The 55,174-nt window shown below is 35.5% G+C and overlaps 1 protein-coding gene across 1 annotated transcript; it reads left to right on the top strand.

Annotated features, from left to right (window-relative positions):
• The first annotated feature begins 28,551 nt into the window (after positions 1-28,551).
• LOC109451003 (lipase member K-like) lies at positions 28,552-50,718 on the top strand. The gene is made up of 9 exons (XM_019738863.3): positions 28,552-28,698; positions 30,734-30,848; positions 32,466-32,664; positions 33,968-34,077; positions 35,049-35,185; positions 40,977-41,123; positions 42,997-43,068; positions 45,428-45,499; positions 50,166-50,718. The coding sequence occupies exons 1-9, from the start codon at positions 28,552-28,554 to the stop codon at positions 50,397-50,399; spliced, it is 1,233 nt and encodes a 410-aa protein (XP_019594422.3). The 3' UTR covers positions 50,400-50,718.
• Positions 50,719-55,174: the final 4,456 nt, after the last annotated feature.

The following is a 55,174-nucleotide window of genomic DNA, read 5'->3' as shown; positions in this document are numbered from 1 at the left end:
GCTAGGGAAAGTTAGCACTCTGCTAAGTACTTTATATATATGGTGTCACAATTCCCACAAAAATTGTAATAGTATACCAACTTTACAAAGTAAGGATGCTGAAGATAAATTTTATGTGCAAAATCTCATAACAACTATTGGAACCAGGATTTGAATTCAGGTCTGCCTGATTCCAAAACCCAAGTTTGTCCAACATTCCACATCAACAAATCAAGTCCTAATACAAATAAATCTTTCGCATGATCCCGTGCTAAATAATACATTTTTACCTTTGGCACCACTCTTACCTCTTTGTTTGGTATAGTAGGTAGTGTGATGTGTTTTTATCACTGCTTCTACATTTGTAAACTTTGTAAATTCAGGGAACCCATGTAACTTCTAATTATACCTTCTCTATTGCATAGCACAGGCAGACACATAGGACCTCTTATTTAATTAGTAAAGTTTATTATTATGTGCCTCTATAATTAATTAGTTTACTAATTTTTATTTTAAAATAATTTCACAATTATTAATTTTCCTCCTTGTGGCTAACGTGTCCTTTTTCTTGGTGTGCCAGATTCTCCTAAAATCACATGTAAATAGCATAGGATTGGCTTAATCATTACAAAACATATTCCTAAACTTAATACAAAACTTACAATTTCCTGATTTTGATTTATTTCATCATCATATTAGTTATTTCTTTTTAAAATTTTTGTTTTTAATATTTTCAAACAAAAAAATTGAAAAAATAATATAGCCCCAAAATAGCTATCCTAAATAATTATTAGTATATGGCCAATTGTGTTACATCTATAGCCTACCAAAACCAGCATATTGTTTTAAAGCAAACTCCTAGATATCATATTTCATCTAGAAATATTTTATTATATAGCTTTGAAACATAAGAAAATTTTAAAACATGACCATAATATCACTATCATGTCTAAAAACCAAACAAATCAAAAATTCTTTAATATTATCAATATCCAGGTAATGTTCATTTTTCCATTATTGTCTCATAAATAAAATTCATCTAAATCAGGACATAAACATTCCCATACATTGTATTTGGTTTATAGGTATCTTAAGAATCTATACCAGATCTTCCTTTCTTTTTTGTCATATGTTTATAGGTGATATTCCCCAATCCCGATAATACAATTCATCCTTGAGAATACCGTATGTTGATTCTTTTTTTGCCAAGTGCAATTCATTTTCTCTGAGACCATAAGCTCTATACAATTGACACCCCCATTTTAGCTTTTAATATTTATCTTTTTTCCAATATGACCGCATTAAATTCAATCTGTGCAACATAAGGACCCTCTCACAATTTCTAGCTTTTGATTTAACCAAAGGAGGGCTTAATTCCTAATCCAGAATCAAGTTTGTATCTCAGTCTCTCTTGAAAAGTTTTTTCATCATGATATGACAGACTTGTAATATTAATAACATCCTTGTATATTTAAGAAGGTGTTAACATTCCCTGAATTTCTTCATTCGTATCAAAATATCAAAGTATGCCTTCAAGAATAATTAGTTTGTGATGGAGAGGTTTTTCTTCCTGGACTTGTTTGGTTACTCTTTTGTTTATGTCAAGATTTGATTTCATTTTTATAACCTCCAAATGAGCTAACTAATCTCATTAACAATTAAAGGCTCTTTCTGGAATCTCTATTATATCCTATGAGTAAACAGCATGTTTTGGAATCAGAAAGGGCAAATCTGTCCAGAGGAGCTGATGAAAAGATATTTTTCCCTCTTCATTTATTCCTTATATATATTTTTTCTTCATTGCAAGGCAGAATAGCAGAATATAAACTTAGAGCTAGGGCTGAATCCAGATTCTGATTCATGACTAATGGCGTCAATTTTGGATAGGTTTTCTGTTATCTCACTATTTGAGAATGTTCTATACTGATTCTTTCTTGCTAAGTATAATGCTTTTACTCTAAGATCACAGGCCAATCCAATTTATTTCCCCATTTTAATCCTTTAACATTTACCTTTTTTCTCTACTTATTATATGGTATTATCTTTATAATATATATAATACATTATGTTTTGCTATTTTAAATTGTTCTTGGCCTATCTGTTCTGTTTTGTAGATCTGTGGTCAATTTCTATACTATGCCACACTTTTTAATTTTTAATAGCCTTAAAATTAATTTTAAAAAATAATTGAATAAATCCTATCTTGTTATTCTGATTTGAATATTCTTAAATAAATAGCCTTAAATATTCTTACCTTCTTATTCTTTTTTAAAATATTTTTTTATTACAATTAACATACAATATTATATTAGTTTCAGGTGTAAAACATAGTGATTAGTCATTTATATAATTTAGGCAGTGATCACCCTGATAAATCTAATACCCATTTGACACCTTACATAATTATTACAATATTATTGACTATAATCCCTATGTTGTACTTTACATCCCCATGACTACTGTGTAACAACCAGTTTGTACTTCTTAATCCTTTCCCCTTTATCACCCACTGCCCTAACCTCCCTCCCATCTGGCAACCATCAAAATGTTCTCTGTATCTATGAGTTTATTTCTGTTTTGTTTGTTCATTTATTTTGTTTATTTTTAGATTTCACATATAAGTGAAATCATACGACATTTGTCTTTCTCTGACTTGTTTCACTTAGGGTAATACTCTCTAAGGCCATCCATGTTGTTGCAGATGGCAAGATTTCATTCTTTTTATGGTTGAGTAATATGCCATTGTATAAATGTACCACTTCTACTTTATCCATTCATCTTTTGATGGGCACTTTCGTAGGTTGCTTCCATATCTTGGCTGTTGTTAATAATGCTGCAATGAACATATGGATGCATATGTCTTTTCAAATTAGTGTTTTGGGTTATTTCAGATAAATACCCAGAAGTGGAATTACTGGATCCTTCTTTGTCTCTTGTTATAGCCTTTGTTTTTAATGGTCTATTTTGTCTGATAAAAGTATTGCTACCCCAGATTTTTTTGTTTGTTTCTGTTTTCAAGAAATATCTTTTTCCATCCCTTTACTTTCAGTCTCTGTGTGTCTTTCTATCTGAAGTAAGTCTCTTGTAGGCAGCATATGAAAGGGACTTGTTTTCTTATCTATTTTTAATAGCCTTAAAATTAATCTATTCAACCACCCTATGTCTTTTGATTGGGGCATTTAACCCATTTACAGTGAAAGTAGTTGTTGATAGATATGTAGCTATTGGCATTTTGTTATTCATATTTTTTATCTTTTTTTTTTTTATTCTTAAAGAAGTCCCTTTAACATTTCTTATGATACTGGTTTGGTGGTGATGAACTCCTTTAGCTTTTCTTGTGTGGGACTGGACTTTTATTCTTAGTGGAATTTGCATGTTCAGCAAGTTTGCAAAAATATTCACTGGGTTTTTCATTAAAATTGCATTCAGCCTTTTCAATAATTCAAAGAATAATTTCTCAAGCAAAATCTTCTCATTTAGAATGTTCTATATCTGGACTTTTATTCAGGTTATCTTCTGTGTGCCTTAGTAAAATTGTATAGTTCCCTATGTATAAGTCTATCTCATTTTTTATTCAAGATATTCCTATGAATTTTATGATGTTGCTAGCAGGAATTAGACTTTATTCTGGTATATATATACACACATACTAGTTATTGCTGGCTTATAGCTGTGACTATCAACTGAAAAGTTGGGCTTTTTTGTTTTTGTTTTTTTTCAAACTATATTCACTTCACCCTTGGGGATTCTGATACATCTTCTAGAATAGAGTCTCCCCACCTTACTTATGATTACATATATCACCCCTCAGGATTGAAAGGGGGAGCAATGTTAAGTGGTATTGAAGTAAAACAAAGCGATTGGGTTTATCGTGGGGTTTTTTGTTTGTTTTTGCATAGAATCACTTTATTATTTTTCTTATTACTTTTAAGAGCTTTTCTTTTTGCATTGAGCTATTTGTTGTCTAAAATAAAACTCAAGCATTTCCTTGAAGGGGAAAAGAAAATTGCCTCTATTCATCAATCAGTGGTGAGTCTAATATGTGCCAAAAATCATCCTGAATGCTTCAACAATACACAGACCTGAGGATCTTTATCTTTAGTTAGTCAAGTTTGGGTAGGAAGTGGCATTTGATAGTCAGTTAATTGAGATAATCTGAAAACAGAACAGCAGAAATAAGAATGTGCATTTTTATTAACCTTATTAATAGTCTGTCCTTCTGAATATAGGCATCACATATAAGTGAAAACATGATTGCTGAGGTGGAATGTTGAGGCAGGAATAAACCTAAATTCTGAAAAAAAAAAGTCAAATTTTAGCATTTCTGCACATCTGTACCTTTTTCTGTCATCACAAATCAAGTGCATATGGAAACCTTATGTTGACCCAGGATGTACAGGAAAATCATTGTCTTGAGGTTGAAAGAGGTGGAGAGAAAGGCTCTACTATCAGATCTGCTCCTTGGCAATAGTGTCAATAGTCCTGTCCCTAAATAAAAGGGGGAAGTGTTGTCTTTTCTCATAGTCATAAAGCCAGCAATGCCTACACTTAATAATGGGTTGCCTTTAAATGCAAATTTCTAAATTGTTCATTTGGAACTTGCAACACATATTCCTATGAAAATGATGCTTTACGTAAGAGCTTCCCAGATCTTAGTATACATCACAATCTCGTGAGAGCTACATAAAACACAGAGACCCAAGTCCAGAGATGCTGATCAGTATGTCTGAAGTGGCACCCAAGGAAATTACCTTTTTAACAAGCTCCCAAGGATGCTGGTGTTCCACGGTTCAGAGGAGCTGTCCCAGTTTTGATAATCCTCAGCAAATACAAATACACACACACTCCTATACTGCCACATGGAACCTCTCCCCTTCCCACAACCTCAGGCAACAAAGGAGGTAGTAGAGACCCTGACAATGGTGTTGCTAGTCAGACAAAATAAGGTTCTGGCAATGGAAGAGCATTAAGAAATGCAAATTGGGTGGAGGAAGTGTCAGCAGTTGACCTGGGGAAGTACTAGGTAGGAGAGGGGAAGGCTGTGGGATTGGCCTCCTTTTGGTAACTGCTTTCATCAGGTTCTATGGGACAGTGAGGGAATATGTCCACCAAACCCAGTGACTTCCTGGCTAATGGAGTAGATCTAGTGGGAAGGAAAAGATGGGATTTAACAGCATTAACTTCCCAGGGTACTCCTTCTCCAATTCTTGTTAGCTCATGACGGTATCACCTTTTCTGACCACACTTAAACATGTAATCCAGACCCTTCCTAAAGAGGAAAGAGAACTGACACTTATTTAACACCTACTAAGCATCAAGCACAATCCTAGGCATATGGAATGCATCATCACATTTACTGTTTGTCCTCATGTTACAAATGAGAGCCTACTGAGCAAAGATTGAGAGCGTAGCTCCCACCCCTGCCTCCGTGAGTGACTTTAAATAAATTACTTAACCTTTCCAAGCACAGATTTTTTTCATCTGTAAATGAGAGCAGTCAGTCATAATTTGTGGGATTATGATGAGGATTAAAATATATAGGTCAAAAACTTAACTCAGGGCTTGGTCTACAGTTGATGCTCAATAAATGGTAGCTACGTACATCATCATAATTACCATAATTGTTCTCATTATCAAAAGAAAGAAAGAAAGAAAGAAAGAAAGAAAGAAAGAAAGAAAGAAAGAAAGAAAGAAAGAAAGAAAGAAAGAAAGACCCACCAGAGGAGCTTGCTAAAGCAACAGAGTCAAATTTTAAACCTCGGCACGTTTTTTCCAAACCTCATTGCCTCCATCCTAGTCTTGCTATTCAAAGTTTGGTCCAAGTTCAAGTTTGAGAAACACAACTCTATAGTACTTGTATTTTTATTTATTTGTCTGGTAGAGTGTTATACTTAGTTATATTGATGTTGAAAATTACGTATATGTCCATTGGCTGCCTAGAATGTAAATTCAACAAGGGTAAATATTTTTATCTGTTCGTGGCTGGATTTCCATAGCCTGGAAAATTGCCTGGTACCTAGTAGAAGCTCATCAATATCTATTGAGTAAATAAATTTAAGGCAAAATTGGGGGAGAAGTATCTTTTAGAACTGTTTGAAATACTCAAGCGGAAGAGGAAGAACTGTTCTCTAGGCATAATTCATTGCCAATTAAGGTCCAGATAAGATGGCAATCCCCATTCTATTTGCCACAAATACTGGAGGAGAGAAGGGAAAAAACTGGTTATTCTCGCTGCCCTGGCATGTTGTCTTTGTGTAGACTAGTCTGCACACAGCCTCAGAAGCCCAGCGTTGTCAGCACATGGCTGTTCAGAACACGAGCTCTTGGTTTCCATTGTCAGCATCCAACATGTCAATTGAGGGAGAAGTTTTTAAAGCTTGGATACCATAGTCACTTTTCAAATGAAAACCTTAATCATGAAGATGCCTAAATTTAAATAATACAATTAACATTTCTCCAGTATTCACCAGGTGACTCTTTACCTGAAAGGGGGGTTTTTCATTATCAAATGGACTCAGTTTTTAATGAATTCCTTTTCATTGAGCAACCATGGTACTTGATCTGAATCTAAAACAACAGAAACTTCTACACTTTGTTAGAGTTATGTGTGTGCATTTCAAACCTCTACCACTGAATTATAAGTCTTAAAATGAGTAAACACTTTTAAAAGTGTCACTGTCATGTAATATTTGATATATTCAAAAGAATACAAACCATATGTAAATTATAAGACATAACAACACAACTAATATTCTAAATCCATATCTAATATGAGAACAAAAGATTACAAATTCTATTGCATCCACCAGTGTGCTTGTGGTTGGCTGGGAAAGAAAATGGTCCCCCAAAGATAAAAATAATCACTCATAATCTCTAGAATCTGTGAATGTTCTGTAAATAATCTGTGTCTGTGTATGTATGTACACAATTATATGGATATGTACATATATACATGTAATATTCTTTGTGACTTTTAGTTAAGGAAGACAGTCATTTAGAAAAATTAATACTGGACAGGGAATCAGTTCTATCCTTAGCTCCACCACAAACCTTCAGTTAATCCTAACTTCTTAATTGCAAGTTTTCTTTAAGAAATATGAAAAAATAATCTCTAAGTATCCTGTGAGTTCTAAAATTCCATAAAGAAATTTTATAGAAACAACTGAAGAGAGATGGACAGAGAGAGGAGAATAAGTGAAAGTTTAATATAACTATCAATTAAATTTGGAAAAGTCCTCTTTTCTCTTTTGAAGTCAAATGTATGTGCAAACAATTAATGAAAAAAGTCATAAACACAATTTTATTATTGGTACTTCAGAAAACTAGAACGATTGTTACTGTGTTGGATACATATTTAACCTCTTTCTTTAATAAACTCAAATTGGGCAAACTTTATGTAGTATCCTATACATTCTTGCTTACATCTGAATTTAAAAATATCCCTACCATTAAGGAGCTCAGAATATAGTGGGGGAAATCATACAAACAAATGGATAATATGTTAATTTCTTATTGCTTGGACACCATAAAATTAGTCACTTAACACAATGCAAATTTATTATCTTGTAATTCTGAAGTCACAATTCCAAAATGGGTTTCACTGGGCTAAAATTAACTAATAAATTCTTAGATTTGTAGTAGTGCTCAAGGGTGTTAAAATGGGAATTTCTATGAGACCCAGAAACAATATTCCACAGTGAAATGTCTAGGCTACCAAGCACAACTTACCATAAAAGGGTGGAGAAAGCATTTTACCTATTAGATTCCCATAAATTGTTGGTTCATACCCTGGTCCCCAGAAATGGAGGGCAGGGAGAAACAGAAGAAAAAAGGCCATTCCAGATTTGTAGGTGGCAAGTTTAATAAGCAAGGGAACTTACGGATGAGGCTTGTCTTGGCAGCCACAAGACAGGCAGATCTCGGCACCCACCCTCCAGAATCTTAAAAGTTTACATAGAGGCCTTATCAAAGTTCAGTCGCATATTCAGTCCAGACGGTCTGCACAACACCTTACTATCTCAAGGCTGGATACATCCTTGTAAATGGCTCCCGCTGTGGGAACAGTGGTCAGAATGTACATTCCAAGGACAGGGGTGGGGGAGGGGACACAGGGTGGGGCGGGTGAGGAGCTTCCATTGCCTGGATCCAGTGGTCAACCAGTAGTCACATCCTCTCAATGCCCTCCCCCAACATGTATATCAAGAATCTGGACGGCCAGATGGCTCAGTTGGTTACAGCATGAGCTCTTAACAACAAGGTTGCCGGTTTAACTCTCGTATGGGATGGTGGGCTGCGCTCCCAACAACTAGATTAAAGGACAATGACTTGACTTGAAGCTGATGGGTCCTGGAAAAACACACTGTTCCCAAATATTCCCCAATTAAAAAATAAAAAATAAAAAAAAGAACCTAAAGAGGTCTAGAACTGTGGAATTCAGGGGAGGATTTCTGGAGAAACCTAATACTGTGCTGTGAATCTCAACTGTTCCTCTCCCTACCCATTCACCCTCCTCCAGTGAGCAGAGATGTCAGTGCCTGCCCCTCTGTTCAGGTCTAAGAACTTCAATATGGTAACTCGGAGAAGGTAATATATATGCATACCCTGCATTTGGAGAAACAGCAGCCTGGAGTCTGACTCTGCTAGGAAAGCTAAAGATCTAGAGATGCCCTGACTGGTTGCTTCCTCACCTAGGAAAGGAGACATGAGCCAAGGACAGACAATTGCTATCTGCTTGTCTTTGATCTTGTCCAGGAGGACTACCTAGAAGACCAAAAGCCATTAGCAGAAAGAAGTTAGAGTTATTACCAGATAAGTGAGCATCTGGAATAGAGATGCATGTGCTGGTGCTATGGATGGCACCAAATAATCCAATTATATCCAAATAATCCAATTTTCCCAGCACCACTTATTGAAGAGACTGTCTTTTTTCCATTGAGTATTCTTGGCTCCCTTGTCAATTATTAGCTGACCATATATATACTTGGGTTTTTTTCTGGGCATTTAATTCTGTTCCATTGGTCTATTTGTCCATTTTTATGCCAGTACCATTCTGTTTTGATTAGTACAGCTTTGATGTATAGCTTGAAATCAGGATACGTGATGCCTCCTGCTTTGTTTTTCTTTCTCAGGATTGCTTTGGCTATTTGGAGTCTTTTGTGTTTCTATATAAATTTGAGGATTGTTCTTTCAACTTCTGTAAAAAATGCCACTGGAATATTGATAGGGATTGCATTGAATCTATAGATGGCTTTGGGTTAGTATGTGTATTTTAACTATACAAATTCTTCCTATCCATGAACATGGGATGCCTTTTTATTTATTTGTATCTTTTTCAATTCTTTCATCAATCATTTGTATTTTTCAGATTAGAGATCTTTCACCTCCTTAGTTAAATTTATTTCTAAGTATTTTATTGTTTTTGATGCTATTGTAAATGAGATGGATTTCTTTATTTCTCTTTCAGATAATTTGTTGTTACTGTATAAAAATGCTACTGATTTTTGTATGTTAATTTTGTGTCCTGCAACTTTACTGAATTCATTGATCAGATCTAATAGTATTTTGGTTGAGTATTTAGGATATTCTACATATAAAATCATGTCACCTGCACATGGAGACAATCATATTTTTTCTTTTCCAGTTCTGTCTTTTATATATTTTTCTTGTCTGATCGCTCTGGCTAGGACTTCCAGCACTATGTTAAATAGGAGTGGTGAGAGTGGGCAGCCTTGTCTTATTCCTGGTGTTGGAGACAGAACTCTCAGCCTTTCTCCATTGAATATGATGTTAGATGTGGGCTTTTCATATATGGCCTTTATTATGTTGAGATATATTCCTCTATACCTAATTTTAAAAGTATTTTTGTAAATGGACATCAAATTTTGTCAAATGGTTTTTGGGTGTCTAGTGAGGTGATCATATAAATTTTTTCTTTCATTCTATAATTGTGGTGTATCACATTGATTGATTTGCATATGTTGAACCATCTTTGCGTTGCAGGGATAAATCCAACTTCTTCATGGTAAATGATCCTTTTAAATGTACTTCTGAATTCATTTTGCTAGTATTTTGTTAATAATTTTTCCGTTTGCATTCATCAGCAATATTGGCCTATAGTTTTCTTGTAGTGTCATTTTCTGGCTTCGGTATTCAGGTAATGCTGTCCTTGTTTAAAAAATATTAATTCCCAAGTTGTTGTTAATGACAGGTACCATGCACAACCAGTTCATAAAATATTTTCAGTGGAGGAGAAAATTTTTTTGCCTCTTCTGTTTTATAGAATGGGCAGACTTGTTCCCTTCCTGTACATATAGCTCATTAGACATTAAGTAAACACAGACAAATATTGACTTAGAAATCTCATTTGGACTGAATTATAAACTGTATTTCTATATTTCAAAACATATGTACTGTGTCTACAGATGGCCATTTGGACTATGAGACCTAGAACAAAATATCAAATATCTACATAATTTGACAATTCAGGCATTTGATGCTTTACGAATTAAATGTCTTGATTAGAGGTTAAATGTCATGTTATTTATCTTCTATCAGCTAGTTATTTAAACATGTTATAATTCTTTTGAATTTCAGTTTCTGACCTTTAAAATGGACATTATAATCTACCAAGCAGGATTTGGGTGACAATTGGAGTTAATGGGTTACCAATCTCAGGACCCTTTTCCCAATAGCTGTGGGCTCTTAAAGCCCCTACAAAATATAAAGAAAAGATCTTTAGGGCTTGCAGAATCCTAAGTGGCATGATATGCCGAAGTATATGAGTATTTTAACCCATAGATAAATCTGAATCATAAAGCAAATCCCTACAAAGAATTTTGTGGTCCCTGCATTGTAGTAAAGTATATTTCATTGATTTCACAATGTACTTTTTTACATTTTCACATCTCTGTACTCAGAATGCTTCTTACAATTGATGATGTTTTACAAATATGATTGACATTAATTTTCCTTCCTAGGAGTACCTAATATAATGAAGGGGATATTTTAAAATGAGGACATCTTAGATTCAACAAAATATTGTGAGAGCTTCAGTCTTTTTAAATTTCACATTCCCTCCCTAGGAAAATTGCGTGCCTTAAGGAATTACTACAGTCATTAGCAGAGGGAGTAAGCTTTGGTGTTTATCTTATACATGGGCCTTGTTTCCCTCTGACTCATAATCTCCAGTATTCTCTAGCCATTCAAGATCCCAGGCACATATACTCACAGATGCATGCAAAAGGTCTTCAATACACAGCACTGGAAGATTACATTCCCTGCTAGAATAAAGATCTTAAACCTGACAACTAGCCTGGGTCCTTATCAACAGGCCCATAAGAATATAAATCTCAGGGATTTGCGCACCAAAGCAATCAAACAAAACAATATGAGTCATTATGGAAACATAACATAAGGAATTTAACGTCCTTGATGAAAGAATGCCAAATTCCTGGTTCAAACTTAAAGGCAGAGATTCTGACTGCCTAAATTGAGTTAATTTTTTATAGAGCAGTTTTACATTCACAGCAAAACTGAGAGGAAGGTACAGAAATTTCCCATATAATCCTTATTCCCGAACATGCATTGCCTCCCCCATTCTCAACATCCCCACCAGAGTGGTACATTTGTTACAGTAGATGAACATATATTGACACACCAAAATCACCCAAAGTCCATAGCTTGTATTAGGGTTTACTCTTGGTGTTGTACATTCTATAGGTTTGGACAAATGTATAATGACATGTATACATCATTGTAGTATCATGCAGAGTATTTTCATTGCCCTGTAAGTCCTCTAAAGGCATTGATTTTAACGTGTGTTCAGACTGGGGACCCAGCTCCACTTTATTCTAAATGTTGCATTCCCTGCAAGACCTCCCTAACACCTAGAACACAGGCTGCTGGGTGAGTATACACTGGTCACCAGTATCAGTATCAGTCTGCAGCATAAGTCACACAGGAATTACTCTGTTCTTTCCAGTGCTCTGCTCTAACACCCAGGAGATCTTAGAAATCCTGATGAAAGAGGAAGAGGAAATATTCCTAAAGAACACCTACCCTTCCAGCATGATAAAGTAGAAAGGAGAAGCAAAAGGGCAAGACGGGCCCACCCCCTCTGAGGTCCCTAAAGCCACTAGTAAGATAGGGAAAGAGAAAGCACCTTTGCCCTGTTATTTTGTGATCTCTGGGTTGGGAAATAAGTGTAAGGAAGACCTCAAAGTCACAAATATGAATGTAAAAGTAAATGAGTGAACAGAATTGGATTTCTGTTCAATTAATTAAATCATCGATGAAATGAATTACAAAATGACAGATTGGCAGACATAATTACACCATCACAACTAGTACACTAGGTAGAGAAATGGGTACTCTCAGCACTGTTGATGGGAGTATAAAACCTATTCTGAAAAAAAACAAAAACCTATTCTAGAACAATCTGGCAACATATAGTAAAATTGAGGAACCATCTGAGCTTTGACCATCACTGCCTAAAGATCTTATTCCTAGAAGTATATCTCAAAGAAATTCTCACACAGTTCCATAAAGGAGAATGTAAATGTTGATGTAAGTGAGGGAAATTTAAAGAAATAAAATTATCTGTCCCTGAGGGACAGGATACTTAAAAAGTGGATATTGTGGGATTCTATGGGACAGTAAGAATAAAGCAAACCACATGTACATGCTAGAACATACTGTGTTCTCACAAAAGGGGCTGACTTAATAGATATGTGACATATGTAATAGCACAGGGCTCTATGCTTAGAAGGGAATCACACTTTGTTTAATACTCTTCTGTCATCATCTTGAAAATCTTAATATTTTAATCATGGGTACTGCATTTTCATTTTGCACTGGCTTCCACATATTATGTAGTCAGTCTTGTTCACAAGCATAGTGTAGAGTAAAATGATTGGGAAACATAATGAGATTTATCATAAAATACCATTTGAAAAGCTTATATACTACAGACTTTACAATGATATGTTACAGTGCTATTTTAGGATAAAATAGAGGTTGAATGTGTAGGAGTGGTAATCAGGGACCAAGGTCATAGTTAAATAAGATAAGAATAAACACAACAGTAGAGAGCCCTTATATGGATGAATAACTCATTCGCTATAAAAGTCTCCAAACTACAAGGATTTGGATTTTTGTGGGGGATTAAAGATGCATTGCAAAAAACTTTTGGTAAAAATAGTTCAATAACAACTATGCAATACTTGAAAACTCCACCTTTCCATTTCTTTTGCCCGAGAATATCTGATTTTCTAGCATAGACTAGACTCCAGTTGTTTATATACTACTAGCACATGAACTATTTTTCCAGTTGGTTTTGTTTTTCTTTAGAGTCTCAAAATGGCATGCTAGTAGAATGTATTACTTTGTAAGTGTAATTGCCTGTTACAAACATAGGGATATAAAACTTTTTTAATAAAGCAAGTGAATCTATATGAAATTTTAATTAAACTGCTGAAACTATTATAGTGTTAAAAAGAAAACAACAGGCTCAAAATAGCATCACTTGTGCTAAAGCCCATAATACCAAACCTAGGTACAATACCTGACCTAACTACAGTTTTGACCTTCACCAGAAATGTACTCTTAATCAACCTATCTGGAATTTTCTGGTCAAGTACCAGTAAGGTAATCTGTCACGTGGGCGAAGAGGTAACCTGCATGGTAAAACTCTTGCAGTTCCCTTCCCCTCAAAAAAGATTGCGTAAAAATAATCATTTCTTTTGTTAATAGCTCCCTTGCCCTACCCTTCTTCCTATGACAGCCTTCTATTGTGTACAAACCCTTGGAGGGCCCTTCTGCTTACTACACGTGTTGCTGCTCAATTCATGCATCACTTATAAAGTCAATTAGAGCCTCAATTTTGCTTGGCTGAATTTTGTGTTTTGACAATAGTAACAGAAGCAAAACCAATTCCAACTACAATTTTGAATCAGATTGCCTTAAATGTAATTATGTATTGACACAATCCAAAGAAACTTGAAGTTATTTAAATCAGCTTCATGCCACTAAGTCCTGGCTGCCTGACTAAAATCTAAGTTCTGATACAATTATATTTGTAGCCATCTCATATGCTCTGAGCAAATGTAGACCTGCTTGAAACCAATGGTGAAAATTCAGAAACTAATTTAAGAATACTCTTTCTCCTCTTCAGATGACTTTTAAGCATGTAAAATGTTAGTTTTGGAACCATATTAGAAGTTTGGTGGCTTTCATCTAAGCAAATTTGATCTGCACCCTCATAACTATGCAAATCAAAAATAGAAACCTATGCAGTTCTGACATTTCCTTATCTAACACCGAACCTCCACCCAGTGCAGACACAGGAGCTTCTTGGGTGGTAGGAAACATACATAATAAGATAGAGGAAATTTAGGAAAACCAAAGCATTAATTGTGAGTGAATCGCATTGTAAGTGTTGCAGTTAGATTATGCAGGATGATTAGGCATTTTATAGAGATACTTATAGGACTGGGTCATTGCATCCAACATTGGGTAAAAATTATTTTCTGAATTGAGAGTCTGTATTCTGCTGAGAAGCTTCCAATTCATCAAACCCTTGAGGCACAGAAGTTGGGGACTGGCTTGACATGAGCAGGGATTTTAATCCATTGCAACTTCTTTTCTATCACTAGTTAAGAACTCACCTAACAAGGTTGCCTGGGCGTCATCTGTTGTATTTGAAGCCATGATTAATCTGCTTCAGTTGAGAAATTTCCGGTTGCAACATCTTTTGGGCTGTTGAGAACAGAGCATGCTCCACTGACAGCTGCCTCTGGAAGAAGCTGGAATCACCTGAAGTACCCAGGACTTGACAACGGATCTCCAGAGACTTCAGGTAATGACTATTGATCTCTTTGCAGAGACTGAAACATCGTTATTTCTGTGAGACACGGGAAATATGTGGAGGTACAAAAGTTTACATGTCGGTGAGGAGTGTTGTGTTTTGATTCTATGAAGTTAAGCAAGAGATAGCAAGAGTGTAATGTAACCACTCCGGATGGAGAGGATATATACTGTGGTATGTCTTGGCATGTTATAAGTTTTCCCTTTTGGAAAGCTATAGCATTTAGAAAGCAGACATTGCTGTATTTGAATCTCAATGAGAGGTAGTAGCACAAGTCTACACCTGGGAAATGGTAGTGACAGATACTTTTAAGGATTTAAGAGAGCTTTCTTTGGAGTTGTGCATCTAGGGGTTTACATTTGCATAATGTTTTAAAAACTCTTTAGCATATACAGAAAGCCTTTAGCATCTCATTCCAATGGCCTTGAACATGTATGTTCTTTTTTATGAGCAGGGTCATCTGCAGGGAAATGTGGGACCAAATAATTGGCAGGAATCACTGTACTAAGTGGCATTACTGCTTATGGGAATTATGAACACCTTTCTAATAGTGTGTGAGGGACAATGCCGTTCTCCTTTTCTGCTGCTTTGTAGTGAGAGTCTTACTGGGTGAGAGTGAAAAAGTGGTTCATATTTATGTGGATATTATTTAAGAGTAACATGCTCCAGTAACTCTCAGAATTGCACATGTGCATTCAAGGCTGGGGAGATGAGAAGGAGCCAACCCAATGGACTAATATCACCCCCTCCCCCAAAATTGAATGATGAAATGATTGTCCTTTAATTCTATATATCAAAGCCAAATGGATGTGGTTTTTGTTTGTTTTTACAATATACTTATCCTTTATTTTCTACTCCCAGAGATAAGAAAGAAATTGTTACCAGACTTTATATTTGAAAAAAGAAATCAGTTCAAAGATACAATCACTTCAGCATAATACGTCAAATGGGAAATATAATAGTGTGGGACTAAATTTGGGAATGGGAATATGGTGTTAAAGAAGTCATTTTCCTCTAATACAACTTGCTTTAATGTTCCTTCACCAGCCTATCCTCTGTTTTCTTTACTTCGAAAAAAAATTGAGGGAAAAATTATTTTCTCCACAGCTCCTCCTTTGTTATCTGTTTTTATTTTATTTTTTAAACTTTGAAGCAACAATTTTTCAGAGTTCAATTACTTCGTCCTTAGTATTGCAGAAGAGCCGTGAAAATGTAGTATGCTCTAGTTGTTTGCTATGTTTTTTTCTCCCTTGAGCACTTTAATCCCCATTCATCCTAAAACTATTCTTTCTGCTGCCTCTGAGTTTGGAGCACAGAGCTATTGGCCTCTTAATCCTACTTGAAGATTCTATCAAAGCTGCCAATCCTTCTTCTTTGACACAAGGTGCTAAATCCTCAAATCTGAAATTTGTAGGCCTGGATATCCTATTATGTAATCATTTTGTTCCATCCACTTGTTAACAGTCTCCTCATTCTTCTAGTTCATTACGTCTTTCACTCTATGGGTGGAAGAATTCAGAAAACAGAACCAATTTAGATCTAGATTCTGGTTATCTTTGCTACCGTGTTTCCCTGAAAATAAGACCTAGCCAGACAATCAGCTCTAATGCGTCTTTTGGAGCAAACATTAATATAAGACCTGGTAGTATATTATATTATATTATATTATATTATATTACATTACATTACATTACATTACATTACATTACATTACATTATATTATATTATATTATATTATATTATACCCAGTCTTATTTTACTATTTTACTATAAGACCGGGTCTTATATTAATTTTTGCTCCAAAAGACGCATTAGAGCTGATTGACTGGCTAGGTCTTATTCTCAGGGAAACACGGTAGTAGCTGTGTAACGTGGTGAGTCACTATTCTTTGGTAAGAGAGAAGACTATCAGAGATTCCTGAAGGAGAAAGCTTAGGTAAGGACAAGGTAAAATCTAAATTTTTGTAAACATCCTATGGGTTTTAGATTGAACATATCAGATAAAAAGGGAAAATGTGGCGGATACCAAAATGTTTTAATTGACAGACAACGGTTTCTGGCAAACCCAGTCAATAGCATTACTGACAAAAATCCCATAATAAACAAAAACTGCAGAGAACAGCAGAAATAAATGGTTATTAGTGGTGGGAATACTAAAACTTGTGGACTTTACGCCATAAGAAGACTCCTAGGGCCTTTACTCAGAGGTCATAGAGTTAAAATTTATGCCTAATAGATAGGGTAGGTTAGGAGGCACCTGGCAACTGCTCTCATGTGGGGCATAAACACCTTGCTTGCTCAGCAAGATATTGAGAACAAGATATGTCGTTAGAAGAAGAAAAAAATGCCAGAGAAGGAGGGAAACAATCCCGCTTAATCAGAATGTACATCCTGCTTCTCAGGATCATTTTAATGAGCTTCTCAAATAAATCATGGGAAATTGATGGGTTCACACTTATATCCTGAGAAACAACCTTGGGAACCAGAAGGGAGGATGGGACACCCCAGCAGAGAAAGAGCAAGATAATAGAGAGGGAGATGGGGAGAAATTCTACCTTTAGAAGTAAAAGCCCTCACACAATGTAAGGAGCCTGCTTCCTTCTCTTGGGTCAGTCCGCTCCGTGTATCTATGTAGTTGTTTTTACTACTAAACCTCTTGCTGTTTTATGCTGCACAAACTCTTCTCTTAACTGAATTCTTTCCTTCAGAAAAACAAGAATCGAGGAAAATGTCACTCCAGGTAACATAATTATTTCTAAATGTCTTAAGTATATTTTTATTATAAGAGTAATTGAACCTAATAAATTCATTGACCAATAAGTAAATTAGAAGAGGGAAAATTTTTATTCTGAGTATTCGATTATAACTATTATTATTTTGGAGTAATCCTTCCAGTCTTTTTGAAGGTCATCCTTTTTTTGGTTTGTTTATTTGTTTGAGATATGTTAAAAATAAAATTGTAATGATATCTGTAAGTTGCTTAAAAATTGTTTTGTCTTCTATAGTCCCAAACAAATTTTGCAAAATTCCATAAATAATTAGAAATATTTATGCTGACATATAAAATTTTTAATCATAATTGTAAATAGTTGCAAGGGATGCACTTCAAGGCATACTGTAAATATTGACAGTTTAAAATAAAGTTGTTATACATTTTTAAAAAATATATCCAATAGAGTAGAGATTTGATACCTAACAACATCTACTGGGGTAAAAAACCTCTTATTTAATAGTTTGAAATTTTATATCTTGGTTTTTACCTTGAATTCATATTCCTAGTCCACTTTTTTCTGCAAGTGTTTTATATATTTCCATAAATACACGTCCTAATGTATTTTATTAGTATGCTTAAGTCTTTTATTGATCAATTGATCCTTCTTTGCAACTGAAAAGTGAATATACATCAATATTTTAATTGTTTTCATTTCTTGTGACAATAAGGTTACATTTTCTTTTAAGCTTAATGATCTTTCATTGTAATTTTTATTAGTATACAATTGGTCAAAGGATCAAAAATATAATAAATAAAAGTTTAATGAATAATTATTAAGCATTAAAATCAAATTGTATTAACAATGAATCTCTGAATGACCTGAATGGAACTTTTTCTTTTAATTCATATACTCAGTGATGATTATTATTTATCGATAGATGATAATTATTTATCGATAGAGATATTATTATTTATCGATCGATATCAGCATCAATTCTTTCCCATTAATTCAACAGGTGTAAGTGCTGAAAAACCACTTTTACATAATGTCATTCAATTCTTCTAAGTCTTTCTGAAGCTCTGTCACATATCACACAGTGATGCATCCTCAGAAAGTTATTTTTAATGATTTACCTCCTAACAACTCAAGTAGATTCTTTTTCAATTTTTTGAAAGCAAAGAATTAGAAGAAACTGATTAGCAGAGGCTAATTGCTCCAGGGAAAGATTGTGACTTTATTAGCAATACCTTTCCCAATACCAATGTCAATATTGTCAAGTGTTCCCTTGTTAGGGGCTTCAGACTGTTTTACAGCCTGAGACAATTGGTCATAGTGAGGTTCAGGAGAGAAGAGAAGGCTTTTCCTTTGTTGTAGAGTTAGAAAAAGAGAACCTGCTTGAACCTAGAAAGTTTCAGGTCATATCAATTTTAGGAAAGAGTATATGTGGGAGTCAAAGATCTACAATTTGATTTTTAAGAACTTTCCATTCCTGTATATTCCTTGGAAAGTAATTGCATATTCTAGTATGAAAACTGCTGGGATATACAATTCTTCATCCCAACAACAATTTTTTTTCCAATTTAACATAATATTATGTGTGTCTGCCTGTTATTATATAGTCTTCATTAACATTTTAATGTTTTGCTCACAATATTTCATTACTTATCTGATATATTTAATCAGCATTATAGTTTAAGCATCCTTTATAGTTGAAAAATCACTTTAATCTTTTATTTATTGCGAATAAAATCATAAAAGCAATTTTGTACAAAAAGATCTTCCCTGCCTTCAAATTGAGAGTGTATCCTCATATAGTATAAATTTATTGAGTGGATCTTCTGGGCTATAAGATATGGATGTTCTTAAAAATTCCTGGTAATTACAGCAATAGTGTTTACCAAATAAGTTGCATTAATTTATGCTAGCATTAGTAATCATTGAGAATGCCTGCTTTGCTACATAGTTTCCAGTTTCTTTTTAATTGAGTTATAATTATATTCAGTAAAATTCACAGATCTTAAGTGTACAGTTTGATGAGTCTTGGCAATCATCCCAGTCAAGACATAGAGAACCGCCATCTAGAAGTGTTCTCTTGTAGCTTTCCAGTCAGCCCCACCACCAAGCAAACACTATTGTAATTTCTATCACAATAGATTCCTGTTACCTATTCTTGATCTTCATAGAAATAGAATGATAGAATAAGCTTATTCTTTTGTGCCTGGCTTCTTTTGCTCAGCATAATGTTTGTAAGATTTATCTACGTTGTAGCATGTGTCAGTGAGTTCAATTGAATAACTATAACATAACTGTGTATAAGAATAAGGGATACTTACAAGTAAATAAAAGGGATACGTTTACTATTGATGGACATTTGGGTCATTTCCAATAATTTATTATTATGAATAAAGTTTCAATGAACAATGTTGCAAACAAGTCTTTATATAGACCTATATTTTCTTTTATTTTAAGCAACTAGTAAGAAAAAAATGGAATTGTAGTCTCACAGGGTTTTAAGAAACTGACCATTTTTAACAGTCATAATATAAACCCCATCAGCAACATATAGGAGATCCAGTTGCTCCATTCTCTCAAACATTTGGTGGTGTTGGTCTTTTTAATGTTAGCCAATCTAGTGGGCATATATATATAGTCGTAGCTCATGAGGGTTTCATTTTTATTTTTCTGATGACTAACAATATTGAGCATCTTTTCATATTTATTGGCCCTTCATATATCTTCTTTTGTAAACTGTCCAAGAATTTTGCCTATTTTTAAATTTAATTGTATGTCATTATTATTTATTTCTTGATATTTCCTAGGCATGAGTACTTTATCAGATATCTACTGAAATATTTTTATTTTGTCTGTGAATTGGCTTTTTACCTTATTAATGTTTTTTTTTTGATGACTAGAAGTTTTCTATTTTAATAAAGTCTTGTTTATGACATTTTTTTCTTTTATAGTTGGTTGTCGATCCCAAATTTGTAAACATATTATCTTCAGTTTACTTCTAAGAGCTTTATAGTTTAGTTTTTATGTTTAGGTTTGCAATATACATCTCAAGTACATTTTTTGGGTCTGCTTTGAGAGATGGATCAAGGTGTTGTTGTTTTTCCTTTCAAAATTGATGTTCAGTTGTTCCAGCAGAAATAATTGTTGAAAAGATTTTCCTTTCCTCATTGAACTGCATTGGAGCCTATATCAAAAGTTATTAGATTACATATAATTTGATCAATTTCTGTACTGCATTCTTTTCATGGATCTTTTTCAGTCTTTTTGTCAATACCACATTGTCTTAATTACAGTAGCTTTAAAGTAAATGTTAAAATCATGTGTCTTCCAACTTTATTATTCTTTTTCAAGATAGTTTAGTGTGAAGATCTTGCTGATCTTTTGTTTAATTTATTTCTTACTATTTTTTATTTTTATACTATTTAACTCATGTTTTAAAAATTTTGTTCTGTCATAATTTTTTGTTAGCATAAGTCAAACACTTGCTTTTCATATTGACCTTATAACCTGATACTTTCCTGCATTCACTTATAACAAATCCTTCCACTGACAGGAAATTTCTATCTACTTGTAATTTGCTGAGAATTTTTTTTGTTAGGAAAAGGTAGTGAGTTTTGTCAAATATATTTTCCAGTTTCAAAACTGATCAGCTTTTATTTGTTAATTTAATTTCCAATTCTAAGAATCTTGGCTACCCAATTATCCATGAGGAAATTAAGAGCAATTTTTCAGAAAGAAGAATACTCCATCAGCTGTGAGGGACACAGGAACAACTGCAGTGTTACCGCTCAGTAAAACTGTGGGTGAGTGTAATTATGACCTGAACTCATTCACTTAAAATCATATTTGTTGAAACTTTTAAATAGATAATAAATGGACAGTTTAGTAATATTTTCAGCTAAAAATATTTAAAACCAGCAATGAGAACAGCAAAAGTGTTTGGTAACAAAGCAACTAAGTCTTATCTATCTACTTACCATTCTCAAATTTATTCAGCAAATCCATATTGTGGACCTACCATGTGTCTTACGTTAATGGCCTACATTCATATAAATGGTGAACGAAGAAAGTGTTTGCTACAAATACAGTACCGTTCCTCAGATAGTCTTTGTAGCACCCATATTCTGATTAGTCCAGACTTTGTGTTTTTATTATTCTAGGCTCCACACTATGAGTCATTGAGCCAAAGTTTGTTTTCCTCTTCTCATTAACACAAAGCACCTGTTCAGCCTAATTGAAGCCTTTGTCGGTATCTAAAACTTATTAATCTGTGCTGTTTCCACTTACTCTTCTGTTCATTTACCTCAGAGAGAATAGTCTTTTTAGAAGCCCTTTAAAACTAAAGTGCTGATGTGGTTCTTCCTGCCTCATCAGGAGGAAGGGGAGGAAGAAGGAAGCGGGGAAGAGGGAGATACATGGAAAAAGGAGTAAGGAAGGAGGGAAAAAGAACAAAAGGGAGGAAGAGATTAAGAGAGAAGAAACCTTTTAGATGAGGTACTACAATGGTCAGTAATTTCTCTTTCTCTTGAGTAAAGAAGTATATCCCATTTTTTCAAATCTGAGGATCAGAAATGAGGAATCCGGAAAGATGGCAACTTCTTTTCAATAAGATTTTCAGTCTGTAACTTTTAATGTTAAATTATTGAAACTTCCATGAAATGTAGTCATGCTGATAGTTGTTAAAAGAAAAGAAATGATACAAGGAATGCTCCACCACCTATATGAAATATTCACCTGGAGGGTACTGGTTAAAAATGCAGCCCTTGAGTTTTACTCTTTATCTTAGAATCTCAGAGACAGAGTTGAAGATTCGAGTATTTTTAACAATTATCCCAGGGATTCTGAGGTTTGAGAAAAGGAGTGAATGGAAATAACATATAAGGATCTTGGACCCCTGTGGTTGCTTCTTCTTTTCATTTTCAATAACTTTGTTGAGGTCATAACTTGCATATTGTAATGTAATTACCCATTATAAGTGTATAATTCATAAGTTTTGGCAAATAAATAAACCCATGTAATAATCATAAGGTTAATCTTGATATTAAACATTTCTGTCACCCTAGAAATTTCCTCATGTTTCTTTGCATCTAGCCCCAGCTCACCCTTGATCCAATTTCTATTACTATATATTAGTATTTATTTTTTCCTAATATTTCATGTAAATATAATCATACTACATGTACTCTTTTGTGTCTGACTTTTTTCTTTTGCTCAGAATAATGTTTCTGAGGTTAACCCGTGTGGTATGTATAATAGTTTGTTCCTCTTTTATTGTTGAATAGTATTTCATTGGGTGGATATATCACTATCTGTTTATCCATTCCATTATTGACAGACATTTGAGTTATGTCTAATTGGAACCAGTTATGAATAAAGGTGCTATGAATATTTGTTTAAAAATCTTATAGACTTATGTTTTCATTTCTCTTGGTAAATACCTAAGATTGGAAAATATGAATCGTGTGGTTATTGTATATTGCATATTTAATTCTATGAGACTCTATAAGTTGACAGCTAATTGTTTTGTCTAGTGTTTACCATTTTGCACTTCTACCAGCAATGCATGAGAGTTCTAGTTATACGACTTCCTTGCCAACAATTGGTTTTTTTAAACTGTATCTATTATAGTGACTGGGAAGAGCTATCTCATTATAGTTTTAATTTGCATTTCCCTCTGACTAAAGATATGGAACACCTTTTCGTGTACTTAATAGTCACTTGCATATATTCTTTTGTAAAGTGTTCACAGCTTTTGTCCATTTTATTATTGGCCATCTGACTTCTTATTGAATTGTAAGAGATCTTATATATTCTGGACAAAATTTCTTTGTCAGATAGTTGTTTTACAAATACTTTCTCTAAGTCTATGTGTTCACTTTTAAATTTCTAAATGATGTCTTTTCAGCAATACACATTTTTATTTTTGATGAAGGCAAATTTGCCATTTTTTCTTTCATGATTTTTGTGCCCTAAGATATCTTTGCCTACTCCAAAATCACAAAGACTTTTTTTGTGTTTTTTCCAAACTTTTATAGTTTTAGTTTTTACATTGAGATCAATTATTTACTTTTGACTTTCGTGAATGGTGTGAATTAGGGTTTGAGATTGATTTTTTTTTTTTTTTGCATGATTCTAACACCATTTTTGAACATATGATTCTTTTCTGTTTAATTACCTTGGAAGCTTTGCTCCAAGTCAATTGACCATTTATGTATGTGTCTATTTGTGGACTAATTATTGTATTTTGTTGAACTCTATATTTATCTTCATGACACTAGCACATAGTCATTCTGGATTACTGTAGCTTTATACTGACTCTTGAAATCAGGTAGTGTAAGTCATGCAACTTTGTTTGTTTTGAAAATATATTTTGGCTATTTAGGTCATTTTAAATAAGATTAGTTGGGAAAATGTTCTTTTCTATTTCTGAGGGATTTTTTCTTTTAATAATTTCTTCCTTAAATGTTAAATAAAATATTTGCCAATGAAACCACCATGGCCTAGAATTTTTGTTTGTGTGTGTAAATTTATGATATATTTTCTCTTTTTCCTTCCACTCACTCTCTCTTCCTACATTTATTTTTTCATCCTCTGAGCTCATTAGTGAATAAAAGATGAAACAAAAAAGTATTCATCACAGACAGGGAAGATATGATTGTATATCTCTTACTAAAATTGTACTTGGCTTTCATAAATATAATTTTCATCCCAATCGTCATATCTCTTACCAGCTCTGAGAACATCATACATTTTATTTACAATTTATTGTGCATGTTCATACTCGTTCTGTCTTGTATCTTTTATTTAGTTGCCAAGCAACCTCATGGCTTCGTGTTTCTAGGCCCTCTCCCATTTTCAATTTTGTCACTGATAAGAATTTTATACTAAAATATTTTAAGGCAAAATCACTCATCTATTCTGATCTTTTACTGAGTTACATTCTGTCCAAACTTTCTAATGTCTATCAATACTTTGAGAAAATTTCATTATAGAATAATTTTGCAAAAGGAAGCAAAACTCAGTGAAAAGAATATGGAGTAAAATGAATCTTGTTCACTTCCTAAACTGACACTTTCTCCCTGTGGAGAAATAATAATTGTGATGATTAAGCATATGGATTCTCAATCCATGGTATAAGAATTATAGATTAAGTAGGTAAGGTACTTTATATAGTAAACAATGAAAATTCATGGGAGAAGTTAGAAGCAAACAGAAATTCTTAACTGTTCTTATATGTTCCTATTTGAGAAGAGATGTTAATGTAAAATAGCCTGTCATTTATTCGCAATTTGATTCAAAGAATTGTACCATATCTAGCCAAAGAGGTGAGAGATATGAAAGTTGTAAACACAGGCAGAGTATAAAATGTGGTTCTGGTCTTTAAGAAGCTTATGGAGCAGTCAGGTGGCCAAGCCATACATATCTGAAATAATTCCTGACTAATAAAAGGTATGCTATAACAATAGCTTCCATTTGTTGAGTACCAAGCATTGTTGGACGTTTTATAAACATTATTTGTCATTTTATTTATCTGAAGCCAACCCCACAGGTAAGTGTTATTATGAGCTCTTCTTACAAAAAGCATCTTATGAGAGTCATGTTTTATAGGAAAACAGTGTGAAATGTTGATTTAGAGTGATAAACCTATATAACCTATATAGATTTTGTCTGGGTACTTTAGGCTAAAGGCCTCACCTTTAAGAACTGAGAGTCTCTTGGAATTTATGTCTGTTCTCTTCTTAGTCTAACATCCTTACATCTGTAATGTGAAACAGCAGGATATCAATGTGGGGCACATTCATCAGGGAGCTATCATAGAAACAGATCAATGAAATAAGAGGATGTCGGAGTATCACTAAGGAGCAATACCTGAATCAGGCGGCCTTACCCAACAATTACAGTTAATAATGTGAGACTCAGATAGGGCAGAGCAGGTAAACACACCCCTGATGAGAAGGGCCTAAAGAAAGGCTATCAGCTTAGGACCCACCACTCTTTACAAAATGGAACGCAGATTCCTCTTGCCTGTGTGTGTCACCCTTCCATATCCAGATCCATTACACAGAAGAATGAAACCAAAGCAGCCGAGTGGGCTCTATGTCATGGCTACAAAACATGCCCTGTAATGACTAGTGCACTCTTGTGCCATCCGTTAGGACTAGACTCCAGTTCTTTGTAAAAGCACGTGGTGCTAGCCACCTAGCCCTCCTCCCCTGCATCAGTACAAGCCCCACAGGCTCTCCAGTTCTTCCGTTTCAGAAGAAAGCTGGATCTGCTCTAACTCAGGGGCTCCAGGTTCACTTGCCAGCGACTGTAACTCAGAGGCCTCAAATGCCAATCACTCAGCAGAATTTGGAGCATCTAAGTGTCTTAAGAGAGAAAATCAATCTTGAAGAATTGCCCTATTTACTGCCTTCCCATAAGATAGTCCTGACCTGAGGACATAATCAACTCTCAAAGCCTGCTGTCAGAGAGGACCAATGAAGTGGGGTGAAATGAAACCAGGCAAGAAAGACATGGTACAAAATAGTGAGTCAATTTGGGACAGTCTTTAAGATTAAATGATGTACTCATTCATTCTTTCTCTCATGTATTTACTTGACAAACACTTATAGGAACCTCCATGCTAGGTCTCAGAGAAGCAAATGAAAATGAAAGTTTCTCTTCTAGTGGAATCTTGTCAGTCCAGCTGTTTTTCACACATTAGAATGCATATGAATTACCTGAGATAATGGTTTAATTTGCAGATCCATAGTCACGCCCCCATAGATTCCCTTTTGGTTTCGCTGGCGGGGTTCTAAGAGTCTTCATTGTTTCTTATGGTGACTATGATGCCTGAGGTCCATGGGCCATAGGTAATACAAATCAGGCACAGAGCAGCCGGAGGGCCCTGGTAAGTCTATTCTGAATGGACTAAGACCATGTGCTTAGGAAAGGTTCCTTTCTAGTCAAGGCAACCTGAATTCAGACCCTAGTTCTGTCACTATCTGACCTCAGTCAAATGAATTGACCTCTTTAAGACCCAGTTTCATCTGAAATAAAATGGGGATAATATTTCTTATCCCTTGGGATTATTTTGAGAGTAAAATGAGATAATGTATATCTGCCACATTACTTGGCACATAGTAGGTGCTCAATACATAGTTGTAATAATAATAATAATTGTTGTTGTTGTTATTATCACTACCATAGTGATTTACCAGAATTAAGCTATATTAATCAATATTAGTTATATATAAATATATTAATATAAAATTATATATTTACTACATAATTCATAATTATTATTCATATTAATTGTGGTATAGATTATTTATGTTAATACATATAGTCAGCAGAGATTATGACTTTGACAAATTCAAGAGAGGAATTCATAGAATTTTCTATAATAGAATAGTGAAGGCATACATTTCCTGCAGGGTAAGTTTTGTCATCTCTTGTATAAGTTAACTTGATATAAAAATCCTATTCACAGTGGAGAATTGGAACAATTTGAGTAAGAAAGGGGGGGAAAAAAAGAAAGAAGTGGGAGAAGTGGTATTAAAAACAGAGGAGAGAAGAGTGACTGCTCTGCTTTATATAGCCCCACTGTATACCAGGGGTGCCAAAAAAATGTACACGTTTTAAGAGATATTATCTATGTATTACTTTTCGAAGTTGAATTATGGTAGCAATGTGTAGTATGACGTTTGCTCAAAAAATGGCATTAATCAAATGAATGCTAGCGTCGTTCATTGTATTACAATTTTAATAGTTTTCCTTAAAATGAGTATACATTTTTTTGGCACCCTATATATATAGTGTGTGCCTAGCATGGGCAAATGCATAATTCTGTAATAAGGGCATATGCTTTGGAGCTAAATTTGCTTTGGCTTAAATTTTGTCTTTATCTCTTCCTAGAAGAAAACAGAACAGATTAGCAGAGAGAGTGCTTTCTGACATAATTTAAAGATCTTCATTTTGTAAAAATAATAGTAAATGGGAGGTCTCCTGCAAAATGCTCACTTCTGTTATTTTTGCAGTTGTTTGTTGTTTGTTATTAAACCTAGTTTCAAAGACAAATGGGGACTATACATAATATTTTTAACCTCCATAATTTTCACAATTTTCATCATTTCTCTTTGAAAATAATTTCTTATGATAAAGAAATACTGGATACAGAAAATTTAGAGTGTATGGAAAATCCTTGAAAATGAAAAAACTATTACCCAAATATTCACCATTTAGATGTAATCATAATTAAAATTCGGTGCTTAGTCTTTTTTTTCTCTTTGTAATTTGTCTTATCATTGAGCTCAAAATATATGCACAATTTACAGTGTTTTTTTTCCTTAATATTATATAATAGGAATTTCACATATCACACATAAACATTACTTTGTGTCGAAATAATTCCATTCTTCCTCACCTATAATTTATTTTACCAATTTCTTATTTTGGCAAATTTTACTATACTAAGATATATGAAATAATTTTATACATAATACTTATACATTATTCTCTTTTTGGATAGACTCCTGGAATTAGAATGACTGAGTAAAGGGTATGAATATTTTTAAATTTGCAATACGTGTTAATAAATTTCTTTCTATGAAGGCTGTACCAATGCTCATTCCCACCAACAGAAGAAAAATACTAATTGACCTGATGACTAAAATAATCAAGTGTGATTTCATTAATATATTGGCCATTATATTTCTTTTTCTGCAGATTATAAATTCCTTTCTTTTGTCCAATTATCTATTGGACACTTAATTGGTGTTGGTTTCTTCCTTTCTTCTTTTCTTCCTTCTTTCTTTCCTTCCTTTCTTTCTTCTTTCTTTTCTTACTAAAAGGTCACCATTTCAGATTTTTCATGGGATGAGTCTTGAATAATTAAGTATGTTACTTGTTAAAGTACAAACTAGAAACATGTTTCCGCTCCCTCCTACAGTAGTATTATAGAAAGACAACACCAAATTTCACTTTTAGAATTCTCTTTGATGACAAATGTATTAATATTTCCTTTCCCAGGCAGATCCAATATGTGGCAGCTTTTAGCAGCAGCATGCTGGATGCTTCTTCTTGGACCTCTATATGGTTTTCACAAGAAAGGAAAAGTCACAAATCCTGAAGCTAATATGAATATTGTAAGTCATTCATTAAGAAAAAAATTAAGGAATTATTCGTTTAACATTATTTAGATGTAATTGGTGTATCTGTCGTTTTCAACAAATCTAAATCTGTGCCTCCTACCTTGCTCCTTGGCATGGCTAACTAAGAGTTGAAAGACCTGACCCAAGTTGGGGCAGTAATATTCCCTCTCCTGGTAGTTTGAGCTGCCCTCTGATGGTGGCTTCCTGAACACAATGTTTATGAGTCAGAGTCATACCGATGATCTCTATAGAGTATCCTTGAGTTCTTCCTGAGGCTTTTTCTAGGGTGGGTTCTGTGATTTGTGAGCTATATGAGTGTACTCTTTTAGTTTAGTGAACCAGAGTTGGTTCCTGTTACTTTTAACCCAAAGTATCTTAACACGTAAGAATTCATACTAGAGGTGGATTGGAACAGAATAGAATGAAATACAGTGGAATGGAAGAGTTCTAGACAATAAAAATAAAAAAATAAAAACAGGACAAATGACAAATGTCTACTATAAGCTTCATTCTAATGGTATGCTCCATATTCCTGTATACATTGTTCACCACTGATGTCCTCACCCACTCCCATTTGTATTAGAACTTTAATAATCTTTAATAATAGAACTGTCAAAGTTTTTCAATTAGTGTCTCTTCTTCTTTCTCTTTAATGTATCCAGCAGGAATCCCTAACCTCCTACCACACTGCTAAACTCACAGTCTGAATATATGCCTTCACATCCAAATTTTCCTCTTTGTCCCATATTCACACACATTTTCTTCTCCCTTAAGAACTTTTGGCTCTTAATTATTCTACAATGATAAGAATAATAAACATAATAGAGCACTTACTTCATGCCTGTCACTGTTCTAGATTCTTTATGTATAATCCTCATAACAAATCTGTGAAAAGATACTATTATTATCTTTATTTTACAGCTGAGAGAAATGCGGCACAAAAAGGTTAAGTAACTTTCCCAAAGTTAATACATAGCTAAGAAGAGGAAGAGCTGGAATTCAAAGTCATGCTGTTTGTTTCTAGAGTCTGGGCTCATAACCACTGCTTTATATAGCCCCGTAATGTATACACACCTCTTCTGTGCCTGGCATGGGCAAATGCATAATACTGCTTATGCTTTGGAACTAAACTTACTTTGACTTTAATTCTGTCTTTGTCTCTTCCTAGTTGTACAATCTCAGACAGATTATTAATCTTTCTGAAATTCTGTTTTCTCAACTGGAAAAAGGTTATAATTCTATCTGAAAGGCCATTTGTAAAGATGAATGGAACAGGAGATACAAACCATCTTCTAAGCAGAAAGTGACCAATAAACAATAGTTTTCCTCTTCCTTATATATCTGTGGTTGGGATGTCTTCTGTTTATCCCTCTAGATCCACTATGTATTGTTTTACTCCTTAATCTCTATCCAAGAGGTTGAGCTATGAGAGCCAGGTCTACACACTCCCTTGATCTTTGGTTTTCAGTTCAGTTCAGCAAATGGAAATATTGAGCAGGAGATCAGAAGGAGGGAGGAGAAGGACATCAGCTGATATATTGCTGTGACTCCCTCCGTGAGGTCACCTTAGGCAGGCTGTCTCTCTCTGCTAAAGGTTACAGCTCCTCTCAACGTGGCCCTGTCTCCTTGACTTTCTTCTTTTGGTTCTGGTGACCACTTCCTCTCATCTCCCTTCAGGTAGGAGGTTGGTAGCAGCTCACTTGTTACTAGCCACAGAGTACTGCACCATTGCCCCTGGTTTCCTTCATTAGATGAGCAGATAACTTTTTGTCTTAAGATTCTGAGAATGGACTAGGGTGCACTGATAATATCAGGCCAAGCAAACCAGGACGTGTAGTTTCCCAACCTTGCCTTTGCGTGCATCGTCCTTTTGAAACCCTCCTCAAGTTTTCCTGTTTTTCCTGCTATATTCTGTCCCGATACATAGACAAAGAGTAGGTTGTGACTTAAAGTATTATATTGCAATGCTGTGTAAAAATCAAGAGTACATACATCATGAAGGTAGATATTTTCCTTTCCTCTTTTTCAGAGCCAGATTATTGCCTACTGGGGTTATCCTTATGAAGAGTATGATATTGTGACCAAAGATGAGTATGTCCTCAGAACTTACAGGATTCCTCATGGAAGGGGATATCTGAGAAACGGTAGGATGTATTTTGTTATGAAAGGAATAATGCCTAAAATAGAGATCCTAGATGTACTGACAACAGCAAGGCAGCTTTTGTTCTGAAACAGAGCCCAGTGCCTTTTGAAGAGGAGGGAAATCACCTCTGCCACTGCTACGCCACTTCATTTGTATTATAACCCTTTGGAATTTTTAAAGCACGTTCACGTACACTGTTTATTTAGTCCATTCTCTTCTCCTTCACTTGTCATTAGTTCTCCACCCAAGTCAGTGGAATTTTTTTTTAAGTAAATCTAACCCTATTAGTTCTATATTTAAACTTAGTTAAGCAGCTGTTTCTAGCTCCCTATGACAAAGGCTGATATCAGTAGAGAAAAGAGGGATCCACTTGGCAAAAACTCTTTACTCCCCTGATTTCATAGCTCCTTTTATTCTTTGGAGTATTGTATAGCAAACTTCCCCATATAGACAGGTTAATTATTTAAAGAGAAAACCTAGACTTCTGAAAAGAGAAGGGGAGCAATTGGTGTTGACTTAATAGAGTCTGTCTATTCCACCCAAATAACCTATTATCTTTGTAAATACTCATGAGAATTTTGTTTCATGATTTCTGCCAAGTAGCTGACAAAATGCATGACAGGGAAAGCTGACTCTACGATGAGAAGCAGCCTGAGGGCTCAGATCAGAGGGGCTGAGGGCTATGACTGCCACGGTATTTGGCAGTACTTAACTTTAGCAGATTAGTAATGCTTATGCTTTCTGTGCTCTGAAAAGGTGGATAAATGGACATAGATCATAGTTCCTCGCTTCCAGATGGCTGAAGAACCAAAAGTGAACTGAGGGAGAGTCCTGAGATAGGAACACAGCATCACAAATGATAGAAGACAAACATACTAGTCACTTCTCTTTTCTCTGTGTTTTCAAACCATTTCCCCACTTCTTTCTTTTCTGTTTCTTAGTCAAATTTTTCCAGTTCTACATTATGAATAGGATTCTTATATCAAATTAACAATTTTACATTGCATGACATTTCATTTAAAACTGTGCATTTTGCTTTCTGAAAATGCAAATTAAATTAAGCAATGTGTGTAAAATCTAGCATAGTTCCTGGCATTCAACAAATAGTATTCTCATGGTTTTTGTTATTATTTTGAGAAAGACTTAGTTTTGCTATCAGATACTTCTTGAGAAATAAAGTGTTATTAATATGAATAATAATAGGGCCAATATTTATTGTGCTAGACTGTCTTTTATGTGTCTTAATTCTAATTTATTTTTTATGAACTACCCTATGAGATAATGTGTTATTATTACCCATTATACAGATAAGTTAACTGAGGCACAAAGAGGTCAAGACATAGTAGAATAGATTTTGAACCAGGACAATCTGACTTCAGCACCTACAGAACAACACAATACATTAAATAATACAAATTTTACAAAGAGAAAAATAAGACATAGAGAAGATAAATAACTTGCCCAAGTAAGTAGTTCAGAAAGGAGGAGAACCTAGGTTTGCCTGGTGCCAAATTTTATCTCTTAACCTTTCTTCTATACTACAGGAAGTGAGGAAAGAGAATTTTCTTGTTGATATGGAGTAAGCTGACATTAAATTCTTGTTACCTGTGTTTTGCAGCTTCAAGACCTGTTGTATATTTGCAACATGGCTTAGTTGCATCTGCCAGTAACTGGATTTGCAACCCACCCAACAGCAGCTTGGCTTTCCTTCTCGCAGATAATGGTTATGATGTGTGGATGGGGAACAGCCGGGGAAATACTTGGTCCAGAAAACACTTGAAATTTTCAACCAAATCACCAGAATTCTGGGCCTTCAGGTAAGGAGATACATAGTAATGAATAAAGTGTGTACTTTGCTTATTTATATAGATGAACACCCTGTGATTTTTCCCTTTCTATCCAAGTGCATTTAGTGGAATCCCCAAGAAGGAAACAAACATTTCCTCTTTTACCCAGGCTTTCTTCACAGAAATGCCCTTATTGCATTGTTGTTTGTTTAAAAAACCCCACTTGGTGGTGGTGATGGTGGTGCAAAGTATACATGTGTGTGCAAAGTATATATGCCCCCCCCCCCAAAAAAAAAAAATCAAAATGCAAAGGTCAACTTTAGAAAGGTTAATTCCAGAACTATCACTTTGCCCATTTGGACCCCAAGGGAAGTTGACATGGGACTCTTATTAAAGAGGAAAAATGAAAGTGATTGAGAAATGGGACCAGAAACAAAGTTCTAGTTGAAAATCCTGAGAACCAGGCATTCATGATAAGCCAAGAGTGAGCCTCGTCCTTGCGCATAGATGACACGCAAATGTTTACTCACTGAGTGGCAAGGGAACTCTGCCCTCCACAGACTGGCAGTGCTAGGACCTGTCCCTGGCATCAGGTCTTGGGGACGTAAAGAGAAAGCCTGATGATGGAAGTATGAAAGAGCAGACTTTGCCAGCCCCAGCCCCTGGGATGCTGTTGGCTCTAGGAGCCAGGCCTGCTCGGGCACAGGGGCAAACCCCGCACTTGTATAGGAGCTAAGAATTATATCTTGAATGTCACTGAAGCCATTTGTTCCTTGGCCTCATTTTTGCCTTATTCCTAGAAGCCATTTGCATGTCCTAATTCCACACCCCAGTGCAGTTGTATCATTGCTCTATTGGAAATAGCATGATTCCCTAGGTGAGTATTTTCCCAAAAAGGAGCACCTGAGGTGGTTGATAAATATGCAAATGACCAGGCATCTTTTTTGGAAATTCTGATTCAGTCTTTCTGGGCTAATGTCTGCAAATCTGTTTGCTTTTTTTGTGTTTTTTTAAAAATAGCATTCAAGGTAATTGTTCCTTTAAGGAAATTTGGTAAATCTGCTATAGAATCAAGTGAAATATGACTAGCCTTAGAGGAAAAGCCTTTGCAAGCCTTTGCAAGTCGGATTTTTCTGATTCCAGTTTCCTAACCCTGTTACTCTCGCAATCAAGATAACATCCTCAAAAGCTACAGAGATTCATAATATCACATATTGACTCTCGTCTTATATTTTAAAAACTAGGTATTTATGTCTACAATGCATGTGTTTAAATATTGCAGGCCTAGCAAGGAGACATTTTTTCAAATTTTGTTATTCTTTTTCTTTGGCAGTTTAGATGAAATGGCTAAATACGACCTCCCAGCCACAATCAATTTCATTGTAGAGAAAACTGGACAAGAGAGACTCTACTATGTGGGCCACTCTCAAGGAACCACCATCGGTGTGTTTGGGGCAAGTGTGATCTGAGAGTGTCAGAGGATCTTATTCCATATTCATGAAAGGGGTCAGGATTTCTTCCCTCTGTCCAGTCTCTAGCTAGGACATTTGAGGCAGGAAACCATTTCCTATGGCTGGTTTCTGAAGAATAAATAAAATGAGGATGACAACAGATTTTTTTTCCCTGGGGCTGAATTTGGAGACTGATCGATAAACCTGAAGGAGAGAGAATTATTCATTAGTGTACACAACAAACATTTGTCAGACACTGGGTTAGATGCTGGGGAAGCAGAGACAAATATGGTATTTATCTCTGAACTACCAAAACAATGTATGTTATTTCCATTAATGAACTTGCAGTCTAGTCAGGATACCAAAAAAAAAGCAAAGAATTGCAAATCCCGGTGATTATGTGCCACAATCAGTGTGACTTTTAGTTCCCAGAATGTGCTGGGGTAGCCTGGATGTGGATGGGACCATGTTGACAGTGCCACGCGACACTTCACTCGCTTCACAGCTCCCCATTCATCTAGAGACCTCATCAATACCAACAGCATTTCCACCAATCTTTGTTCTGTATCTTAATCCTAAACAGGTTTCTGGTATAAATTAGGTCTTCATGTGCCTGTACTATACTATGCGTCTTACATATGTTCTCTCATTAGAAACTATAAACGTTTGAAACCAGTATTATCCATATTTTACAAATGGCTGGATGTAGAAATCCTTTCTAACAGTGATAATGTCAAAGAATACCTTAAGATATATATATATATATATATATATATATATATATATATATATATATATATATATATATATATAAAATCCTTCCCTACAAATAGTACTTACTCTGAGTTGTTTTTATTTGTTTTGTTGTTTTGTTTTTAACATAACTATAATACTTTTTGCTATCATTGAAAATACATTAAGAATTGTTTTCAATCTATAAACTAGTGTCATCTTCCCTTTCAGCTTTCATAGCATTCTCTACAAATCCAGAGCTGGCTGAAAGGATTAAAATATTTTTTGCATTGGCTCCAGTCACTACGGTGAAATACACCCGAAGTCCTATGAGACAATTAACAAATCTTTCCAGAGCAGCCGTCAAGGTAGGTGACTTCCCAAGTTTAAACCTATAGTAACTAAACTAGCTCTATTTCCACTGATTTCAACAGAAGAAAACCTGAGACAAATGACGTGCTACAGATCTTTGAGACTATAGCAGGTGCCTGAGGTTATCCATGTAGGTTTACTGATGATGAGCAGTTTTACCAGCCACATTCAGGGAGCTCACTCTGATGCCACTGACCCTGTTGTCTCCTTCAGTGTCTTCTCTCCCATGTATTCTCTCCTCAGTTACAGATAAATCAAATGCTAATTTGATCAACTGATTTGTTTAATTTAGTAGGTTAAATTTCTCTCCAGTGGCCCCTAGTTTCCCTGGAGCGGTACTGAGTAGTAGCTGGGATCACAACTTGAAGCCAGAGGACAGCATGGGGTTGTATTCTGGACAGCTGGGTAAATTTGGTCAAGACCTTAACTGTTCTATGAACCGTTTTTTTCATGTATAAAGTGGGGATAATAATAGTCCCTACTCATAGGGCTGCTTGGAGGATTAAGTGAGATCATAGTACACGTAAATCCCTAAGAGCCAGGTCTTCCGCATTGTAAGCCTTTAATAAATGTCAACTATTGTTATCGCTGTCGTAGAACACACCTTCCCCCATCACTGAAAGTCCAACCTTGCTCAGTTGCTCTCATGTCACAGACTTCCAGTCTGTCAGCTCCTCAAAACCTAGGCAATATCACTGACCCCAGATTTTTTCTGCTAGCTGACCGTTAACTAAGCCAATCATTTACTCAGTCGAGGAAAAGCTGTCTATGGGTTGGTGTGTTTTCCTGTTACATATTAAAATGGGCTTCTCCCGTGGCAAATAGAAGATAATCACAGAGCTTAATTAAAATCAGTTATTTCACTTAAAGCAGATAAAAGTGAGACAATTTTTATAGAAGCCAGGGATTTTGATTGATGCGAGATAAGAAAATTAACCTATGGTGAGTCAATTCTGTGCCTATATATAACCTAGAAAAAATAGTAGCACTAAAGCCACTGAACAACATGGAAAATATATTTCCCTCTTAGTACTTGGGCCTCTTATAAAATAGAGATTCAGTAGAGCCTCATCCCACAATAATGTGTAAACAACATTGGACTGCTTGCTAAATTAGTTCAGCATTGCCACACAGTTAAGAGATATTTCGAGATAGTGGGATCTTTCTATTCTCAATTTGCACAGCTCTGCTTCAACCTTGCACATCTTTTGACATGCCTGTGGTGTATTCTCCCCTTGGATCCTGAGTTGGGGCTTCACCCTAACATCCTTAGAGCCAAGCTGCTGCTGTTCCACATCTGCCCCCTGGGGTCAGAGTTGGGGCTTTGATCCACCATCCCCAGGCATGCTCCTGCTGCACCCTGCATCCTGGGCCTAAGCTACCACTGCATCTCTGGGCCCATGCTGCTGCTGAGTCCCCCAAATTCTTCCCGCACCCCAGGGCCTAAGTCACACCCCAGGGCAGCATGCACCAGAGACCCAGACTACAATTACATAGATCTGTGCATTCCCACACCTCAGACACTAGCCCCACCACCGCAGCAAGTGCACCTATGCCCCAACCAAGGTACTGTGGTAGTTCTGCATGTACCTGAACCGAGGACTCTGACTTTGCTGCCACTCTGAGTGCCAGTGCACCAGACCTAGCACCAGGAAGGATACCCAGAGCTATAGCTTCTTCCCCTGGGCAAAGAAGAGCAGAAGGATATCAGCAGCTTTCACCATTGAGGACCTCACTAACTCTAGCCACCACTGCCACTGGCAGGACCTCCACACTTATGGCCACTGAAGATCCCTGCAGTCTTCACCACTGTTGACCTCAGCTGATGAAGCTTAAAAAAGAATACCAATACTTCTCAAATCTTTTCAATAAATTGAAGAGGAAAGAGCATTTTCCTTCCTCTTCCAAACTCATTTTCCAACGCTGGTATTACCCTGATACCAAAGTCAGGCAAGGATACTACAAGAAAATTACAGGCCAATGTCTCTGACAAACATAGATGCAAAAATCCTCAAGAAAATATTTGCAAATTGAATTCAACAGTATATTAAGAGAATTATATACCATGATCAAGTGGCATTAATCCCTGGGATGGCATAAAAACAGGCATATAGACCAAAGGAACAGAAAAGAGAGCCCAGAATTAAACAAACACTATGGTCAACTAATTTTTGACAGGAGCACTCTGAACACACAATGAGGAAATGATAATCTCACCAATAAATGGTATTGGGATAACTGGCTAGCCACATGCAAAAGAATGAACCTGGGTCCCTATATTACGCCACACACAAAAATTAACTTGAAATAGATAAAAGATTTAAATGTAAGATCTGAAACCACAAAACTCTGAGAAGAAAACATAGGGGAAAAGTTCCTTGACATTAATCTTGCCAGTCATTTTTTAAACACCCAAAACTCAGGCAATGAAAGCAAAATTAAATGAGTGAAATTAAATGGAAAGCTTCTGCATCGCAAAGGAAGCAATCAATATGTTGAAAATATTGATATAACCTACAGAATGGGAGAAAATATTTGCAAACTATTTGATAAGGGTTTAATATCCAAAATATGCAAAGAACTCATATAACTCAATAGCAAAAAGCAAGTAGTTTAATTAAAACGTGGACAAAGGACCCCAAATTTTCCAAAGAAAACATACAAATGGCCAACAGATACATGAAAAAGTGTTCAACATGATTTATCAGGGGACTGCGAATTAAAACCATAATGAGATTTCACCATATACCTACTAAGAAAGGCTATTATCAGAATGACAAAAAGTAACACATGTCAGAATGTGGAGAAAAGGAAACCCTACACATTATTAGTGGAAATGTAAATAACGATAAGTAAGGCCCTATGGAAAACAGTATAGAAGTTCCTCAACAAATTAAAATATGAAAATTTAAAAGAATATTAAAAAACCAAAAGAAAAGAAGGAAATATTTGCAACAACACAGATGAACCTGGAGGGCATGATGCTAAATGAAATAAGCCAGACAAAGAACGACAAATACTGTATGGAATCACTTACATGCGTAATCTAATTTTAAAAAGCCAATTTTGTAGAAACAAAGAATATAATGGTGGTTGCCAGGGGCTAGAAGAGGGGGAAATAAGGAAATGTAGGTCAAAGAGTTCAAACTTTCATTCATAGGATTTTTAATGCCCTATTGTGTCAATTATTCCTCAATTAAGTTGTAAATACATAAGTTAAAAAAACTGGGTAGTATTTGTCAAAGTGTTTGGGATACCCATTGAGATCATATGTATTTAAACATCATACCTGGCCTAGAGCAGGCGATCAATACATATTATCTAGTATTATTAATGAATTTATTTTAGGTTCGAAGCCACAGTACTTCATTTTTCAGATCTCCTGCTTACCAATTGTTCATGCTTTCCTCCCCTCTCACCCTTTGTTCTGCCCCTGGACATTTACGCCTTCCTGTTATCTTTTTTTCTGACCTATAGCTTGCTTTGACCCTTTGCTCTTGACATATTATCTACAATAATAATTGTTACTATTTTTCCATTTCTTAAAAAAAAGAACTTAGTCTCAGAGAGGCTCAGCTGCCTGTCCCAAATCGCCCAGCTAATGAATGGCAGAATTAGAATTTGAACACAGATCTGACCAGGCTGTCCGTGGTCTGTGCCTTTTCTTACGTTTTCATTTCCCTGCCTTCTCAATGCCAACCTGAAGAAGTCAGTCCTAGGTCCTTATTTAGCCATACACAAGGGTGCCCAGCTCAGCAGAACTTTGAGGGCTAAATCCAGACCATATTGTGCTTGGCAAGCCACGTGCTCTCTTCTGGGGCCTTTTCTAGTTCTCACTCACAAAACTACCAAAAGAGCTAACATAAGAAACTTGTCTTCATGCTGTTATATGACAAACGTGCCCCCTCCAGAACCAACATGGAATTACATCAACGAGTCAGTATGTTTGCCTCTTCAAGTGGGTGCTATATGGCTGATTAGCCTGCAGTATTATTATTATCCTCTCTTTTAGGTTAGGGTAAAGGAGCATTTATCCTTGGGTAAATGGACGGTAGTTTTGCTGAGTCACTCATACATGGATACAGAGGTAAAGTCAGAGACTGTCATATTACTTCACCCTGTATTTAAGAAAGCCAACTCTTAGAACAAAGAACAAGGACCCCTTGTGATATAACCTCTTCCTTCACATATTTTCATGGTTGATTACTTCTATGAACTGGCTGTTTCCTTTCACATGGATTTTCTGCCAACTGTGGATGACAAAGACATTGGTAAATGAAAGATAAAAGTGTTCACTAAAATCAGATCCTACCTTCTACTTCAATTACCTATTCATGTGGTGATCTATTTAAGTTATCACACTTGAGAACATAGAATAGATGTCAACATTCTTTTAAAAGATAACGTCACTCTGTATGTCTGCTGCTACTATTATTAAATTATCATGTAGACAGTGACACAGGAAGAGTTACAATTTGGTAAGTGGATTAATTATCTGATATGTTGTCCAAGTGTCCCAGTGATTGTGACCAAAATGAATAAGAGGCTAAAATCCATTGGATAATGTCTGCAATGGTTAGCAATTGCTTTCCAGACCTAAAGAAATTGATTTGAACTAGTTTAACACGTTGTAGCCTCTTTCTCTCTCCCTCCTTTTCATCCTTCCTTTCTCTCTCTTTCTGGCATGAAAGGTCATATGAAGTCATGGCATATCGTATATTTCATTAATATTTCATGGAACACCAAATATTCCATTAAATAAAGATTACCTTTGATTCTATAAGAAATATTTTCCAAACTCAGAATTCAACAAATTATGCCCAGTAGGAATTTACTAGATCTAGTTTTCCCAAAATAGTATAAAATATTGTAGTGCATTAGTGCCATAAAAATGAATGCTAGTTATTGCTGTTCTTTAATTGTAATTGCCAATTAATAAAAAATTCCAGGAGAAAGATATGCTAGTTTTATACTGTAAAAGGGTGTTTTCAAAAGTTTTAAGAATTAAAAAATATCTTTTCACCTTTATATTTAGTTTATTATCCTAAGATTATAAAACTAGTTATTGTGAAACAAAGGCAAGATTGGATTTATATACACAGGGATTAGGTACTAATTTATGTTAAAATTTTAAGGATTCCTAAAGTTCAAAAGGTAAGTTCAACTTTTTTGCAACACTGCTTGAAATGCCACTAGTAATGTTTCATTTCTTTGGTTTAAGCTTTTGTCTCTAGAAAGAGTTTATTGAAAGGTTCTGGAAAGAATGACTCATTAAATTTGTATCATTCACTAAAAACATAATAGTTATTGTTTTTGGAATGTTCACTATGTTCTAGAAAATGCACTCGGTGCCTTTTAAGCATGGCCTATTATCTTCACAATAGTCCTATTTAGTGCATATTAATTTTCCATTTTATAGTTGAACAAATTCAGGATAATAGAAATTAAATACTCTCCTAAGGTATAAGAGACAGAGTCCAGAATCAAACCAAGGTATTCCTGATTCCAAAGCCTTAGCATGTTCTATGAGGACTGGTGTCTCAAGGGTGCTGCAAAAACATGCCAAGTAAAAGATCTTGGGAAAAGAGATCAAGAGGCGAGTTGGGATGACCACAGTGGGTTGGAAGAACTACAAAGACAAAATTTAACAGACCTCTCGGTTTCGCTGAGGACTAAGTACTAAGCATTTTTTACCTTCTGTCTAGTCCTTGTCTGAATTGCTGCTTATTTTCTATTCTTGACATGCACTTCCATGAAATTTGATGGTGTCTTAAATTGGTCTTGCAGGTGTTATTTGGTGACAAGATGTTCTCTCCTCATACATTTGTTGACCAATTCATTGCCACCAAGGTGTGCAACCGGAAGCTATTTCATCGTATTTGCAGCAACTTCCTATTTTCTTTTTGTGGATTTGATCCAAAAAACTTAAACATGGTATGTGTAAGTGTTCAGATCCGGGAAAGCAATTGTTTTGTTGCACAGAGGTACGGAGAGTTCATTCTGAATTGCATGAAAACTACATTTCAAGGTCTTTTTGTCTCCTGGAACGTAGTTTAGCCTGTTCATGGCTTCCAATCAAAGCTGAGGGTCTACCTACTTTAATAGGAAGACTTGAGAAGAAAATTTTATTGCTGAAAATTCTCACCAACTTTTGCTGTTGTCCAAAGTGCCACCATTGAAAATTCCTTCACTTTGATTAAAGCTATGGTTGTGAAATGTATCTTTCTGTGCCTGAGCCCTGTCTCAGACCTACTGCAGTAGAATTTCAGGGAGTAAGCACAAGCATCTGTGTTTTTTAAATCCATTTTCTACTTTCATAGGTGATGTGGAAATAGCCATTTTGTGAACCACTTACTTTTTTAATCCAAAGGGGTAAAGGGATGGCTCTTCAATGACAGCTACAGATTCACTGTTCAAGGGATACTGACAGGAATGTGTTGGGGTTTTGCCGAGTCCTTTCCAACCTGAGATCCTTTCCTTTCTTAGTTACCACCAGCTGACCCACAGAGTAGGAAGGGGAAAGAAGGGAAGTTATACTCTTTCCTCCATAGCTGGAGAGGAGGAATGTTTGAAACCAGAGGTGGAACAAAGCTGAAGTTGGTCACCATCTCTCTCACAGATTCTGCCTAGAGACTTGTAGCCTTCTGTCAGTGGAAGCACTGATTAACACTTTCCTTAGTTTTAGTCGAGATTTGTAAAAGGCTGTTTAGCCTTAGCCACTGCCTTTTCACATTCTTTCCTACTTTCTCAATTTAGTAGGGAAACTATGCTAGCCTATCACTTACAGGGAAGCATGTTATGTAGGCAGAGCTAAGTAAAAAGGCCTTTAAGCAAACTCAGTAGAGATAATTTCAAAAGTACCCTCTCAATATGGCCTAAGAGTTTGCTAAAGAAAGACTTCACAAAATGATACACTTGAACATTCATTGGGGGCCCTCATTATATATTTATACAGACAGATTGCCCTTTTCTTTCTCACTGTGGGGCACTGGACTATGGAATACTATTACAATACCTGTAAGAACATTTCTTTTAATGGAGTATAACCAGGGATGCATAAGTAAAAATAACACATGTCCAGAACTCAACTCTAGAGATTTTTGATACTGACTTAAAAGCATGGGTAGCTCATAAGTAGTTGTATTTCTTTTTTTTTTTTTTTAAGCTTCAAGATGTTTCTGATGCTCACTTTGGGAGAAAAGCAACTCTTTTTTATACTCAAAAACAAAATGCAACTGAAAATCTGAAAAAGTCGAGGTGTTTTTGTTGTTGTTGTTGTTGTTGTTTTATCCAGAATAAATCTAAATGTTAATGGAGGTTAAAATACTGGATGGATTATGTATGTCCCACAAACTTTCAAAGAGCCCTACAGAATATTTGCCACATTTTAAAAATCAGAAAGTAAAAGGGAGCATTCAGATCTGTTTTCAACGTCTTACAGTGAACAACTTTCTCTGACTGTTCTTTGGGACTTAGCACAAGGTGAAGAAGGTCCATGGGGCTTTTATCCCTTGTCCCCTTCTCCTCTTGACCTGTCTGAGGTGAGACTGGAGAGAAAGGTATATTACCTTCTGTCTTTGACCAGGGGGATGTCCTCTGTGGGCTTTATGAAGACACTTTTCAGGACAGAAGAACAGAGCTAAGGGAGGGGAAAATTCTTAAGATGGGTTTCTTTGATTAATGTATCTTCAGAGGATATAGTACATGTTTATTCCTAAAAGAGTAAAGAAAAAAATATTCAAATTTATTTGTGGTGTGATTAAATGTTTATAGTCCCCAGTTGAGAAATAATCTCTTTACTTTGCAGAGTCGCTTGGATGTTTATTTGGCACAGAGTCCAGCAGGAACATCTGTTCAGAATATGCTGCACTGGGCCCAGGTAGGTGCTTCCTATGTGACGCACACGTATCTTTGCAAGATCCCCCAAAAGCAATCCCAGAGATCTTGCTTCCAAGTACCTACCACTGTCTGGTTGATGTTTCTAGAATCAGCATTCAATTCATGTTGATTTCCTTTATTCCCTTCTATTCTTCATTTCCTCAGTGCCTGGTGTTTTGGTCTGGTTCCCAGATGATCTGACTGAATTCTGATACTTAGATTACTCCAAAATGCCTTTTCTAGGGAAAGCTTGTATTTTTGGGAAATCATCAGCTCTAGTACAGCTTTATATAACATGATATAGGCTATTCCAGAAAGATCTGCTCATCCTCCAATTGGCAATGTGGGCCATTTCAAAGAGTGGAAATGATGCTTTGTTCAGAGCAAATTAAATATTAGGGAGAAATTAAAATAGATTGATGGTTTCTGTTTTTATCCTCAGTTTAAGTTTTTTTGTTGTTTTTGTTTTAGTGTTAATATATTACTCAGTATTTGACAAGCTCAGACCTAAGTCAAATTCAATTGATACAGTTTTCTGAGTCGTGTGTGTGTGTGTGTAGAGAGAGAGAGAAAGAGAGGTCTTGCCAAAGTTTTAATGTATCTGAGATCCCTAGGAATTTGCATTTTAACCGATACCCTGATAAATCTGTTCCTTGCTTTAAAGTTGAGAATCACTTAGATAGCCTGAAATACCAATTGAGGGTTTCTGTAATTCTTTAAGAGTTCCACCCCCAGGAGATAAGCCTTCAAATTCCTATAAGAAAAAAAAATGTTTAGGGCCTCCTACTGGTGAGGAGACAGACTCTCTGATGGCCATGGCCTTCCAGGCAATATAACTTCAATTTCATATTTGAGCACTTACTGTATGTGTTCTTCTATTCATATAAATGATTTCGTTCAGTCTCATTGAATTCATTCTCATGACAATCTTTCAATGAAGACATTGGTATCCCCAGACTACAAATGTCACAGCCAATCCCTTACACATCTCACAGCTGACTCTTCCTTTTTTTTTAAGTATTAAGCAATTAGTACCTTTATTAATAATTTTATACAACTGACTCCTCATAAAGAGCACTGATCTTTGACAGAAAGTCCTCTTCAGGATAGAAATAGGGTGGGGATAAAATATTTGGTCATAAATTATATAGACAGCTAAAGCAAGGATGGTGATGATAATGATGGTAGTGATATTAGTAAAAGGAGAGATTTGTTGAGCATTCTTAGGTGCTATTCATTTTTTATGCGTTGCCCTATTTAATTTCACAACACTATGAGAAGAATGTTATTGTTGTTCCTATTTCACAGATGAAAAAAACAGGTTTAGAGAAGATAAATATCTTGTTGTGGATCACAGAATAAATATTTTGTTAAGCCTGGATTCCAACCAGGTTTCTTAGATGCTAGAACCCAAGTTCCTAACTAGTATATTCTATTGCTTCCCATGGCCGAAAACTTGCAGAAATTCAGTAATAGCAGACTACTGCCTCTGTCAATATAAATCGGGTGGAAATAATTGAAAACTAAAAATCAGGATTAAATGAATGAGTGTGGAAAAAAATACTTGAGATTCAAGTTAAGAAAAAAAACAACAGAGTAGTCCTAGAATAATTTAATGAAGTGCTTGTAGTAAAGGTAAAAATTATGTCTCTTCAATCCACATGGGTGGCAAACAACAGAAAAAGGAACCCCAGGTGTGTGAATGTTTCTATTCTGATGTATGAAGTCTGAAAATTAAAATGCAGAAATGGGCGAGCACTGCATCTGAGACACACAGCCAGTGGCCATGTTGCTGACAACATGGCTGCATGCCTGGTCCTGCAGACAGGAGACAGACAGCAGTGCTGCCTCTCCCACAGGAAGCGCTGACGGCGTTCTGTGAATGAACATCCCTTTCAATAGTAACACAGCTGTTTGAGACTAGAGAGTATAATCATAATATCCAGGACCACCTGACAAGGATAATATAATGGCAGTCATTTTTTTAATGTAGAAGATGTATAGCTGGTGTCTTTTAAAAAAAAACATAAAAATTCCTAAAGCCAAGATATTTAAGAATCATTCAATTCAGCATCCTTAAAAAAATTTCTCTGTCTAGCATTGTAACATTTAAAGGTATCACTGCCTGAGGGTTTTCATTGGAAAAGTATAGGGGGAATAAAAGATTGCCTGTCAGTTCCATAAATTAGTATCAATTTATATCAGTTTTTATTATTTGGCTTATTAATCTATTAAATTTTACCTAATGTGCTAAAGACTGGGACATAATGTCAATCTTTGTATATTTCTTATTTACTGTCTTTAAATGTATTTTTTATATAAATATTTTTAATGTGTGTATTATTTTTATTTTGTTATAGGCAGTTAATTCTGGTCGGTTCCAAGCTTTTGACTGGGGAAACCCTTATCAGAACATGATACACTTCCATCAGGTATAGCCATAACAGTTGTCGTCAGTTGCATATTGCATATGAACTAATAAATATAGTATCCACTCATTAAACACTTAGTAGGTCCCATTCAAACTATGCCCAATATTTTATACAGATCAGATGCTATTTATTGGGTTTTTACCATGTATCATATCATTATTTTTGATCCTCACAATGACCTTGCAAGGTAAATATTATTGTCTTCATTTTTCCAGAGGCTCAAGAGGTTAGGTAAATTGTCAAAATTATTTAGCTAGTAAAGAACCAGAATATGACCCAGGGATTTCTGGATCTAAAGTCCTTTCTTCTCCCACTGTACTTATTTCTTCTCAAAAAATAGAAAATCTCAGCACTTAAGACCATAAAGATGCATATTTTTTGTTTCTAGAGCATATGCTCTGATTTCTTACCCATCTCATAAAATGAGCTAACACTGTCCTATTAGTTCTTTGGAAAGTTGTTTACTACTCATTTAAAAACAACAACAATATAGAATCATTAAAGATACACCAAACAGAAATATCATCTTTCGGAGGAAGCAGTGCTTTCTGACAAAGAATGTTATGTCAAGATATTTCTTGACATTATCTATGAAAACTTCAGAGCAACATTTTCATATTAAAGGGAAATGTGTATATGTGTTGTTGTTATTTTTTCCAGTTATAAAAAAGAAATTTAATAGAGATTTTGGCTTCTTGCTGATAGACTGAGCTCATATTAAACAAGTAGTCATCAAAGATACATAGGTTTCACAAATCAGGGATGTGGAAACTTGGACATTAAAAAAAAATTTTCAGTGCCATCATAATGACTACAATACTGAAAATGCTTAACTTCAACTGGTGTGAAAAATCTGATTTTTCTACTCAGCTGCTATTGTTACGTGTTTGTGTGCCCCCACACACAAACGTGCTATGTCAAAGTACTATTTACTCTTGTAATTAACCATTTGTCTTAGCAAGAGTATACAGCTGCTTTAGGAAAACCTTTTTAAAAGATGGCCTTACATGCTTGGATGAGAGTTGAGTCACAGTTGTTACCTTTATCATTATGCTTGTGGGTTCTAGTTTTAAAAAATGGTGATTCAGTTTCAACCATGCACTTTTTGTTTAGAGCTGTGGGCATAAAAAGAAAAACCCAAACAAACTGAGGGTGAACTATATACATGTTTAGAAAGCAATAAACTTAGTCACAACTGTAAGTAATAACATTATAAATTAGACAATGTAAATAGCAATGTAATCACCAATCTCTTATTACTGGGAAAGTAAAAATATATATATATATATACATTATTGGCCAAAAGATACCATGTACAGCTTGGATCCTAATATTAATCTTTTTTGCTTTGCTATCTTCTTCCCCCACGCATCCCCCAGGGTATTAAATCATTGCAGTAAAAGTATTCTGATTTCAGGGGCTCCTTAGACCCCCCTTCACCTTCTATCTTAAAGCTTGCTAATATTTGTTGCTGCCTCTGTGTTGTGTTGTCTTGTATTTTTTATCTCTATCTCTGTATTTAAATACTTATGCTTTGTATTATTCTTCTGGGAAAACTATAGAGTGAGGAAAAGCATGTCTCTCCTGCCGTCAGTTGCACTTTGCCTTCGGGGCCCTGCAGCAGGTTTTCCTGAGTGCATCTCCCCTTGCATGTCCTACTGCATGTCAGTACCAGTCTGCACTCATTCCCTTCTCTGCCCTTCGCAGTGCCTTCTCACAGCTACACATTCTCATTTACCACTTGATCCTAAGCTCAGGTCCAATGCCTCCTAGCATTAGAGGGTACGGTGATGTGCTTCCAATGTGTAGTAATGCAAAGACTCAGGCACCAACCCATCAACTGGCTGTAACACCTAGAACAACTAGACCCGTGTGCTCTGCCTGAATATCACCCTGCTAAGGGAACTTAGCGTGCACAGTCACCAAGTCAGGTCTGCTGCAGCCACATTTCTAGTCCTCTTAGACACCTCTCCCTGGCCAAGGTCACAGCTTCCTAAGGATCTACACCTTTGTCCGTATTACCTTTTCTTATTAATCTTGATGCCAAAATTGACTACGGTATATTAATCTGCTCAGGCTGCCATAAAAAAAAAAATACTATAGACTAAGTAGCTTAAACAACAGAAATTTATTTCTTACAGTTCTGGAAGGTGGAAGCCTGGGATCAGGGTGGCAGCATAGCTGGGTTCTGGGGAGGCTTGCAGAGAGCCAGAAAGTGTCCTCACATTGCCTTTCCTTAATTTTCTTCTCCTTCTTACAAGGCCACTGTTCCTATTAGATGTGGACCCAAACTTTATGAAATCCTTTAACCAAATTACCTCCTAAAAGTCTTTTCTCCAAATACAATCATGATGGAGGTTAGGGTTTCAACATATGAATATGGGAGGAATACAATTCAGTCTGTAACATATGGTAATAGTTAAGACTCAGTGCCAGTAGCAGAAACCAACTTTATCTATCTATCTATCTATCTATCTATCTATCTATCTATCTATCTATCTATCTATCATCTGTCTATCATCTGTCTGTCTATCTATCTATCTATCTATCTATCTATCTATCTATCTATCTATCTATCTATCATCTGTCTATCATCTGTCTGTCTGTCTATCTATCTATCTATCTATCATCTGTCTATCATCTGTCTATCTATCTATCTGTCTGTCTGTCTGTCTGTCTATCTATCTGTCTGTCTGTCTGTCTGTCTATCTATCTATCTGTCTGTCTGTCTGTCTGTCTGTCTATCTATCTATCTATCTATCTATCATCTGTCTGTCTATCTATCTATCTATCTATCTATCTATCATCTGTCTATCATCTGTCTATCTATCTATCTGTCTGTCTGTCTGTCTATCTATCTGTCTGTCTGTCTGTCTGTCTATCTATCTATCTGTCTGTCTGTCTGTCTGTCTGTCTATCTATCTATCTATCTATCTATCATCTGTCTGTCTATCTATCTATCTATCTATCTATCTATCTATCTATCTATCTATCATCTGTCTATCATCTGTCTGTCTATCTATCTATCTATCTATCATCTGTGTCTATCTATCTATCTATCTATCTATCTATCTATCTATCTATCTATCATCTGTGTCTATCTATCTATCTATCTATCTATCTATCTATCATCTGTCTATCATCTGTCTGTCTATCTATCTATCTATCTATCTATCTATCTATCTATCTATCATCTGTCTATCATCTGTCTGTCTATCTATCTATCTATCTATCATCTGTCTATCATCTGTCTGTCTATCTATCTATCTATCTATCTATCTATCTATCTATCATCTGTCTATCATCTGTCTATCTATCTATCTATCTATCTATCTATCTATCTATCATCTGTCTATCATCTGTCTGTCTATCTATCTATCTATCTATCTATCTATCTATCTATCTATCATCTGTCTATCATCTGTCTGTCTATCTATCTATCTATCTATCTATCTATCTATCTATCATCTGTCTATCATCTGTCTGTCTATCTATCTATCTATCTATCATCTGTCTATCATCTGTCTGTCTATCTATCTATCTATCTATCTATCTATCTATCTATCTATCATCTGTCTATCATCTGTCTGTCTATCTATCTATCTATCTATCTATCTATCTATCTATCATCTGTCTATACTGCTTTACGAAACTTCACAAGAGCCAGGAACTTAAACACTGTCATCAGGACTCTCTCGCTCTTCCTCCCTCTCTCAGTTCTGCCTGCATATGCTATTTCCATTCTTAGGCTCTTTTCAAGACTGTAGTAGGATGGTGACTGGATGTACCTAGTTCATATAGTTCTTACAACCGCAAACCCAAAGAAAAAAGTCACTATTTTTCTTAATAGTGCTGGCAAAAAATTCCAGAGAGAACATGGGCCCAGTTTTAGTCCTCTCTCATAAAGCAGTGTGGCCAGAGGAAGGAAGGACTAACTGGCCAGGCCTAGTCACCCTGGACCACTTTTGAACTGAGGGACTGCATTTGTTGAATCAGCACAGGAAAGGTGTTACCAGAAAGAAGTGGGGAGGGAAAACTTGGCCAGGAGATCAGCACCACAGACACAATTTCTCTACAGCAGGCTGGCTTTTCAACATTATATTTGAAATGTCTGTTTTCATGTATGGGTCTCAGTGCTCCCTGAAGAGTCTGCTCAAATGTCAGTAATTTCTCTAAACCCCGATTTCTGCATTTGAGAAGGTGTGTTTAGATTTATCCTATCCAACATTTTGTTTAAAAAGAACAAATTCCCAGGCTACGCTACTATAAAGATGATCCCCCACAGAAATAAGAGCCCCTTTTCTCTAGGATCCTTTTCTATTTTCCCAAAAGTGCAAATCAGGAATAAAATGGTTGTCTTTTAAAATTCACAATTCATTTTACTACACTAAAGTGCTTTCAAGTATTTCTAACATTTTAATGTTTGCATATCATTAAGTATATCCTAATTGCACATTTTTAAAAATTGAAGAACTTGCTTAACAATGGATAGTTAATGTTACTTTTTTTTTTAATTTATTGGGGTGACAATTGTTAGTGAAATTACATAGACTTCAGGTGTACAATTCTGTATTACATCATCTATAAATCAATAATGTTACTTTTATAATGTGGTTTTTCCATGAAAACTCTTTTTTTTCCTGTCTTTCTCTTTCACTGAATTTAGCTTACACCTCCATTATACAACGTTACTAAGATGGAAGTTCCAACAGCAGTGTGGAGTGGTGGTGAGGACCGTGTGGCTGACCTAAGGGACATGGAGAATTTACTCCCTAAAATTACCAGACTTATTTATTACAAATTTATTCCGCACTACAATCATGTGGACTTTTACCTTGGACAGGATGCACCCCAGGAAATATACCAAGACCTAATTAGACTGATGGAAGAATGTTTCTAAAATTAAATACACCTTCCTTTCTCTAAGCAAGCAAGTGTTCCTAATAATATTGTGGCACACATAGCCGGAGGTGACCCCGCCAATGATTTTCACCTCCTCGTGTCCGTACATTTGTGTAATCCTCACTCATTGAGTCAGGGAGGGACCTGAGTGAGACTTGCTTCTAGCCTACAGAACTGGCAAAGGTGATGGGATGTCACACCCTCGATTAGATTATGTTTATGGCAAAGGTGATGGGATGTTACTCCCTGATTTATATTATATAAGAATCCATCTTAGCACACTGGAGCAAGAGATTCTCCTTGTTGGATTGGTGAAGCAAACACGTATCTTAGCACACTGGAGCAAGAGATTCTCCTTGTTGGATTGGTGAAGCAAACACAGGAAAGGACTGTGTGTGGCTTCTAGGCCCTGCATGTGGCCTCCAGCCGATAACCTGCAAAGAGCCGGGCCTCTCAGTCCTACAGCTATAAGGAAATGAATTCTGCCTAAAACCTGAATGAGCTTGGAAGCCCATTTCCCCCAGTAAAGCCTCCAATTGAGAAAGAGGCTGGCCAGCACTTGGATTGCAGCCTGATGAGACCTTGAGCAGAGGAGGACTTAGCTATGCCATGCCCTGACTACTGACCCACAGAAACACTGAACCAATAAATTTGTATGGTTCTTAACTGCTAAGCTTGTGGTAATTTGTTATCAGCAACAGCAAACGACTACTACTATTAATAATAATAAATTATTTTTGTTGTTATTGTTATTATTATTTTGTCTCTTTGGTAAGAAGCTTGAGAGACCCTGTCCTTGTTTCCCTTTGTCTTATTTCCTTCGTTGGATGAACTTCCTTGAACATTTCTTGTTTTGTAGATATGCTAGTGATGGAGTCTCTCGGTGTTTGTCTGAAAAAGTCTTTATTTTGCCTCCATTTCTTCATTTTTTAAATTGTTTATAGGTCACTTAGCGTGAGATCTGCCCTCATAATGGATTTTTAAGTGTACAGTACAGCACTGTTAACTATAGACACGATGTGATGCAGACGACCTCTAGAACATGTTCTTCTTGCACCACTGAAACATTATACATGTTGAACAACTCCCCATTTCCCCCTTTCCGCAGCCGCTGGCAGCCACCATTCTACTCTCTGCTTCTATCAGTTTAATTGCTTTAGATACTTCACACAAATAGAATCAGGCAATATTTGTCCTTCTGTGACGGGCTTATTTCACTCAGCATAATGTCCTTTAGGTTCATCTACGTTGTTGCATAGGGCAGGATGTCTTTCTTTTTTATAGAATGGTATTCCATTGTGTATATGTGTGTGTGTGTGCACAGAGGGTGCAAAAAATCTATACACATTTTAAGAAATGAAAAAACTATTAAAATTATGCTGATAGTAACCACTTTGAGCACCTCTTTTAGTTGCAGAAGTCAAATGTGACTTGTATTCATCTTTTATTATCAGTATTGAGTACTACAATTTTAATACAGTTTTTTCCTTTCTTAAAATGTGTATACATTTTTGGTACCTCTATATACATATATATATCATATACACACACATACATATATATCACATATGTAAATTACACACACACACACACACACACACACACACAAACATCTTACATTTTCCTTATCCATTTGTCCATCAGTGAACATTTAGATTGCTTCCATATCTTGGCTTTTGTGACTATTAATGTTGAAATGAACCAGGAGTACATATGTCTTTTCAAGGTCTTGATTTCAATTATTTTGGATATATATACACAGAAATGGGATTGCTGGATCATATGGTAATTCCACTTTTTGAGGAAACTTCATGTTGTTTTCCATAGCAGCTGCACCCTTTTGTATTCCCACCAACAGTGTATAAAGTTTCCAATTTTTCCACATCCTTGCCAACACTTGTCTTTTGATTTTTTAATAATAGTCATCCTAACGGGTGTGAGGTCATATCTCACCATGATTTTGATTTCCATTTCCCTGATGATTGGTGATGATTAAGAAAAAACACACAACCCTGAGACTTCTCCCACAGGAAGGAGGGAGAAAAGTGCACATAGAAAAGGTTTGAGAGGCTCCTAGAATCTTTAGATGGGCTGATTAGTGAAGGTATTTTGCTTTCATTTCTGAAAGATATTTTTTCTGACAATAGAATTTTAGGTTGATCTGCTTCATATTTTGTTGTTATTCTTTCAGTGCTTTAAAAATGTTGTTCATTGGCTTTTGGCATACATAATTTTTAGTAAGTATGTAATTTCTTATCTCTTTCTTGATACTTAATGTACCTTTTTAAATTTTCTTTTTATCAATGATTTTCAGCATTTGATTTGGGTGATTCTTATTGTGGTTTTGTATGTATCTTACTTGGAACTCTACAGGCTTCTTGGGTCTGTGGATATATAGTTTTCATCAAATTTTTGTTCATAATTTCTTCAAATATCTTCTGTGCCTTTACTTTTTCTGGGTCTCTAGTTAACATATGTGTTAGATCACATGCTATTGCCTCACAAATCACGGAGTCTGTCTTTTTCCCCTGTGTTTTTTTCTGTGTGCTTCTTTTGAGATAGTTTCTGTTCCTATGGCTTTACATTGACGGAATTTTTTTTTTTTTTTTGCACTGTCTAATGTGTTGTGACTATATCTGATGCATTTTTTATTGTGGATACTGTACTCTTCATTTCTAGAAATCCCACTTAGATCTTTTTTGGGTATCTCTCCTCCTTATTTTCATGTTTTTCCTTTAAGTCCTCTAACATCATAAGCATATTTTAATATCTAGCTTAACATACTTTCTGCTTACTTAATTATCTCTGTTCTTTGTGAGTTCTATTAATTGACTTTCTCTTGTTTAAGGGTTATATTTTCATGGATGCTTTAAAAATATTTGTTGGATGCCACACATTGACTTTTGCATTACTGAGTGATGAATTTTATTGTGTTTTTTTAAATAGAGTTGGAAAATTTGAGGCAGTCAGTTAATTTACTTGCAGCTGTGTTTGGTTGTTTTGAGGCTTTTTTTAATGTCCCAAGCGCAGGTCTAGAGTACTCTCGCCTCTGAGGAAGTTTTGCCCTACTACTGAGGTATGCATTTTCTGCAGTCTCTAGTGAGTTCCCATGTGTTCAGAAAGGTCTCTTCCTGCTGGTTGGTGGGAACTTAAATTAATCCCTATGTATACTCTAGAAATGTTTTACTTAGGGTTCTTTGGCAGTTGTTTTTTTCTGAACGTCTTACTTTGTCTACTCTTGTGGAATTTTACCCTTTGCATTGGTAGATTATTATTTAGCCATAGGCTCTGGGGATGCCTTTCCACATTTCAGAAGCTCTTTCTCTTGACTGCTCCTCTTTGTTATTCTGGCCCACAGATTTTATTTTCCTTATCCTCCCTGTATTCCAGTGTCTGTCTCCTTACGTCAACTAAACCGCTGACCTTTCTTTGGGTTCCTCTACCTTTGCTATAATATGGAAATTGCTGGTAGGCAGAACACTAAGGTTTCCAGGGGGCTCCCCGTACTTGTTTTCTTCCTGTTAGTGATCACAGTGCTTCCGGATCACCAGTGTCTGAAAACTGTTGCTTATGAATTTGGTTCCAGTTTTCTAGTTTTTATGTTAAGATGATAATTCCAGACATTGCTATTTTCTCATGGTTAGAAGCAAAAAAAAAAAAAAGATTCTTTTTAAAATTTGTATCATCTGCTATGCGTAGCCAGTATAACTTTACGTAAAGAAGGTAATTGTAAAATACTACTACTATTACTACTACTACTACTACTACTACTACTACTACTACTATGAATACATAACTTGAAGTGTTTAAGTTGTTCTATATTCCATTTAAAATTGTCTATCTTGCCATCAGTATGTTGCAGGAAACTGTGATGGAATCCAACCCTCTGACTTTAGATAGGAGTAAGCACAGTCATAGAGAATTTAAGTGACTTGTCCAAGGCATATGAGGTAGAGTGTAAAATAAGGTTAGAACTATATTTTCAGAATGCTGATCCAATGTAGTATTTCTACATTAATTTCCCCTAAAAAAAGCTTTATTGCTTCCTCCCTAATATATTTAATTACAAGCCTTTCCACTGACCCATCTTCCCTATTACTTTTTAAAGGGTATTTTCAACACAAAATTCCACTCTACCAGAATTTACATTGACTCTCTGCTTTTTATTTTATTCCATCAAATCCTAAATCCTCCATCTATCCTTCAGAGTTTCCCATAATTTGATTTCACCTGCTTTTCCAGTTACATTTGCCTTTGCTTTCTTAACCAGATACACATCTTTTATTCAAAAAAGATTTGTATACTTAAATGTTCCCACGCATCTTTCTCATTCTCTTTGACAGGATTTGTCCACACTGTTTGCCTTAAACTGGAGTATAATTGAGATTAAATCACAACATTGCATTTCTTAATAAATGGGATTTTCTTGTTTTTATTGCTCTTTCTTAAAAATATTCTTTTTTAATTTATAAGTTATTTTCAGTAGGAGTCTCGTGGTACATCACCATCACTCTCATCAGTTATATCAATTTAATATATTTGGTGTGATTTTGTACTACATGTTCAGGATTCTGAATATTGGCAGCTTCTAGAAGGGAGAAAACTGTAACATGGAATCATTTTTCTGTTCAACCGTAAGCCTACTTTGTGCAGGACTTGGGATGTTGGAGGTCTCCTTAGTGATAAGTGGTCTTTGTAATCCCTGCCAAAGAAGTATTTGAACAACTCTTCAAAGTTACAAGTCATTAATTTAGAATTTTTACCCTGCATCTC

This window comes from Rhinolophus sinicus, chromosome 15 (assembly GCF_057876585.1).
Source record: "Rhinolophus sinicus isolate RSI-liver-muscle chromosome 15, RSI-T2T, whole genome shotgun sequence".
Lineage (NCBI taxonomy): Eukaryota > Metazoa > Chordata > Mammalia > Chiroptera > Rhinolophidae > Rhinolophus > Rhinolophus sinicus.
This window is presented reverse-complemented; position numbering and strand designations above follow the sequence as displayed.

Coding starts and splice junctions, on each gene's coding strand:
- LOC109451003 (XM_019738863.3), top strand. CDS start 28,552: ATGACAAATGTATTAATATTTCCTTTCCCAGGCAGATCCAATATGTGG. Junction 34,078..35,048: donor CTCTCAAGGAACCACCATCG/GTGTGTTTGGGG, acceptor CTTCCCTTTCAG/CTTTCATAGCATTCTCTACA. Junction 43,069..45,427: donor ATATGCTGCACTGGGCCCAG/GTAGGTGCTTCC, acceptor ATTTTGTTATAG/GCAGTTAATTCTGGTCGGTT.